The sequence below is a fragment of the Poecile atricapillus genome, chromosome 9, assembly GCF_030490865.1.
Source record: "Poecile atricapillus isolate bPoeAtr1 chromosome 9, bPoeAtr1.hap1, whole genome shotgun sequence".
NCBI classification, from domain to species: domain Eukaryota; kingdom Metazoa; phylum Chordata; class Aves; order Passeriformes; family Paridae; genus Poecile; species Poecile atricapillus.
In genome coordinates this window covers 9,629,865-9,690,812 of record NC_081257.1, presented here as the reverse complement: position 1 = coordinate 9,690,812, position 60,948 = coordinate 9,629,865, and the positions used below count along the sequence as shown (strand labels likewise).

Below are 60,948 nucleotides of genomic sequence, written 5' to 3'. Positions count from 1 at the left end.
AGCCTCAGCTCACAAGCACCACTCAGGCTTTTAGCATCTGCTCTCTTTAGCTTTGCAGCCCTGAAATGCACATTGGCTTCATCACATGTTATGTGCTGCTGACTGTGGGATGTGCCCAAATACTGAGTAACTTCCCAAGCTGAGCCTAACTGCAGCTGATGGGATTTAGGGCTGATTCTTTCCACTTGGGTCATGAAGAGAATTTGTACAGGTAATTAGAAGAGGTGATGCCCTCCCGAAACTGCTGGTGGGAGAGGCAGCTGCCAGGAGAGAACTTGGTTGGAGGTTTGCTTGTAGAAAGTGAAATTCTGGCGGAGATGGGAGATGTCACACTGGATCTGAAGATACCTTAAGTATTTTGGAGAGGACCAAGATTGATGCTAGATGGTAGTAAATTGCTATCAGAGGGGACATTTGGGAACCAAGATCCTAACTCTAGGGCTTGATTTTCAGTTCCTCTTTCTTATAAATGGGGCTCAGCACGTGGGACCTGCCTCTCCCAACAGGATGAATAACACACCGGCTGTATCCCCCTTCCAAAAGCAGCCTTGGGCAGCTCCCACTTTAAATCCAGCCCTGCCTGACTTCTGTGTCCAGTTTAAACAGCATGACCGAATCCTTGCCCGTGGGGAAGCCTTGTTTGATTGTGGAGGTAATAAGATGATTCGAACACAAGAGCTGATAGTTTCAAGTAACTGAAACTTAACCTTGCTGCATAAAGCGTCATTGTCCTGCCACAGAAATCCTCTGTCCGGGAGAGCACAGCTGCAGGGGAAATAAATGCTCTTCTTTTTTTCTTTCTCTTTCTCTTTTTGCTGTTTGTTTGTTTAAAACCCAGGGCCCTTGGGTTGGTTTGCTCTCATCGGCTGTGGCGGAGCAGTGGTGGGATGTGGGTGCTGAGCTCTGCCCGGGGAGCTGGGGCTCCCTGAGTGACTGTGGGGCAAATTCCCTTTAATCCAGGGAATTAAACCCCAAGCAAAGCCATTGATGGTCATGGGTTTAGTTGAGATCCAGGCCAAATCCTGTTTCTATTGAAGTTAAATGGGAGCTTTAGCTGCTGGTTTCAGAGGGATCAGGGCTGGGACCTGCTGCCAGGTGTTGAGCACATCTGCTCTACTGACTTCAGCAGGATGGGCTGCCCTGACCAGGGGTGGGTTCTGGCTTCCTGGGTGCTGCAATGATCTCAGAGTACTTAGGGATGCTCGAGCTGTGCTTTGCCTCCCCTGTACAGGTCCTGACTCCAAAACAAGCCCACTTTGCTCCATTTGAGCTGTCACCAGGCAGCAGCTGATGATTTGTCATTTGCCTTCTCAAAACCCTCTTCTGATATGGAAACAGTTCATCACTGCCTGTAACCAGCAGGAACACCAGCAGAAGCATCAGATCCTACCAGCATCTGTTTGGGACATCAAGGCAAGTGGGCCTGGGACAGCTTTATCTGGGACAGACCATTACTACTGGTGTTGTACTGGAACTGCTGCTTGCCTGCTGCTGCCATGCTGTGAGGCCAGGAAGAGCACTCCCAGACAGGCTGGCCTTCCAAGGTGTGTTCTAAATGGAGTAAAAACTCAGGTATTTTTGAATACATGTATATGAGTGGTTGTTTTGGACAAGAACTGCTGATTCTGGGTGCTGGGAGCTGCAGGAGCAACCACCTCCATCAGTGCTGCATTTCCAGCTCAGGGCTGGAGAGACCTGGCTCAGGGCTGTGCTGTCCAACACACTCAGCCATGTTGTTCTTCCAGCAGTTCAGACTGTGTGAAGATAAGAGGCAGAGGGGTTATTTGTTTGCTTAGTTTTATTTTTAAAAACTTTATTTTTTAAATTCCTCACCCACACAAATCCATGGGATGAACAAGCAAGGTCTTAGTCCAGCTGGTTTTGGGCACTTAGAAATCTCCATGGGGATTTTTTTATCTGGCAGGATTGGGATCCTCTCTTCCCAGTCACAGCTAACATAAAAACATTTCTACTGATTAGTTGCACTTATTTATTTGTCCAAACACACAGCAGCCAAAGCCTGTATTTGTGAGTGTACTCAAATGTCTTCCAAAAGCCACTCCTACCACCCCTGCAAAATAGTTGCAGGGTGACACAAGAGTGATAAACATCTGGCCATGGGAATGCTCTGGAGTGAATGAACGGGGAGTTGTGAATGGGGACCAGCTGAAGTGCTGGTGACTTCACTCCACAGGAGACTAAAATAACCCAGGCTTCCATGCCCTTGTGTCCCACGGGAGAGGCAGCGACCCAAAGCACCAAGCTCAGGAAAGTCCCTCGCTCAAGGAAGAGGCTTCAGTAGATGCTTAATCCAAGCTTTTCTGCTGGCATGGCTGGATTTGTGATTTCAGTGTTCACACCTGTGTTGACTCACAGGGGGAAGCTGAGGTTTGTGATCTGTGGCAGGAATCAGCTGTCCTGTTCGTCAAAGCTTCCAGCTTGACGCCGGGGTATTTGTTGGAAGATGTAAGAAATTCTACTGCTTGGGACTGAAATAATGGCACTTGATTACTAAGACACTGGGAAAGCCTCAGAGATTGATCCCATACCAACTGCTGGTTCACATGCTAGTGAAATCCTGCTGTTGTAAGTATATTTCTTAGACAAATGTGATTTTTGTGCTCTGGGCAGTTAGCAAAGTTTTATTATTTTTTATTATTTTTCAAACATTGCCTCTACGAGCTACTCACACTTCTCCAAGAAAATATCTTTGCTATTAGTACTAAGTAGGTGCTTTTTAAATACTTTGGAAAAATGAACATTGAAATGAAATCCAGAAACAATTAAATCATCCAGTTCTGAAACCTTTTTAACTGTAAGTTATTTTCTCTGGTTTGTGAGTGTCTTCCCCAGTCTCTTCTGGAATGCTTTGGGTTTTGCTTAAAAACATTGCAGTAGTGGGAAAAGGTTAAGACAGAAGATCCAGCCCCTTTTTTTTTTTTTTTTTTATGTCCTCAGCACAGAGGCAGCAACTATTAGAAGAAAACTCCAAATATTTTCTGCCTGACGTGCTTCTCATCTGCCACTGATGTGGGCACTGGGAAATGCAGGAACACTCTGCCCAGCTGCTGGCAGTGCCCTGAACCTGCCACTTGCTCTTCTTTCCCAGGGCAGCACAAACTCACCCTCCAAGCTCAACAGAAGTTTCATGGTCCAGCTTTTTAGGCCTACACATGGCACAACCCACACTGAGAAGAGCCCAGCTTGGCTCTGAGTCCTTGGAGGTGCTGATGGTGAGGGTTCCATGGACCTCCTGGTCCTGCACCTTGCGCCTCTACTAGCCCCCACCCGCAGGACATTGGCAGCTCTCTTAGGAATTGCTGGTGTCCCAGCATCCCACCACTTTTGACCTGAGTATCTAGCCCTTCTGTGCTTCCCTTCTGCTCTCTGCTGCTCATAATTAGGGGTGGATCTCGGACAACAGGAACAAGCAGGGGTGGGAATGTTGATGTGGCTCTGGCTGGCTAAGGAGGACCTCAGTGATGAACTCAGACAAGGACTAGGGTGGCTGTGCTCTGGGATGGCTGTGATCACCCCAGAGACCTCCCCTTCTGGACCTGGGGTTCTTCAGCACATACCAGACTCAGATCCCAAGAAGCTCCAAGCCATGTGTGGCTTGGCCTGCTCATCTCAAGCTGGAGGTACCTGATGAAGCTCCTGTTACCTTCCACAGTGGCCCAGAGCAAGGACCTGGCTCTGCTTGCATCTCCTTGGGCAGAGGTATTTCCAACTGCATAACGTCACTTTTCTCCTCCAGCACAGATGCACAAGCAGGGAAGCTTTGTCAAACTGTAGGGGCTTATCTGCTTTGGCCCTTGAGAAATCTCTTTTTCTTCCTTCGTTTGGTGACCTGTGCCTTTATCCCAGCTGGTGAAGAGCTGGTTTATGACTCATGGCTGGAAAAAGGCTGCATCAGAGAGTTTTGGCAGCAGCCAGGCTGAAGGTGGCATTTGAGGATGGTACTGGCTGCAGCAGCTGTGAAAGCTCAAGCAGCCCCCCCAGGAGGGTCCCCAACTGTTCCTAAGGCACCTGCACCTCTCCTAAAGGCAACCCCTTGCTGGCATTGAGATTGCACAGTGCCTTGGTCCTAGGAGGTCTTTTTTTCTCATAGGAAGGGTTGCATGGAAAGAACCTGATGTGGGAATCTGCTCTTTGCACTGAGGGGGTTAAAGTCTGCTCCCTCCTTCTAGGCTGACCGTGGAAAATACTGCTCATGCCAGGGACTATGCAGGACAGAAACTAGGGCTCCTAGGATACAATTATACAAATAATACAACTTGTTCCACGAGCGGCGGAAACCAGCAAAGCCTGGTTTCCGATGGGTTTATGTTGTGGAGTAAAGGACGTGCATGAGCTTTCACTGGCCACTAAAAGCTAAACACCCACCATCACCTTCTCATCAGCTGCCAGACTTCACATTCCCATGATGACTGGGGGCCCCTGTACCGTGTGGCTGACAGTGTCCAAAGAGAAGGAGAGTTGGAGAGGAGGGGTGCAGGGGTGGTATAGCTGTGAGAACCTTATTTCTGTAGAAAATCAGGTGGTGAAAATGATGATGCAGGCAGACAAACTCTGGGCTAGTTTAATGATGTTTCCATCATTTCCTACCTCAAACTATACATCCACTTTCTAATGATGATCATTTTGCCAGGGCCAAAGGCACTCAAAGGCAGATGACAATGTGACATGATGTGACATGGGGTACTTTGGACCCACAGGGAGAAGTGTCACTCCATTTGGCAGTCTGGTTTTTGGCCTTCAAACTGGAGAAACTTGTGTCCAACTTCCTGTTTCAGGCGATTTTGCTTTGATTGCCCCTGCATCTCAGACCGTGGTGGTCAATGTGTGCTAAAAGCAGAGCCCCTGCCCCTGTCCTCTGCACCAGGCCTGAGTGACCCCTGAGCCATATCTGATACTGAGAAGATGCAGCTGTCCACATATCCAGCTTCTGGTGACCACATAAAGAAACCAGCAGCTTAGTTTTGTACTTCCTTTTCTGCTGGGATCATGTCACATTTGATTTCTAGGAGATAATCCATGTGTGATGGAGATGTTCAACAGATGCATTCTGGAGTCTCACAGGAGCCAGACCTTCATCTGTTTGTCACAAGCCCCTTCTTAAGAGCAGCACCAGCTCGTGTCACCCTTTGAGGGACAGAGGAGCAGTGGAGATGAGGAAGAGGTTTCTAACTAAACCCGACAAAGGCGTGCTTGATGATTTTTGTCAGGATGTGGTGAAGGCTCCTTGGTGACACACTGGTGGGGAGGAGAGGGAGTTACTGTCTCATTTTCCTGAGGGTGGCAGTGGGGCCACTGGTGTCCCTTGACTCTGAGCCACCCACCCTTGGGGAGAGGCCCCAGCAGAACTTGGTGTCCTGTGAGAGAGTGGGGCCTGCGAGAGCCCTGCTCTTGTTCCCACTCACCTGGGTAGGAAGCAGCGTGGTCCATACCTTCACCCCCTCCCCCAAGCCAGCCATGGGAGCTGTGACTCTGGTGTGCTCCTTGACAATTTGTCTCTGGGCTTGAGGGATGAGCATAAAAGCTGTGTCCAGGTGGGGTGGCAGGAGGCTGCTTTGCCTCGCTGGGAGCTCAGCCCTGAGCCGTGGCGTTGGCAGGAGGTGACACAGATGAGGTGACTCGTTACTGCCAGCACACACGACACCGCTGGGTGCTCATTAACAGGGGAGGAGGGGGTCTCGAGGTAAACAGAGCAAGGCTGGCAGATGACTGCGCCATCTCTGCGCAACCTCGTCTAAGCCTATTTATATAAATCATGTGAAACCCAAATTAGAATTTTATCCATCTGCTGTGCTGTAAGTCGCTCTTCCACCAGCACAGCAAGCCAAGAAAATGCTCTTAACTCCCTAGGATCTGCCTCGAGTGTGAGCAGGTTTTGTGTACAAGGCCCGTGGCTGGTGTGAGGGGTGCTGTGCTGCACATCCTGCAAGGCTGCAGGACAGGCTGGCACCAGGCCCTCCAGCACACAGCAGTGTCTTGGCACCAAAGGCGAGCCAGGCAGAGGTGTGGATGTTCAGTGAGAAGTCTCCAAGGCTCCTCACTGTGTGTGGGAGGACAAGGGCTCACCTCTGCCTCATGATGGCTGAAAGTGTGGAGCAAGAGCATCTCTACCTGATCCTGTCACGATGCTGAGGCCCAAACACTGGGGTGAACTTGCCATGGTTTGGTACAATGAGGAAGAACAAGAAATGCTCTCTGCTCTTTCCCGTGTGTCCTACTTGGACAAAGCTGTACTTTCAGCCTTTCCCTCAGGGAGGCTGTTACCCCTTTGCTTTGCTGTTGACCAGTGCTCTGCACGGGGCAGCTCCTTGGAGGAGTCACACCCAGGTAACCTCAGTGTGGCCACAGCTCTGTGCCTGCCTTCATGTGTGGTCACTGAACCTGCCACTCCTGTGGGAGCACACACTTGTGGGAGCATCCCAGGGCCACTCCTGTGGGAGCACACACTTGTGGGAGCATCCCAGGGCCACTCCTGTGGGAGCACACACTTGTGGGAGCATCCCAGGGCCACTCCTGTGGGAGCACACACTTGTGGGAGCATCCCAGGGCCACTCCTGTGGGAGCACACACTTGTGGGAGCATCCCAGGGCCGATGACTCGGCTGGCTGGCCGCTGCCTTGGCTGCCAGCATGGGGCTGGCCCCACCACAGCACAGTGATTTCTAGGAAACACATCTGCCTCCTCACACAGGAGGTCCCTGATGGAGATGATGACTCACCAAGGGATCTTTCAACCTCTTTACCCGCCACTGTTATGATCTGCCTTTCTTGGCATTTAGTGCTTTTCTTGTCATTAAAAAGAAAACCTTTCTTAAAATTAATATTAATATTATTATTATTATTTCCCCCTCACCGAATTGAAGATTTCAGTGAACAGTTTGGGGGTAAACAAGCAGAGATGACACTGTGGAGGAACATTTGGTCAAGTTTGTGAGAGATGGAGCCAGATCTAAATATGGCACAGCCTCGCTGGTACGGAGCAGAAGGAAGGAGGCATATGTGTCTGAGCAGTTGGATTGCTGCACGCTCTGTTAGATTTCCTTAACATCAAGTGCGTATCTTCCTCTTTTCTTTCCTTTTTAGCATAAAAAAAGGAGTAGAAGCTCACCAAAAATGTCTGGGTGGAAATATGGAAGGGCTATGAGGAGGTGATGGACCCTCTCCATCCCCACTGGCTCAGTTCATGGGTGCAGGCAGATATGTTGGGATGAGATGCTCCTCCAGAAGGACCAAACCAGGAGGCTGCCCCCAGAATTTGGCCTGGAAAAGGCCTTTTCCCAGGTGACCTCCATGCTGCTTGGCATTGATGGAATGACTGCTTTGGGCCATGTATCCCACAGAATCCAAGATCTGCCGAGGGAGGACATCACCAGTGTTCATCTGGAGATGCTGCACACTCTCAGCCTCTCAGCTGGGCCTCTGTCCACCGGGAGCAAGATGGACCAGGTGCTCTGGGCTGTGCCCTCAACCTCCATCTCCTCCAAAGTCCCAGGCTACCGTGCTGACAACAGAAAACCCAATTCCCTCTAGCAGTTAGTTCCTCCTGGGAAGTACATCCTCATGCCCCACAATCAGCTTTTTGAGTCCCTTGTCTGCTGACAAAAAAGCCTGCAGAGAAATCGATGTCTTTAGAGTGTGTTCACTGCTGGAAAGAGCTGCACAAGGGTTTCACTCCCTCTGTGGCTGACTCTGGAGACAGCCAGAGGTCAGGCTGTGCCGGGGAGACAATGTGCTGCTGGATGCACCCTGCCACTCCTCATGTGGCTCCTGCCTGTCCTGGTGGGCACCTCACCCCCTGGGCTGGGGGACTGAAGCTTTCTTGTCTGTGGGATGCCCTTGCTGCATTTTCCCACACCCAGGGAAAGGCAGGGAGCTGGAGAGGAGAAGCCAAAGGTGAGACTGTTGCAAGCAGCTTCTGTCAGGGCTGTGCAGAACAGGGCCTCCACTAAAAACTCAGTATTTGCCAGAAAATAACAAATAGTTTTCATTTTGCTTAATTGCCTCAGTCTTCTTTACCTGCATTTTAGATCAGAGACCCCAAAATCATCAGCACAGGAGAAAGAGCTACAGAGAGAGAACGAAGCAAGGCAGGTCCCAGAGCACTGGTTGTGCTGCCTGGTGTGTTCCAGCAATGTCAACTGCCTCAGAGCAGCACCTCAGCTACTTCTCCTGCCCTCTGGAAACTTGTGTGAAAATGATCAAGAAGCAAAGGGCCCAGGCTGCTCCTGGAAGGGGAAAATGCTATCAGTGTTGTTTGAATGAAGACAGTGCCTGCAGTCACATCCTGGGAAAGCTGTTGGAGATTGATCCTGGTTTGGTCACTCACTGATGAGCTAATTTTTAACTCCAACCATGTGAGTATAAAAAGGATTAACCCTAAGTTTTAGAGCTTTAATCACATATAAAAACATGGTCAAAGCGTTTGTGTAAGGAGACGTTTCAAATGCCCTTTTGTGAATGCAGAGGTTCATCTTATTTGGAGAGGTAGAAGCAGGAGTACAGAAACAATCTTCTGCAATGCAACAGTGCTCTTGTTTCACAACTTTGGTTAATTCATTCTTATGAACAGGCTCTTAATTCAGTTTAAGTCAGTCTCTTTTCTCCCCCTGCTCCCCCTGTGCAATGCAATCCCATTTGTGTCTAGGTTACTGGCAACCAGTATATCAAGCTCTAGCCAAGCATGTATTAAAATAAAGCTGCAATCTGCTGAAAAACAGGTTTCAAGATGGAAACAAATAATTAGAAACACACAAATTAGTGTCTGTCTGACAACAGGTTGAGCTCTGCACGGATTTAAACAAAGCTGTAATGGCAGGATGTGAGCGATTCAAACTGGAGGCAGTGGCTGAGCATTGATTTTAATGGGTCAACTGGAAAAGATGTGGGGAAGGAGAAAACTTGGTTGGTTTTGGCTGGGGCTGAGCACCCAGAATTGTGAAATAAAAGAGAAACACGTGGGGGCTTTGTGCAACTCTGGACCTTGTAAGGTCTGGGGCCTGGGATGAAGCAGGAGCTCTGGCTGATGTCAGAGTGCAGCTGCTGCTGCAGCTCCCGCACTGCTGTGTGCTTGCTGGGCAGTGCCAAAGGTGTGGAAGCATTTTTGGTGGTTTTGTACCTTTGCTGTGGGTGTTTTTGTGCCTGCAGACTCTGGCAACGCCCTGGGGCAAGGCAGAGAGCCCTGCCCGTGCCCCTCGGCCGGGCAATGGACAGCAGGGCTTCTGGGGAGCTTTGCAGCAGCTGCTGAGAGCAATTCTTACTCTTTTTCTGTCACTCACAGGAACATCTCACCGCTGGAATTGCGGTGTGCCCTGTCCTCAGCGAGCGAGCAAATCCCTCCAGCAGCATAGATCGTTCTTCTGCACCCATTGTTATGGAAATCGCCTTAGAGACTGTTGCTCCAGCAAACATTTTTAGGAGCACAGTTGCACAACAGAACTATTCGGAGGTGAGGAAAAGCCCCTTCCAGGCTCTTAGCACTGCCCCTTCCTCCAGCGGCCCGTGGAACCCTGCTGGCTCTCCTGGTAGGGATGAGATTTAGGGTATTTCTTTGCCTGGTGAAGGAAAGAGTGCTTCTGGAGGAGAAGCCCCTTCTGCGTCAGTCTCCAAGGAAACCCTTGGTGTTGCGTGGCTCAGCCTTTGTTGCACGCCTGGGCAGTGGCTCACACATCCCAGACTTGTGCCTGAATCATACATCCACACTTTGATCTGCCAGTGGCGTTTTATGGGTGCAAAATTTAGGCAAATTGTGGGGTTTTTCTACCCCTACATGCCACTTTATCTCAAAGAGCCTCACGGTTGGATTTGGTGTGCAGGAGAAGTGAAACCAGCCCTATCTCTGTTTCGAGTGCACATTCCTCACTGTTGAGTCTGAAAGGAGAAGCCTTCTAATGCTCCCACACCTCCCAGCCTCTGGAGAGCAAGCCTGGGAGCTGCGGTGGTTACAGGGAACCTGGAGCAGCAGGTGCTTCCAGGTCTGCTGCCACCAGCCTGGCTGCAGTGCCTGAGCCAGGGCAGGTCACCCTGGGCTGGCTGCCTCTGCCCACTGCCTGGTGACAAGCAGGAGGGGTAGAGGAGAGCAAGTCACTGCCCCAAAAGTTTCCAAACCCACACAGGTTAGGGCTGCCCCCCCACACGGGCAGTTTCACTGCTCGCCCCCTATTTGTGCTCAAATGCCCAGCCCTGAGTTTTTATCAAAAAAATCTCTTATTGTCTCGATTAACTATAAAAAATTGTTTCTCTTGAGTTTGCTCATGCTCTTCATCACTGCCTGCTGTGGAGCAGGATCAGCTCTCCAGCCTGTGCCCAGGAGCTTTGAGCAGCCTCAGCTGATGGAAGGGGAAAAGCGCAGATCCAGTGACCTTTGTTTGTGTCACTGGTGCCCACAGTCCCTGCCTGACATTTGAGGAGTGCTGTGAGTGCTGGAGGGGGCATGGGGATGGGGTATTGGGCAAAGCACATGAACCTCATCCTTGCTGGTAGAACACCTGGCTGAGCTGTGACCCTTCCTTTCCCTCTCTGGAAGTCACAGTTGACTTTCATGGTGGTGTCTCACCAGGAACCAAGAACAGGACACTTCCTCCAGCTCCTTGCTGGCCAGGCAGAGGGACTGACCACAGTTTGTCTATTCCCAGGACTGTTTTACTGCCCACAGCAATGGAGCTGGAGCAGGGTGGGATGTTTGGCTCTGTGGGATGTTGTGTTGCTCGCTGCCAGCGCCATGGGATAGGATAAGAGGGAGCTGATAGGCTGGATCTGGGAGGGGACCTTGTCATCCCAGTGGAGATGCTGGGAATCATGAGGTGGTGGCAAGATGCCACTGAAGAGCCTGGCTGTTAAACACTGACCTGTCGGGTCTCCAGCTTCAGCCTGGCTCCTTGGCATGCCCAGTGGGGAAGGACAGCATCCCATCCCATCCCATCCCATCCCATCCCATCCCATCCCATCCCATCCCATCCCATCCCATCCCATCCCATCCCATCCCATCCCATCCCAGCCTCCTTTGGCTTTTCCAAGCTGGCTGGTCTTAATTTCTCCAGGCACTTGTGCAGTGCTGGTTGCTGCAGATGTGGTTGAAGACACTAAACACCCTGGCCTTATCCTGGTAAATTGTCCAGCTTTGCAGCCAGTGCAACTGAAAGGGTATTTTTCTCCCTGAACCTGGCAAACTCTTTATCCCAAAGATCCTTGGTGGTGTTAACCCCCAAACCTCAACCCTTAACAGCCAAAAGCATGAGATTAGCATAAGTCCTGAACTTTCTTTGGATAAAGAAAATCTGGGGGGAGGATGAGAAAGGATAATTCTTTGGATTTTACATTCTGAGCCATTTGTGCTTATTTTACCTCCCTTGGTACTTTATCTGCTGCACTTGTACAGGCTGGAAGCTCCCTTTTATTTTGTTTTGTTTGCTTTTAATGTGAAAACTGAGCTTTTTAGGGTAAGTAGCTGAAGCTTGGCCACAGGAACTGAGCCCTGGGCTGTGCCTGACTATGAAAGTCAGATGCCTTTGCTGGACATCTGGATGCTTTAGTGCCAGATAGCAGGGAAGAGCACTTTAATATTTATCCTGAGCTAAAAAAACAAGTAGAATGGAGAAAAATATACAAAGTAGGCCATGAAAACAGGGTTTGTGAACATCTGAGATCCGCTCCTAATTAATAGCAGTTCCCATCCCAGAAATCATACCATTCAGCAAAAGTTAATCATCTTTGCTCATACATACAATACACTTCAAGAGAGAATGAGTCACCCTCATTGAAATGTCTGATGTTATGAAATCCAGTGTGACTGATGTAACAGACCCAGCTAAGCTCTCCAAATTGGCCGGCAGCACCGCGGCGGAGCTGCCTGTGTGTGAGCTGACTTCATTGAGTTTTGCTTGTTTGCACCCAGGATGGATTTTCCCTTTAGTTTATGGAAGAGACTCACAGCAAAGGGCCCAGGAAGGCTGTGGGAGGGCAGGTGTGTGGCAGGGGGGGTTGGCATCACCAAGTCCCCGTGGTCCTCATTTCCCACCATAAGACTGCTCGTCCCCACCTCTGGGAGCCCACAAAGCTGCTCTGCACAGCAGCCCCGATCCTGCAAATATTTGGGCATCCATGTAATTCACAGCTCTTTGGGGTGTCTGGGACCAGCACTTCAATCACACCACTCTGAATTTTTAACCATTCACTGGCCTGGGGATTTATTCTTCCCTGCTTGCTTGACAGAGAAATGTAGGTTGAATTCATCATTAAGATTCTGCCTTGATATCAGCTGTTCCCTTTTAAATTAAATATTATTACCTGCAAACATTTCCTTTTAGCACTGGGAGCCGTTTGCTTGGTGTACTTTGTTTAAATGTCACCATATGAATTACTGAAAGTAATTTAAATATTTAAAGACATATACTGCAAGTCTAATTTTATTTTGAAATCCCGAGCCAGGCTCGCAGCTGATGCAGCAGATAGCAGCTCAGCCTGGCACCCCTGGTTCCTGGCCCAGTTCTTTAAATTAACGATTTGCATTTCCAACACCTTTCACCCAACAAGTCTGGGCTCTGAGATTTTTTTCTCCAGCCAGATTTTCTTCTCTCTTTGAGGTACTGCAGCCCCTCTAGGATGGGTGTGAGTCCCTTGGAAAGTTCTCTCCCATCCACCCGTCCACCTTGGCTGCCTTTCTGGGGCATGTGCTCCATAGGGCAAACCCTTGGAGCAACAAGATCAGAAATGCCAGGGCCCCAGCAGGAGGGACAGCAGTGCTCTTGTGTTTTGTGTTTTCCAACTAGAGAAGATCCCCCTCCTGACACAACCTTTTCATCTCTCGTTATCCTTATGAACAGCTTAAAAAAAAAGTACCATTTCTGGCACGCTGGCCCTGCTGGTTAAGAGCTGTTCCTCTTCCACCTCCTTCACCTGCTGGGATTAAAAGCTACAGGTAATGCTGGGGAGTAAATGAAAGGCTTTCTATGAGGAAATAAGCTAAAACAGTAAACAAAAGGCTGATTCTTAGAAGCAAAACAACTGAAGCTGTCACCAGGAAAACATGGTGATGAGGCACTCTGGTCCGCGGAAGTTGCCTTATGTGTATTGGAAATTACCTTCTGACTCAACCAGCTCAGTGTGCCTGGTGCCACTCTGCTAAAAGCTTTTCATTGACCTGAATACCTGAGGTTTTCAAGGAAATAAAATTTCCCATGAGAAATGTCACCAGCAGAGCCAAGTCTTTCCTGAGAAAAGCCTGAGTTAGGTGGGTGATTTCTCTTGCTCCTGGGAGCAGCCTCTCCCTGAGGAGCTGAGCTCCCACTGCTCCCACATCCCCGTGGGCAGAGCTGCTCCATGGGCACACCCAGAGCTCTGCTCTCACACCTCTGCTGCCACAGCAGGGGGATCTCCAATGCAAGATCCAAATAAAAGCCTTTTAATCATCCTGCAGCCTTCTCCTGGGAGCGCTCCTTTTTCCCGCTGCCCTTCTCCCTCCGGAGCGGAGTCTGGCTTCTTACGCAGAGCCGGTGACTCATTCCCTGGGACGTCTTTGCTTAAATTTGCCTGGTCACCTCTTTCCCTGAGCGCTGCTTCCTCGCTTGTCAGATGGTGAGTGAAGGAGCACAGGCACAGTGTGTGCTGAGATGGCACCAGCTGCTCACAGGATCCCCCTTTCCTTGTGCCCTGGCTGTCCCCAGGCCGGTGTCCCCCCTCTGTCATGGGCAGTGCTCAGGAGGGGAGCGATGTGTGTCTCCAATTCCACCCTTTTCTCCAAGATCCACCACTAGAGCTATTAAATGCTGTGAGCTCTCCCTGCTCCCCTGGCTTTGCACGTTCCAGGGTGCCTTTCACAAAGACCTCAATGTGCAAAGAGGATCTTTATGAAGTCCAACAAAGGGAATGGGAACTCCTACCCCCAAGAAGGAATGGCCCCACTCACCAGTACACACGGGACCAGCCAGCTGGAAAACAACTTTGCAGGTGAAGACTGGGAGGTTCTGGTGGTTAACACACTGACCATGAGCCAGTGGTGCTTTCTTGCAGCCAGCAACACCAGGGGCTGGATTAAGAGGAGCACTGCCAGCAGGCCAAGGGAGAAGGAGGAAGGAGGTTTTGATTCATCCTTTTTGACCAAGCACTGCTGCCACTGGCGGAAACTGGATTGGCACCTTGTGAGTGCTTCAGATACTTGCCAACTCAAAGGTCCAGCAAAGTGCTGCATGAAGGAACTTAAACCCCAATTCAAGGAAAACAGGAAAGCAGGACACAGACAGAGGGAAGGGACCTGCCCAGCATCACACAATTAAGCCAGTGGTGGGTTGGGAAGTGACAGGACCTTCACTGAAACCTGGTTCAGCTCCCTCTGTTCTGGGTCATGTTCTTGTAGGTCATATATGTGTATTCAAAAGTTGTGAGCGTACCCAGGAGTGTCAGGCTGGCCAAAGAGATGCTTTGTGTTCAAAATAAAGTTCTGTTTCTTGGAAACTAAAACTTTTTTTGGGGAAAAAAGAGCAGGGCTCAGCTGAACATTGCTAACACTATGAGGAAAATAGAAGTTGTTTTTTGATGCTCTGAAAGAGGAACCAGCCTCTTGCTCCTGAAATGCTTCACAGAAATTGCTTCTTGGGAGTTGTTCAGTTTTATTTTAATTGCAGAGAGAGGTTGCAAAACCAGAGAATTTGATGCAAGGAAAAAACTTCTGGAACTAGAGCATCTAGTCCAGATGTCCAGCAGGACTTCTCCATGTGGGAGCAGTGCTGCCACAGCATAGGTGGTGAGAGCTCACAGCAGGGCACGAGCCTGGGCTGCCTGTCCATCCATAGCCACAAAATACACCCAAATCAGAACAACTGCAGGAATGAAAAGCAGCATTGTAGGGAACATGCACTGGCTAGGAGATCTGCACTTGGAATAAAAGGATATGAACAATAATTGACTTTAAAGCCGCCCATGGTGAGAAGCAGCAGCGCAGTGTAACTTGCTGCCCCAGTGTCTGTGTTGGCTGAGGGTTTAACTGCTGCATTTTGAGGTTTCACTGAGAGCCAGGGCTGTGGGGCACTGCCACTGTGCTGAGGCTGACTCTCGTATGCTCGGGTGTAAATCCCAGCTGCCAAAGCCACTGGGACTGCCCTGGCTCCACCATGGCACAGCTGAGCTGGGCTGCCCCACCCTTGCAGTAGTGGGGAGAAGCCTTGGCAGGATTTGCATTTCAGAGGAGCCCCCAGAAACCCAGGTGCCTCTCAGAACCAGGCTGAGGAGCAGAGACCACCCAGCTCCCTGTGGGAAGAAGGCTGTCCTGGTAGTTGGTGGCTCTGCTTAAATCACACCCAGCAGCATAATGAAGAGAGAATGCAAAGGCTGGTGAGACAAAGAATGCTGAAGTCTTATGTCTCCTCTCAGCTTCTCCCACACCTTCTCCCACCAGAGGGACAGGCCGTGCAGAACCTTCCCTGGGAGGCTCTGTACTGCCTGCACCCAGTCCAGATCTTCACCATCCAGCCACTGCCCCTGCCACAAGTCAGAATCCCAGCAGCAGCATGGGGGAGATGAGTGAGGGTCACAAAACTCACCCCCTGGGCATGTACCGGGAGGCTGGGCTGGGGACACAGAGCTGGGTGCAGCCTGCTCAGTGACAGCCCTTCCCTGTGGGTGGCAAAGCTGCTTTCACAATGGTTTCCCATGAAAACCCTGCACCAGGAAGTTCCCCACTTGGACTCCTTGGAAAGAATCTTCCTCTGCAGGAAATCGCTTCTTGAAAACAGCCTGGCAGCCTGGAGAAGCTGCCGAGGAACTGACGTGTGTGGGGCGGGCGAGGTGCCGGATCTGCGGAGCCAGGGAGGCAAGGGAGCCGAGCAGAGCTGAGAGCCAGGGCTCAGATAGCACCAACAGCTCCTGCACTCCATGTCTTGGGCCATCCCTCTCTTGCTTGACTATTCTAAGGAGGAAGGGTTTTTCTGGCATACAAAAGGAGGAATAAATGGGATATGGAGGTCTGTATTGAACTCCAGGCTGTGCAGGCTGTGTCCAACACATGCCTGAGCCAGGCTTGAAAGTAGATGTTATTGGTTTCTTAAGTCCCATAAATATCCTGTCCTAGTTCATCATTGCAGTGACTGACTCTGGAGGGTCTCGTACCAAAGGGAGCATTGGAGCTTTCCCCTCCTCTGGCCCTCTGCAGGGGAGGATTTTCTAAGGGTGGTGACAGAGCTTCTAGACTTCCTAATTTAAAACTCACTGCTAAAAGGATAAATAATCTTAAATATTCTCCAGTTCTTCCTCTGGAAGGAACCTGGAGCCCAGGAAGTGAGGCAGGGAAGAAGGGAAATGGTGATGTTTAAGGATGTTTTCTCAGTTTAATTAGATTGGAGCTGCCCTCCCTTTGCTGATGGAGCCTCTGGGCTCTTGGTTTCTGCTTAAACATGAGCCCCCTTTCTCTCCTGGGTTTCATAGAAAACACACCCATTTCCATAAAAATGCAGGGGTTTCCTCAGACCCTTAACTTGGAGCCAGACTTTTCCTGGGTGGCCAGTGAGGGCAACAGGAACAAATTGAAGCACATGACATGTCAGCTCACTTTTTTACTGTGAGGATGGTCAAATACTGCACCAGCTTGCCTGGAGAAGGTGTAGAGTCTCCATCCTTGCAGATATTGGGATACCCAGCAGTAGGTGCAATACTTGCCCCAGGTGATGCTGCTGTGAGACAGGAGCAGGACTGGACACTCCTCCAGCCTCATCCCTCCTGGGCTGCTGTGAGATGGTAACAGCCCCAGGCTGCCCAGACACTGCACGTGCTTTCTGTCTTCTGTGCAGGGATGGTTTGCTTCTTCTGCAGGAACCTGCCAGAGAACAATTTTGATGTCTTTGGAGCAGAGTTCACTGACACATTGACATGAAAGCCTCCAGCTGTGCAGCAAAAGGGCATCTCAGAGAGGCAAATGTTATGTCCATTTAACAGAAGGAAAATGGCACTATTCCAGAACCTGGCAATGCCAGTTCCACGTGCTTGTGGCTGCCTTGTGCTTCACAAGATGCTCCACAAAGGTTTCTCCTTGTGGTGCTTCTTCCCCAGCCTCCATCCATCTGCCTTGCCATGTGGAAGATGCTTCCAGGGCTCAGCATCCTAGCGGGATGGAGCCCAACATCAGAGACTTTGCCCTGAGGCAGGGCTGTGTTAGGAAGGGTGAATCTGTTCCCATGGCTGAGTTGGATGCCTGCAGTGCCAGAGCTGATGCTCCACGGGGATTGTTTGTGCAGACAGGAGACTTGGACCCTCCTGCTGAGTGTTTGTGGGTGAAAGGCTTCGCCAGGCCAAAGTCATCTGACATTTTTCTCGGGGGTGGGTGAAGTTAATGAGTCCAGATTAGGCAGTGCGGAGGCTGGGGAGCTGGATTTCTGCTGAATATATATGAAGACAAATGTAAATTCTAAACTTTCTAGGGAGTATTTTTACCCTGGCTCAGTGTTAACATCGGTAAAAATAGTCACAAATTAGTGCAGGAGTAGAAAGTAAAATTGGGGATTTTTTTTTTCCCCTGTTAAAACCATGCTTGTGTTTCTCTACCAGGAGTTAACCTCTTACATGCATTAATGAAACACGGGGTAAACCATCAACAAGTGCCCTCTCCTGACAAAATAACTCCTACTACATTAAATAATTAGGAAGGGAAGCTGAAGTTAAATAAAATGTCTTTTTTTAAATATTTTTTTTTAAAGATAGAAAAAAGTGATTCAGTCCTAGAAATTCAGCACTGCAAGAGGATGTTAACATCACACCAGCCCACCTGCCTGGTTCCTTAGCACCCAAACGCTTGCAAAGGTGATGGGAGGTATCAGCCCTGTTCTGCAGATGAAAAGTACACAAAACTGTGAATTCACTCAACATCACAGAGCAAACCAGAAGCTGGCCTGGGGACCCAGGTTATCTGAACAAATTCCCAGCTGAAATTTTACTCGCAAAACACTGCTTTGAGTTGCCAGTCCAGCATGAAGCTGCCAGGAAGGTGCTTCCTGTCTTGGTACTGATGGATATTTGACCACAGGCACCTGAGACAGGTGAAGACTCCTTCTAGAAGGAGTTTAATTGCTTTATGGATGGGTATCTGGGCCACCAATCATACCTAATACTTCTTATTAGATGTAGCAAGCAGCTGATGAGCAGTGAGAAGGTAAATCCTATGAATGTTTAGCTGCTACAGCCCAGATTTGTTGGGGGAGAGGCTGGAGAGAAAATCCTTTGGGGGTGAAGTGTTGTGGAGAAAGTGCATGTTAAAAAGAAAAAAGCTTTTCAGTGGTTCATTTTCAAGAAGAAAATATATATTAACTTCTGACCAGCTTCTAGTTTACTTTACTCTGTAAATCCTTAGGAGCCCCTGCCTCATGTATGCTTTAGGTAGTACCAGGCATCCCCTTGGGGTGTGGCACCTTCTGCCCTTTACTCACATCTTGCCTCCCCCTTGGCTCAAAGTAGGGCCTGTCACATCCTTGGGAGTGATGCCTCTGCAGGGGCTGCCAGGGCCTGGAGTGGGTTTGGAGCAGACATCTGCTAATGATGCACTTACCTTGTGTTCTGCCGTGACTCATGGTCTTTGTTTCTAAAACATCAAAACAACCTGTGGGCTCTGCAGTCAGAGAATCTGGGAAAAGAGAGGTGGTGGTGATGGAAATGAGGAACCTGAGCTGGCATCTGCACCAGCATCATGGGAGATGGGGACAGGTGAAGACAAAGCACTCTGAAGTCAAGATGGGGCTGTGGGCAAGGGGAAGTTGCCTGTTCAGTGCACTGGGCATCAAGTAAAAGGACTGTTGGAGTAGAGAGCCTTTCCATAGCAGAAAAACAGCCAGCAAGATGCACACAACCTGTATTAGAAACCTGGGGTCAGGTCTGGTATTATGGTTTGGGAATGATGGCAATCCCTGGGCTCCCCAGGGCAGCGGTCACAGCACCAAACCTGCTGGAGTTTAAGAATGGTTTGGACAATACTCTCAGGCATGTGGTGGGACTCTTGGGATGGTCCTGTGCAGAACTAGAAGCTGGGCTCAACGATCCTTGTGGGTCCCTTCCCACTCAGGATATTGTATGATTTTGTCAATCCACATGTAGAGTGGCTGTCGCTTTGTGCAGTCCTTGTCACAAGCACTTGGGGCTGTTGGGACCTGAGCTGGAAGCTGCCTATTTCTGAACATGTGTTGATCTTCTGCCAGCAAAGCCTTGTACACGGGGAGACAAACATCACCAACATCCCTGAGCCCCTGCCAGCCGCGCTGGGCCAAAGGAGGTGCTGGCACACCGTGTCCTGGCCCCAGCCCGTAAGCCGCGTCTCGGGAAACCTTGCGGGGTCGAGGCGCCTTCTCCGTGGGAGGGGGTTTGGGAGAATACCCACCGCTCTCCGCAGGGCAAGGGATTTACTCTGTGACGGGAGAAAGCCCCCGGCTGTCAGTGCCCGGAGCCTGGCAGGATGGTGCCGGTGGCTGAGGCGCACTTTGGAGCATCTGACTGCAGAGGGCAGCACGGCGACAGGCTGGCACCGAGCGCTGCCCGCGGGCTGGCACCGAGCGCTGCCCGCGGGCTGGCACCGAGCGCTGCCCGCGGGCTGGCACCGAGCGCTCGGCAGCCCGGCCCTGCCCCCGGGAGCCCGGAGCACGCAGAAGCGAGGGGAAGCTCTTGCAATGTCCCTCGGGACCTGGCTGGGCAGGCAGAGGATGTCGCCTTTCTGTTAAGTGACATTATTTTGCTTTGGTCCCGCTCAGGGAAATCTGGTGTTCGCAGGTGACGCGTCTGGAGCCTGTCCCGAAACTCATGTGGTTGCTGATGCGACCGCAGAATGGAGGTGAAACATTTCTCTTCTGGTTTCGCAGGACCAAACGCCGGCGGCTACACCTGCCTCCCTCGCACCACCAGAAAGGATCCCCGTAAGATTCCTGGGCTGTTTTCAGCACAACAGGGACTTTAGAAACAGATTTTAGCTCTTTGCAGAAGCCGCCGCTGTTCCCCTTGTGAATTGAAGGTGCTTCGATAAACATTCTGAAAGGTCAGCTATTTTCACTGTGCCTGTGGCTTGCATAAGAACCACAACATCCTCTGCTGCAAAGAGCAGTGTTAGGAACTTCCTACTGCCACACTGAATCACAATAGCTTCCCACAGCAACCAGTGGTAAAAATAAACTGGGCAAGGGGAAGTGGACAGCTTCTGCTGTTCCGCTTTCTTGGGCACACTTGAGTCACAAAAAAAGCGATGTAGAACAAGACATTTATTTTGCTGATGCCAATGAAATCCATGAATGGTTCAGAGCACGGTCCCGCTGAAATCACGGAGTGTTTTGCAATGAGATGCTCGCTGTGTTCAGAGTTAAGTATGTGCTCAAATGTTGTCTTAATTCAGTATTTTCATCAGGGTCCAGGCTTAGAAATTAGACTAAAAGGAGACAGGGACCCCCACACATCCGAGTGCTGCTTTTGTACTGAAGGCATAGGAATACAGTCCTCTTGGGATATTTCAAGTGTTAATAATGTTATTAATGTTAATAAGGTGTTTCATGTGTTAATAAAGACCACTGAGAAGACAGTGGCTCTGAAATGGTTTCAGTGCTAGATCTTGGCTTTGAGAAAAGCAGATTTTGACTGGAACAAAAGTGTCTTCAATTACAAATCAATTTGAAGTTTTGCCTAGAGACAATGCCATTTGAACAGCACAGTTCTCAAGAACATGACAACTAAGACTCTGTGTGTGCACGTGTTTGTTTGCGTGTGGGGGAGTGTTTTAAGAGCAATATCTTTCCTGTTATACAAGGTACAGCCCAGTTGTTGAAATTCAGCCAGCTGGGGAAAAAAAACACATGAGGAAATCTAGTCAGGTCGCTGAACCTGGGAATCTTCTGGTGAAACAGACCCTGCCTCTTCCCTTCAAACAGCGTGTGCTGACAAAGTTTATATTAAGAGGCTAAAGAGGTGAGAAGTTAGGGAGAAAAAAGAGGAATGGCTCATCTGTCCCAGGCTGGGGAGAAGGAATGGTTCCCACTCACGCTCACCAGAGTTTGGAGAGCAAGGGCTTTTCGGACAACCCAGGTGAGAAGAGACCACAGGAGAGCTCCAGTCAAACCTCTGGCTGAAAGCTGGGTCAGCCCTGGGGTCAGGCCAGGTTACCTGGGGGTGCCTTGGGCTGGATCTTGAAAACCAGCGAGGATGGAGATTGCACAACCTCTCTGAGCAATCCACCAATGTTTGACTGCCTGCATGGTGAAAATAGACTGCACTAGAAGTGGCTCATACAGAACCACATTTTTAATGTCATCCCGCTCATTAAAAAGAGAAAGATCAAATCTATTTTGTAACAGGAACAGTTTGCGTGAGGCACGGAAAACTTCTGGTACCAGAGAACTGATTCACATGAGAAGGAATGTAATAGATGGAAGGAAACCAAAGGGTGCCTCCAGTTACATTCCTGTCTTGAAATATTAGTATTGCAGCACAAAAGGTTTGTATTTATAGTAGTGGATACCAACAGGGAAGATACTCTAAAAATAAACAAGGATGCACGGATAAAAACATCTATGTTGTAGCTCATTCTGAGAACGAAAGGGAATGCGGAGGCTTAATGATCATCAGCCGATTTTATTTTGGGACTGTGAGCTCTTGTCAAAGACCAAACAGGGCTGGACACGACCCACTCGAAACCCACGCGGGCCCGCCGGCCCGTGGGCTGGGTCACTTCGCTGCCGGACCCTTTAATGAAGCTGTAGCCCGCGGTCCGGCGGCGGGACGGGACGGGCCGGGACGGGACCGGGACAGGGACGGGACAGGACAGGACGAGACGGGACAGGACAGGACGGGACAGGGACCGGGACCGGACGTGCCCCGCGGCTCCCGCGGCCCCGCGGCCCTTCCCGCGCTCTGCCCCGGCCGCGGCCCCGCCCATGCCCATATTGGGCTGCCCCGCTGCCCCTGCCGCGCCTCATTGGCTGCGGGGCGGAGGGGGCGGGGCCCCGCGGGGGGCGGGGCCAGCGTGTGCGCGGTGCCGCTCCGGCCGCTCCGCGCCTCGCCGGGCGGGGCCGAGCCGCGGGGCCCCGCCGCCGCCCCGCCTCCCGAGGCATGACACGCCGAGCCGCCGGCGAAGCCCCGCTTTAATTGAGGCCGCCGGCATGGGGCGCAGCGCGTAGGGCAGAGCGGGGGCCGCCGCGCTCCGGGCCGCAGACACCGCGCACCCACGGCCGTGCCGAGCGGAGCCGCGTCCGGCGCAGCGCGAGACCGACCCAGCGGAGCGGGGCCGCGTCCGGACGCCGCGTGGGTGGCCGGCGGGCCGGGCGCTGGCGGCCGCCGCTGCCGAGCCCCATGAAAACGCAGGTCTGGGGGAGCTCCCCGCGGGCGCCCATGGCTGCGGCGATGCCGTGCAAGAGCGCGGAGTGGCTGCAGGAGGAGCTGGAGTCGGGCGGCGGCCGCTCGCTGCTGCTGCTCGACTGCCGCCCCCACGAGCTCTTCGAGAGCTCGCACATCGAGACGGCCATCAACCTGGCCATCCCCGGGCTCATGCTGCGCCGCCTCAAGAAGGGCAACTTGCCCATCCGCTCCATCATCCCCAACCACGAGGACAAGGAGCGCTTCGTTAAGCGCTGCAAGGCCGACACCGTGCTGCTCTACGACGAGGCCACCGCCGACTGGCAGGACAGCGGTGCCGCCACCTCCGTGCTGGGGCTCCTGCTCCAGAAGCTGCGCGATGACGGCTGCAAAGCCTATTACCTGAAAGGTGAGGTGCCTCTCGGCCTCCCCCCGGCCCCGTCCCGCTCCCGCAGCCCTTGTCCGTGTCCGCCTGCGCAGCCCCTGGCCGGCCGCTGCATCCCCGGGGTGCCCATCCCCTGGTCGGATGGCGGTGGCTGGCTTGTTCTGCCTTCTTCCCTTATCCCTTCTGCCTGATTTATTTTTATTTTTCTGTATGGATTTTTTTTTTTCCTCCTCCTCTGCATCCCGCTTTAATCCCCCGCACAAAATGGTCGCAGGCTGGAAGCAGCCGGGAGCGCCCCGCTCCTTCCTGCGTCGCCTCCCCGGTAGCGGCGGGAGGAGCCCTCCGGCGCTGCCCCGTCCCAGGCCGATCCCGGCTGGGCAGCGCCGGGCGCCCCTCTCCTCCGCTCCCCGGAGTGAACCTTTCGGGGGTTCCCCGCCCCGGCACCAGGCTCCTCTCCAGCCCTCCCGAAGGAATGGCCGGATTTTGGGGGGCAAGAGAGCGCTTCCCTATTTTTATTTTACCTCCTCACGTAACCAAAAAGCGAGCTCTTGGTTTTTCCTCCCCTTTGCCAGGCAATGCCGGCGGTCTGGGAGCGGGCAGCCCGGCTGCTCCCCCGGGGCAGGGCGATGTGCAGCGGGGAGCTGCGCTGCCGGGGAGCCGAGCCCCGCACACGCCCCTCCGTCAGGGCTGGGGGTGCTTTGGGAGCTTTGGGGATTTGGGGATTTTTTGGCCATTTTTGAAAGATCGCAGCGGGCTGAGCAGAGCCCACAGCTGGGCTGCTGGGACCCTTCCCATCCTCCCAGCGCTCGCAGTGTGGTCGCTGGGTGGCAGGTTTGAGGCAGGAATGACAGCAGAGCGGGGGAGCCTGCGTGGGGGGAAGAGCGGTCAAGAAAGTTGCCACTTGCGGCTCTTTAAAAAACACGGCTGTTCCTTGATAGACCCTTTTTGGGGAGCCGGGGAAGCCGCTGGTGGCGGGGTGGGGAGGCAGGGGGACAGTCAGGTATTTGGGGACCAGCCCTCGGGGCTGCGCAGCCCCCACACGCCTCCTTCCAAAACATGGTGGGGGGCCAGCACAGGGGTTGATCCCATTGCCCCCTCAGCCCTGCGATCCCTGCCGGTGGGCGAGTCTCCAATCCCATCATCCCATCCCCGCTTGGGGTTCCCCATGGGCTCCGTTGCTCCCTCGCTTTGCATTCCTGCTTCTCTCGCCGTCCTCCTCATCCCTAGCAGGAAGGAGCGGTTTTGAAGTTACTCCTGAGCTCTCCCCGATGGGCAGGGGAGGAGCTGAGCCCCTCTCTCTGCCTTTTTCCGGGAGCCTCGGTGGGAAATGTTTCCAATTAAAATTCCAAAATGGCTCCTCGGCGCTGTCTGGCGGCGCGGGGGGAGGAAGAGGGCGAGGACGAGCCTTTTTCATGAATGGATGTGGCAGGAGCTGTCTGTCCTGCTCAGTGACCCCGCCACAGCCGCCGAACCCACTAACGAAGTTTTCAGGAGCCCTTTCTAATTAAACCATTTGTCAGTGTCAGATCCCGATAGCTGAACTCCGCTTTAATACTGCCTGGAAAGGAGGTAGATCAGTGGGGTTTTCGCTTCCCTGCCTCTGCCTTCCTTCCCAAGCTGCTGAGCTGAAGAGCTGGAGGAAAAGACTCGGGGGCAGATGTGAAGGGTCCCATCACTTTGCACTCCTGCTGTGGTTTGGGTGAAGAGCAAACCTGTGACACTGCTCTGTTGCAAAACCTATTTGTAGTGATAAAACAGTTGTGAAGATCACTCTGTGGCAAAACTCAGGGTCTTTTTTCCTGCTTGGAGAGGAATAATTTCGTTGGGTTTTAGTGCCTGGGGTGAATATGTGGTGGTTGTCCCTGATCTGTCTTTTCAGACATAGATCCTTTTCTCTCTAATAATAGCTCTCACCTAAACTGCCCCAGACCCTTATTTTTGAGAAGTGAACAAGGCGAGATTGTGTCTTGACATTGATTTTATTTGTGGGTGTTTCTTTCTTCTGTGGTTGAGATTTGTCCCTGTTTTTCACAAGCAGTATTGAACTTTGTAAGAACCACTCTTTGCTCTCCTGGGACCTGTTTGCTCAGGGAAGCCCAGGGAAGATGAGAGAGCAGGGGAATGCTTTTCTTGGTGTGAAGTTGAAGGGATACCAACTTTTCCCAGTAAAGACTTTCTGAGTAACTTCTGTTCACATGTAGAAGGATTTCCCATTCTGAAGAATAAAACTTTTCTTTTTTTTTTTCTCTGTGCCTCTTCTCTTCCCTTTCTCCTTTCCCACTTCCTAGGTGGCTTTAACAAGTTTCAGACTGAATACTCTGAGCATTGCGAGACAAACCTTGACAGCTCCTCACCCAGCAACTCTCCCCCAGCATCAGTCCTTGGCCTGGGAGGGCTGCGGATAAGTTCCGACTGCTCGGATGGCGAATCCGACAGGGAGCCCAGCAGTGCCACGGAATCGGATGGGAGCCCCATCCCGAACAATCAGCCCGCCTTTCCAGTCCAGATCCTACCTTACCTGTACCTGGGCTGTGCCAAAGATTCAACCAACTTGGATGTTCTGGGCAAATACGGCATTAAATACATCCTGAATGTGACTCCTAACCTGCCAAACATGTTTGAGCATGACGGAGAGTTCAAGTACAAGCAGATCCCCATCTCAGATCACTGGAGCCAGAACCTCTCGCAGTTCTTTCCCGAGGCCATTGCTTTCATTGGTAGGTAGCTGGCAGAACATCTCTTTTCATACTCACCACTTGGGAATGTGGTGTGCAACTTCCCAGGGCTGCTGCTGTCTCCAGCCTCACCTCTCCGGGGCACAGCATCAGCTTATAAGCCGAGTGTCAAGCTGTGAGGTGGCACATCTGGTGCATGTCACCTTGGCTGAGCTCAGGGAAGCCTCCCCTTCCAAAATTCAGCCCTCTTGCAGCACCTCAGCTGAGCTACCTGCAAGTGGTTTGACTGGCCCTGCTGCCTCTGGCCCTTGTTGTGGGGATTTGCACTGGTGTGAAATGGCTGAACCCAGGCAGTGGGGAGAGCTCCTTTGCCTTCTGTGCCTGGGGATGGGAGCTGCATTAGTGTGACTGGTGCCAGCAATTCCTTAGCCCCAAATGTGGTTACAATCAGGCTGTGTGTGTGTGTGTGTGTGTTCCCAAGGGGATTTGCTAGTCTAGTTGGGATCCTGCTGTAAGTCACCCTAGCATAACTAACTCCTTGTATGGATACTTCTCCTAAGGTAAGTGTCAACACAATGAGTTAGTTATAATAATTATACTGCAGAATTCCGAGGGAAAAACTGCTCTGTAGACAGCCCCTGCAACAGTTTTGGCTGGTGGGGTTCAGGAAGGAAGATCCCTTCTCTCAGGCCAGCCTTCACTTTGAGAATTGCTTCTCATTTTGTGGGAAGTGTCTGTTGGGCTGAACAGGGATGTACACTTCCAGCCTGACCTGTGCTGTTTGCTAACAGTAGTCATTAGTGTAATCAGCTCTGTTTTATGGGGGTGATTGGCACAGGCAGTAATATCACCATTAACTATTAAAAGCCCCATGGTTTCATGTCTGGTTACAAACACTTGTTAGGTAAAGGAGAGGGGTACCTTTACCTGCAGACTGGAGCCTGTGCAGCCCTTTTCATTGTTGCCCATTTCAGGCTCCTTAGCTTGTGCTTGCTGCGCTGCAAGGCCTGAAATGAGGTAGAGCAGTGGTGGATCCTTGGCTGCTCTTCAGCTCTCAGAAACCCTGGTTGCCACACGCTCTCCTTTGCCCCCAGCTTCTGCTCTCCAGTAACACAACTGTGCTCAGAAGCTGCTGCTTCAGTGTGGCAGCAGGGACCTGTCTGATGTCCCATCTGCACTTCCTGCATGAGCGTCAGGGGTGAGGTACAGTGTCCCTGCTGACATGTGGCATTTGGGATCTGTCTGCTCCAGTCAGCCCGTGTCTCTGTGAGCACAGAGCACCGAGCTTGTGCTTTCCAGTTAATGACAGGAAATGGAGGATTACCTCACTCTAAAACCAAACACCAAGAAATGCTGTGCAGGTCAGATGAAAGGCAAAAATGTCTGGAAAAATGTTGAACAGGAGAGCCTGGGGGGAGGGCTGGGTACACTGGGCAATGATTGCCCACCCTACTGGAAATTCTTGCCTGGTTTTGGAGGCTGGGCAGAAAACCTGTTGTGGCTTGGGTCTGGATTTTTGTTTCGCCTGCATCTTCTTTGCCCTTCCCTGCACTTAAGGTGCCAGAGTGTCTCTTATCTCCGGCTTTGCCTGAGGATCCTCTTTCTCCTGCCACCTTTTTGCTCCCTGCTGAGCTCTCAGTCAAATGACTGACTTCAAATAGGGCTGCCCAGAAGTAAAAGCAGTGCTGGGTACTTGCGTGCATTCAGTGCTCTCAGTGGCGTGTCCCTCTTTCAGCACTGAGATGTCAATTCATAAAGGGATCACGCTGTTCCGGCTGTGCGAGAGACAATGAGTGTGTGTGTGCTTTTCAGTCGGTGGCAAGGGAGGGGAAATTTCCCCACTGTTCTCGCCATTTTTTGGTCCAGCCTGCATTCCTGCTTCCCGCTACCATTCATCCTGAGAGTCTCCTCCAGCACAAGCGTTTGTTTGTAGTGAAGTGCATTTCTGTCGATCCTAAAGAGCAGTTTCACAATAAGGGAAGTTCCTGCACTTCAGACTCTGCTTAAATTGGCATTGGCTGCATTCATGTAACTTTCTAGTAGAAGGAGGACAGGAACAGCAGAAGAGCTGTAGTTCATTCAGTGCTGGGCTGCAGCCTTGCCCTGAGTGCACAGCCTTCCCTGGTTTAGTTGGGGTTGAGCTGGGTGTGCTGTGCCCAACCACCAGCAGCTCCCTGGAGCTGTCGTCTCCAGCTCCATCGGCTTCCTGTGGGTTACTCCAGCTCTCTTGAGTAGAGGGTACTGATGCTCCCTAGGCAAGGGATGTGTTGCTAGACTTGATTGACACTTCTCAAGCACATGAGATGCTTGGCCTTGCTGGGGATGTGCACGTTTGCCACGCAGCAGGAATGTCTCAGGATATGTCAGGATACGTCCCCTGTGGGGACAGATGTGGGTGTCCAAGGGACATCGGATGGTGTCACTAGGGGCAGGGGATCCAGTTCTGACAGTTGTGGCGCTGGGAGCGTGCAGCTGCCACCTGGCCCAGCTCCAAAGCCATGCATTTTTGGTTCAGAATAATAGACTTCCCCTTCCCCTTGTCTTGTTTCAGATGAGGCCCGTTCCAAGAAGTGTGGGATCCTTGTTCACTGCCTCGCTGGCATCAGCCGGTCTGTAACAGTCACTGTCGCCTACTTGATGCAAAAACTCAACTTGTCCCTGAATGATGCCTATGACTTTGTGAAAAGGAAAAAATCCAACATTTCCCCAAACTTTAACTTCATGGGCCAACTCCTGGACTTTGAGAGGACTCTGGGACTCAACAGCCCCTGTGACAACCGCTCGCCCAGTGAACAACTCTACTTCACCACCCCCACCAACCACAACCTGTTCCAGCTGAACACTCTGGAGTCCACATGAAGAGGACGCTGCCTGGTCGGGAACTTGAGCATCGAATCGCTTCTCTTGAGTATTTCAACTCTTAAGAAAATATCTGTCTTGCCAGGCAGCTCTGAGATGAGTAGCTTCTCTGGGTAGAGGTGCCTGATCGCTGCTTTACGAAGGCTAATGCCGCTCACTAAGTATCCTGATCCAAGTGGTTTGAAGAGGTAGTGTTTTTACAGGGGGTTATTTAACATGGGCGATGTTACAGCGTTTTGGACGCAGCTGTCACCGGCAATAACCGCTTTCCTGGGTGCATTGAGACTGTCAGAACACGCACACGTGTGAAGAGCTACCAAGGGTTAGCTTGCTGTGGAAAATGAGGAGATTTATGCACTTGGAAACCTTGAACAAAAGTTGTTGGGCCAAGACTGTTTTAAAACCCAAGTTTACTTTTTTTGATTTTAAAAAAAAAAATAAGAAAAGGTAGATCTTACTCGAGCTTTGGGTTCAAACTCTTTTTAGATATGTAAGTTCTTGACTGTTTGTACAGACCAGGTTGCAAAACCAGTATTTTATTCTGTTTCTTGTTTGATCATTTATTATTTTTTTTAATCAAATGTTTATATTGACCAAATGCATTTTGCACACTTTGTGAAGCCTTGGTATGTCCTGGCATATTACTGGGTACTCCAGAGAGAGATACATGCTGCTGCTGTTGTTGTTAGCATCTGGTAGGAAGCTTTGTTATGTGTGAAGGCCAGTTGGGCTTAAACGCAACCCCTTCACCACTCCTGCACTCACAATCACAAACTCTGCACTGATTCAGCCAAGGTGACTAAGCCGCAAGCTTTTTTTTAATGCCACCCCTGCCAAAAACAGTTTGCTATTGCCAGAGGTAAAACTCTCGTAGCCTCCAGAGTTGGTAGAAGCATGTCTGAGCCTGGCTTCATTCTCTGCTGCCTGTTGACTGACTTAACGTCATCCAGCTGGCCCGAAACCATTCCAGCTTCCCGAGTCCAGAAGGTAGTTGCGATGCTGGCGTTTCTTGTGCACACTGGATTCTTTCCAAGGTGTGCGGGGTGGAGGGGGAATGCAGCAAGCACCTGGAGCAGAGCGAGGATTGTGTGGCGGGACAGGACTCAATCGTCACGCACGGAGCGCGTGAGGGGAGTGAAGAGGTGTGGAAATGATGAGGAGAGCATTGTAACAGAGAATTTTTATATATATATATATATATATATGAATATATATATTAACTGGCAAATTCTGAGATGATTGGAGCTTTCAACAGAGGTTCTGATTTTTTTCTTCCTCTTTCGAATAACTTTATGCCGTGCCTTCTATTCTGAGAAGACTTGTATGTATTTCTGGCTAGTGTTTGGCAAACTCCTTTTACCAAGCTGGGAGGGGAGGAAGTGGTAATAATTTCTGGGAGGAGGGCAGAACGGATTTGGAAATTTCTTTATTGGCTGCAATGTAGTCCCTCCTTTCTCCCCCCTCCCTGTCCACTTTAACTCTCATGTAAGTGAAAAAAAAAAAAAAAGCCACGGATTTTTTTCTAAATATCCAGTTTTTTGTACTTTTTTCAAGAAAAAGAAAAAATAATAAAAAAAAATCTCCATCTGGAGGAATGTTTGACGCTGTCACATCCTGAAACTGTTCTTTTTTGTTAAAGATGTTATCAGAATGTTGGAATGAGCTTCTGTTTCTCGTTTTCTGGTTGTTTTTTGTTTGTTTGTTGGGGTTTGTTTGCCACAATGTTGGGATCGTGGGTCATTGGAAGGGAGAATGGGCGTACGGTTGTGAGTGAGAAAATTGAGAATATCCTAATTGCATCTTACCTCATGGAGGAATTTATTTTTTCAGGGATTTTTTGACAGTGCATCTGTATTGCATTACAGCTAAGCTGGTTTGTAAAGGCTTCCTGTGCTGTTAGTGGTCTTTATTCTTTAAAGGAAAAAAATAAGATGCATCTTTTGATTAGTACAAATGAGAGATTGTTAGTGAGGAATGGCTCTGCTTTCTGAGTTATGAAGGAAAATTAGTGACCCTATATATACTGATCCAATATTGGGACTTTGTTTATATTGCAAATAAATATTATTTTTTCTTTAAAAATGATGTTTGTGTCAGATGCTTGTCTAGCCTCTGCCCATATAAGGGCACGCTGCTCTTATCCATTTTTTATGGTCGATTAGGATCCTTCTGTGACCATGGAGAGCATTTGCTGGGCCGTGTTCAAGTGTGGTGTTTGGTTTCATGCACAGCTTAATTTTTAAGACCTGTGGTAAAATGGAGAGGGGGAGGTGGGCGGGCGAGGAGAGGGATAAGGGGGTATTGGATAAACTGGAGAACAAAGAACAGCTTGAGAATGGGACTGGCTTTGACCCCAGCCATTCCTCTATGCCAAAAATAAATAGATAAACTAAAGACACTTTTGTTCGCTGTTTAAGCGTGGCCTACAAAGGCATGGCAAGGCCTTTCCCACAACTGTTGTGTTAGCAGACTTTATTTTGGTAGGAAAGCAAGAAGTCAGGGGCTTGTGGGCAGCCACCTGATGGGTTATCCTGGGGCTGTCGGAGAGCTGGAGCCCCCTGGGGAAGGGGGTGCTGTGTGTGTTACACTTGGGCTGTGCTGTGTCCCTCTGTGCTCCCTGTGTGGTTTGTGGGAAATCTGGAGGGGATGATGAGGATGCTTTAGGGTGAAAACATGGCTCTAAACATCTTGAGTGCAGCCCAGCTAAGGGAGCTGTGGCTCCCTGTGACTCTGCCTGTAGGTGGGCAGAAGTGGGTTCCCCCCAGCACTCCTTGTTTTAACCTGTATGGCAAGAAATTAAATAAAGTGTTCAATTGTTCAGTTCCTCAGGGTAAGTGTATGTGTCATCTTGTTCTAATCCTAGGGTCTGAGCACCAAAGGCAGGTAGTTTTATTCCTTCCAGAAGCAGCTCAGGCTAGTGGGTGCAGAGGGGAGGTAAAGGCTGAAGCAGGAGCCAAGGGAGTGTGCACATGAGTTCATTTACTCCTGGACTCCATGATGGGAATCTATATATTGATTTGGAGGCCTGTTTGTGGGTAAACAAACAAAAATCTACCTGGTATGCAGGGGAAAGAAGACCTTTATGTTTTCCCCTGTAATTCCATGGTAGAGTAGCTCTTGAGGAAGATAGGAAACTCTGCTGGAGGCTGGCTGCACACTGGAGTGCAGAACAGCTTGTCAGGTGTATGTCTGTATTTGCTTCCATCTAATTTCCTCTCAGGCTTTTCTGCTAAGGTGTGGAGCAGGATATTTGCAGTTAGCATTGTAAGCACATTTGTGTGGTAGCTGAGTTGTGGCTGTCTGCAGCAGCACAGCTGCTGTTTGCTGAGGCCTTGGAGGAAGAGCTGGTGTGCAGGGAACCACCAGGCAGCACCTGACCCCTGATTCTGGGTCATGCTGGGAATGTCCTGGCACTGTGGCACTCAAAAGCCCTGTTGCCAAACGAAGGAGATGACTTGTCTGAAAATCATCCTGCTGTCTGCAAACAGGACACACAGGGGCTTTTTCCAAGCTTCCTAGCCTCAATAGCAAGGAGCAGCCAGCCTGCCTGGTCTTCAGCCATCAATGTCTTACAAATCTCTTTCCCTGGAGGCCTGATGTCCTGTAATTCAGGGAGGAGAAGAGAACTGACATCAGGCAAGGGGCAGTGCTGGAGAAATAGTTACAGAGGGAAAAGAGCGTGGGGTCTGTCTACACTCCCTTGCAGAGGCAGGCACGAGCACTAGCTGAGCGTAGGAGCACAGGCTGAGTGAGAAAGCTGGTTATGTTCAGAGCAGTGGAATTTGGCAAGGAGATAGAGCTTCCCACACGCAGCAGGGAGAAGCTCCTCGGTTAACTCATTGATTCCAGACAAGCTGTTTGTAAGATGCTCTGTGGTGTTCTACTCTACAAGACCAGGTAATCTCCTGCCTGGGCAGAGAGATCTCCTGTCCCTGGGTTTTCACATGTGATGCCACAAGCCCTCAGGCAATAGGAGTGGGAATTTATCTTCTTTTTTTTTTTTACCCCCAATGGATGACTTTATCTTAACTCATTTGAACAGTTAGAGGGACCACAGGTCCCAGGTGCTTTCAAAGTCTCTCCCTCCATTTCAAGTCATGGCAAAAGCACAAAGCTAGGCTTTACAATTCCCCGCGGGAGGCCCAGCATCAGGAGCCCTGTGAGCAGGACACAAGCTCAGGGAAGTGTCTTTGTGATTACTTGTAGCTTTTTTCCCCTTGCTTGTGTCTACCCTTGCGTTGGTGTGGCGTCAAACATATCCTGAGCATGATGCAAGTCAACCTTTGCAGCTCTGCACTCGCCTGCTGTTGCGACACCCAGAGACGCACGCACGTGGAAAAGCAGACGCGTCCTGCTACCATCTGAGTTTGGGTGCTCACATTTCCAAGGTAACCAGGTTATTTGTGGGCTGTTGCATTCTTGTTTTATCCTTTACGTGAGGAAATCAGGCTATTTGCAGGGTTGTAAAGGCGTGCAAATAGTTCAGCTAATAAACACATCCCTGTATTTACTGGTACAGGATGTGATAGTTGTGCTCTGGGCTGCTCGGAATGTGTGTGAAAACCAGCTTTCTTCTGGATTTTGTACCATTTGCTCCCATGCTTCCTCAAATCTGTCTCTTCATTGTTGAGCGCTGGGCTGACTAAATGTTGTGAGAGGGTGCATGAGGGATTGCTCACCACGGACAGCAGCTCCTGGGAGTCCCATCCAGCCTCCATGTCCTGTTCCTGCGAGTTCCTTTATTCAAACTGCACAGTTCCCCTCTCTGTTGGCTTTGTCCTCTGGTCTCTTGCTGTATCATCAATATATCTGGGCTCTGGGCTCCAGGCTGTCACACGTGTTTCAGCACCAAACGTGGCTGTTCTCTGGGGGTCATGCTCCAGGTCCGGCAGCCGCTTGTGGGGCCTCTGGGTGGGAACTGCCACAAACCGTGAGGGGAGAAACCATGAGGGGAGAAACTGTGAGGGGAGAAACCATGAGGGGAGCAACTGTGAGGGGGAATCCATGAGGGGAGAAACTGTGAGGGGGAATCCATGAGGGGGAATCCATGAGGGAAGAAACTGTGAGGGGGAAAACTGTGAGGGGGAAACTGTGAGGGGAGAAACCATGAGGTGGGAAGAAATTGGTGTCCAGCCTCAGGACAGCTGTCCCCAGTGTGGGCAGTGGCAGACACTTGGGGTTCTGCTCTCCCCACCCGCTGCTGTGACACCTCATGTGCCACCTGGGTCCCCGACCTGGGAAGGCTTAAAAGGCTCATGGCCATTGCTGTGGCTGGGTCCTGTGGAGGATGAAGAGCCCAAGGAGGAAGGCTCTGAACCAGCCAAACCCCTCAGCCTGCGATGGAGGTGGCACCTGCTGTCAGAGACTGGGAGCTGCTCATGAAGGAACTGTCAGTTTCTGGAGTCTCTGGGCTCCTCCTGACACCTCCCTGGTGCCCTGCTCTGCTGCGCTGCCATCCTGGGTTTGGGATGGGGGCTGGGCCAGGGTGGAAGCAGTGGTTCAGCTTTGGTGTCTCTGTCAAGGGTTGGGGTTTAATGATGGGTTGGGAATGAATCCTGCAGCAGGAGCAGCTGCCCAGGCTGGCTGGCTGGCCCTGGACTGCTGGGACCCAGCCTTCATGGGCTATGTGGGCCCCTTGGTGCTGGGGTAGTGCAGACCCCCTCCTCTGCCTGATGCAAGACATGACCAGTGCTTTGCTGGCCTTTCTTTCTCCCCCACAGATTGTGCTCATTGCTGAAATTGCTCTTGTTCTGTATTGTCCTTACTTCCTTCCCCTGGTTTCTCCACTGCCTTCTGTTTCTTCAAATGGTTGGGAGTTGAGGTGATCTCACGTGGCAGCGGCTCCTGCAAAGCCGTGGTCCTTCTGTAGGAGCCCTGGATTCCTCTCAGAGACATTAGGACATGTTGGAAATGGAGACCTGCTGTGCCATGGGGAGGTTTGGAGGGGATATGTGTATCACTTCTGTGCTGTTCAGTGGTACAAGTGGTCCAAAAGTGTGTAGGGCTCTACGAAATATCTAGTGAGGGACCCAAGTCTGGGGAAAAAGGAGAATTCAGACAGATTTATTTTCCTACTTTCTTTCCCTAGAGAAACATCTGGCTTATGTAAAGCTGTTTGCTGGGTTTTTCACTGCTTTATTTTGAAAGTCTCTGCAATCCTGCACTTCTCATCTCCCATCACTGCCTCAGGGGCAGATTTCTTCATGATTTGGGGTTTTGCTTCCATGAAATTTACTCTTTGGTAAAACACTCTGGTCTGTGTTGTCTTTTTCTTCTCTTTTCTTTCATTTTCTTGTAAAGAACTACTCCAGTTTGACTTGTGGTTTTGCCTTGCTTTCTTCCAGGAGGTGAATTGTTGTGATAAGCCCTGCAAAAAATGGGAGGGGAGCAGACTGGTGCTTTGGTGAGACCCTGGTAACTGATACAGCATTAGTGAAAGCCCTGTGCCAGGGGAAACTGAGTTCTGAGGTTTGATTGCATCCTAAAAGCACAGCATTTTTGTGTTTGGGAGATTTTGAATTAAATTATGTAGAGGGGATGCAGTTAGAGGGATTAGCGCTCTCCTTCCTTTTGCCAGCGTGGCTCTGAATTGAACCCATCATTTTCCCATGCATTTATCCTGGCAGTGAAGTGCTCAGTACCTGGTGAAAGATTCACAGCCCTACTCCAGTGATGCAATTTGTTTGGATCTTACTCTAAATTTGCCCTTTCCTCTCCCTGGGTGGCTGATTCCCTGCTGCTTAGAGCAGGCAGTGGTCCAGGCAGGATCACAGTCCCAAGAGCCAAGCAGGATCCTCTCAGAGCTGTGCAAAGCGAGGTGCTGGGGGAGAGTTTGACAGGATTCAGGGTGCTGAGCCTGCAGAAAGCTGCCCTCTCCTCTGACAGAACAAGGATCAGCTCTGCTCTCAGCTCCATCTCTGCATCCTCTCTGCCATTCTTCACCTTCCCTCTGCCCCCATTCCAGCTGTTGTCTTTGATTAATCCTGTGCTAGAGCTTCAGGCAGGCTCCTGCGTCTCTTAGCCTTGCATCCTCTTGGCAGAAAGCTGAGTGAGAAATGTTTGGGAAAATCTTGTGGGTTTTTTTTGGTTGGGTTTTTGGTTGGTGGTTTTTTTTTTTGTTTGGTGGTTTGTTTTTTTTTTTTAGTTTTTGTTGGATTTTTTTAACAAGAAGCTTCACTATTCATTCATTCCCCAAATAGCTTTCCCTCTCATTGGACATCTTCCTGCTAGGACAGTCCAAGCCTGTTCTGACAGGCAGCTTATCTGCCTGGCAGCTCTGACTGCTTCCTCTGTCTCTCCTTTGTGTGGGAGGTGTTTTGTCTTTCCAAACTTCTGCTGACTTCAGTGGGCATTAGCTTGTGCCCAAACATGCATTGATAGTGCAGTTCAGTGCTGAAGTTCACCGCTGTTTTTTATTTATGAACCTGCAGTGTATTTTTCTTTGCAAGGGGAAGGATTTAAGTGGTTTGGGGAGGGAAGGAGAGTTATTATTGAAATTTAGTGAGGCTGAGGCTCTTGGTTCACCCTGGCTGCCTCCATCCTGCGAGTCCTGCAGCAGGACATGGTGAAGACACTGGTGTTGAGGGGTGTCACACTGATGTGGGTTCAAATAAAGGCCTGATCTGCAAAAACCCTGTATCTGAAAAAGCCCAGAACAGCCAGTTTGTTACTTTCTTGTGTTGCCAGCTGCTCAGGCAACTTAGAGAAATTTCCAGCCTAGTTTTAAACCTGGTAAAAGTGGAGACAGGTACATGAAGTGTGTGTGCAAGAAGCAAGGCTTATAAATGTTGGTATTTTTAATAAAACAAAGTCAGTCATATTTGAACCTGCAGTTTGCCAGTGTGCACTCCTGACACAGAATCAATGCTTCCCTTGAGATACAGTTTCCAGTTAGCAAAACACTGGATGACGGTCCTTTAATCTCCAGAATTTCTGTAAGCCTGTTCTTTATGGGGAAGCATTTGGGTTTGTTTATCAAGTTCTTTTCTCCCTGACCTGCAGGATCCTTCCTACTGTCCCTGTGATGCTGCCACACGTCCAGTGCTGCTGCTTGTGCAGTGGCAGCCCAGGGATGTTTGTAGGTCAGGGATGACAGATACTCAGCAGGGCTCATAGGTGCTATTAATTAATTGCATTCCAACAGCAGCGAAAGCAGCAGCAAGAGTAATAAACAAATTATAATCTGCATTATGAAGCTGACAGGTGCCACCCACTCATTACCTGTCTTTAACCACTCTCATTACTACCCAGTCTTTGTGGGAACTAATCTTGCTGCTCAGTGTCCGACTTGTTCACTTGATGCCATTATCTGAAGCAATCGGCCTCTCCCTGTGAAAGAAGAGGAAGGTGCTTTTCCTGAGGCTTGTTCTCTGGATGCTGGAACACAGGGAGCTCTGGGGTGGAGGAGGCCGAAGGTGCCCTTTGCAAAAACATGGTGTGATTGGGGATTGAAGACTGAAATCCACAGGGACAATCTGGGGAGGAGCTGGGGATGGGTAGCAAGATGGGAGATTGTTACTAGGAGGAAAAAGCTGCACTTTGTTAATCTCCATGGATTACGGAATAGTATCCAGTGAAAGGGATAATAGGAAGAACCACTTTTTTTTTTTTTTTTCTCTTTCCAGATGTTTTCCAGGCTTTGGGAACAAGTTGGATTGCTGACTAATGACCCTTCTCTTTGTGGCTGCCACAGGGTATTGCAGGAGGAAGTCCTGGTAGTGTTTCTGTGGGGACCAGTTCAAGCTCCCCCAAGGAAAAAGAAATTGAACTCCAGAAATTTATTGGGGTGGTCTGGCTTAGGCTGAGCTCAGCAAAGGTGAGGATGCTCAGCCAGAGGAGCTCAGCCTCCTTGCCTGGCTGCTCCATTGCCTCGTGTGGGTCCTGGCATTAAGGACTGTGATGGGCCTGGGCTGCAGCTCTTCTCCTTTCCTCACTGACACTTCCTGGAGAACATTATTGAAAGCCTGGAAGATGAGGAGTTGGGCTGAGAGACCAGATGGGAAAATAGGTTTTTTTCAAGATACTCCATGGATGGTTGGACCATGGCCAGGGGTCCTGTTGTGCTTTTGGGGTTTTGGGACATCTCATCAGGGGGTCTCTGTTGAGTAAATAATAAGCCAAAAGACGAGAAATAAAGGCAGAGAGGTGAGGGGTCAGCTTTCCCAGTTGAGAACTGGCATCAGTCAGACACAATGAGGGCCTGTGAAGAGCCAAACCTGTTGAATGTGTCTGTTAATTAAAAAGAGGAATAAGCAGCAAATTAAGTTTTCTCTTGAGTGTTCAGAGTAGCAAAATCCAAAAGCTGCACTGAATTGCTGTAGGAAGTGCTTGCAATATGGAGTGGTGGGGTTGTAGCATATGATGCTGAGAAAAGGAAAGCAATCCATCTCAAAATGGGATAATGTCACAAGGGAGAGAGATCTTAGAAGTGCAATGAACTGTGCTGTGGGAGCAAGGCTTGATTCTGAGTATGGTCAAAAAAAACCCCAACCAGTCAACCTCTTGAAAAAGAACAAACTGGATAAATGCATTGTATGAATCTATGGTGAACAAAAGCGTTTGGGGGTTTGGAGGGAATTAGAATAACTAATGCAAGGAAAATCCATTGAATGCTTTTAAATTTAAATACCCAGTATCTTGTTGAGAAAATCCCACATCTGCAAAGAGCTGGAGCCTGGGCAGGCATTAGTAATGTAACATAGTTACATGCTACATAGCTGCGTGGCCCCTTCTTACACTCTTCTCTGCTGTTAAGTACCGTAGGAAACAGGACAACAAGCTTGATCCAACAGTAGTTATTGGCTGTGGTTCCTCTGCTTTTCAAAAAAATAGCTGTCCTAGAATAATCTGTGTGGCACTCTGCGATTGTGTGTGTGTGAAGAGCTTTTGTGAAGCTTGCAGATACTGTGCTCTCTCAGTAAACAGAGCTACTGAAGTGCGTGGCTGGAGGAGGAGACTCCTGAGGCTGTTGTACATCTGATACCTGAAATGGACATTGCAGACAGCCTAAGCAATGAGAAGGTCTTTGAACCAACAGAACCATATTGTTCTTCACCAGCACCAGTCACTCTGAAATGGACAGAAACCTTAGGTGATGGAAAGCCATTGCCTGGGTCAACAGACCTGCCTCTTGTATCCTCTGAGAAACATTTGGGCAGGAAACCAAGCCCAAAAGGATTTGCTTTCTTTAACCTGTCCTCTCCCATCACTCCCTAAGTACTGTGCTTCTGGTAAAGGAGAGCTGGATGACGTGGAAATAGCTGGATGGGTCAGGCCAACTCATCCTGCCCTCAAAGCCCTCGTGTGCTACTTCAACGCACACCGCAGTGGGGCGAGACACTGTGTGGGAGTGTGAGACAGTTCCTAATGTTCCTGTTGATCAAATGGCCCACTGAGTCTCCTGATCTGCTGTGGTGATAAGTCCTAACAAGGACTCTCTCTTAATCCTCATTATCCTCTCTTGGCGCTTCCTGCCCACATACACTAGATATTTCCTATCAACAGGGAGGAACCTCTGTGGAAGATAGGATCAGATTCCCAGGAGCTAGGCTGTAGTAAGAGTGAAGAAAGAATGAGGAAACTGTCCTAATTTGAGGTTAATCTTATAAATACAGGGTTGGATACAGACAATAGGAAGAGAAATACCAGGAGAGCTTTACCATTTAGTTAGGAAAGGACCATCTTTTTCCAGGAGTAGCCTGAATTATAACTTATGATGTGGTGAAGTTACTGTTTGATGTCAGCTTCAGCAGAGGGGAAGAGACAGATTCTGCTTTGTGTTACCAGAGGAGGAGTAACCTGAGGAAAAAAAAAAACAGGGAAAGGTGTTTTTAAAAGCAATTTTTTGTCATTTGTGTAGTGATTCAAGCTGCAGTATACGGATGGAGTGTTTAATTTCCCAGGTTTTATTTGAATAAGACACTAAATAAGGAGAAGAAAAGGGCTGTGTGACTTTCTTCCCAAAGCAGACATGCTAATATACCCATTGGGTATTTAAAGTTGCATGGCATTGCTGAAAATGCAGAAACCCACAGATCTTTTCTTCTAGTATAAGTGGGTTATTGGGGTGGGGTGTTTCTTTCCCCTACCTAGACCCATAGCTGGAGCCTGGATCAGTCAAAGGCTTGTCCTGTCACCTTTCATGTGGGCTGGGTGGAGTGTGCTGAAGCTGTTTGTGGTGGGGAGTTCTCTACAGACAGTTGCTTTTATGAACCTTTTTAGACAACCTATTAAATTGAAGAGCTGCCTCCTGCCTGTCCTGTCCACATCCCAGCACCACACACAGAGCCTGTGATACCTCTGTGTGTTTTGTTCTGACACAGGGTGAGAGCCAGTGACTGTTTGTGCAAAGTGAATCGCCTTTGTGGGGGGTGTGAGGGTCCCTAACTGCTTAATCACGTACAGCAGGTGTTCCAGCATGATCCCATGTGAATGACTACCATGCAACAAGGTGTGGACACTGGTTGCTCATCCCCACCCTGAAGGTGGTGTTGCAAGTTCCTGAAAAATGCCGTCATGCCCTTGCGGGTTTGGACTCGTTTGGCTTTTCACTCTCTGTCCTGCTCACAGGTGTGTGATGATGATGTTTTATTTGTTGGCCAGCTCTGGGCTGATCACTGCTTCTTTCCTCAGAAGCTTTACAGGCCTTGCTTGGACCAGGTTTGTGAAGCTACAGTGATATTCAAACCCCTGCTGCTTCCTAGAAACTTTCAGTCCTTTTTGGGTAGTCCAGCTTGTCCAGGAGATCTTGCAAAGCTTGGCCTAAGACAAGTGATACAGTAGTTCCCATGCTTCCTCTGTGAGTAAGGACAAGGCTTTTTAGCTGTTTATATACCACCTATATCTTAATTTCCCACTTCCTATTGTTTCTGGCCCTCTCACGATAATTATTTTTTGCCTGAAAGCCAATAAAACAAACATGTTGTGCCATGTGAACTCCCAGTCCTTCCTCAGGTGACTGTCTCTGTTGTTTTCTCTCCACCATGGCAGATTATGTCATCCAAGGGTTCAACTTCACTACAGACAGTGCACAGCTTGACTCTGGTGGCTGGTTTGGGTTTCTTTTTTGGGCTCTGTTTAAGATAAACTCTGTCAGGGAGCAGGGCTGGCTCAGAGGACATACACAGTGATGTGGGCACAGCAGATCATCTTTGTGCTAAGTTTCCTTTCATAAAGGGTTGCTAAGTAGTGCCTACAGGTAGTTGATACAGCTGGATAGTGAGCAGAGTGTAATTGCTTCTGCTATCTTCTGGGATGTGCTTCCAGCAAGTCACGACACCTGGTAATGTGCTTGTAACATCTATTAACCTTGTAATTATATAAGTGGTGCTTCAATACTGCCTGGTCACCAGTCTAGTGTGGAAACATTTACTAGGCTCTCCATGGTCACTGCTGAAATGCTGTGCCTGGTCACTGAGTTCACTGTCATTCCTTGTCAGATGCTCCACTCCTTCTCACAGCTAAAAGCCTGCCCTTGTCATTGGTTTTTTACCTTGGGTTTTCTGCAGCATGGCTGTTGGAGTGCTTTGCTGACCAGGTGCTGCAGTGTGGCATTTCACCCCTTACAGGTGACAGCCTGCAGTGAAGAGCTGTGAGGCTGAAGGGACCAACATTCCCGCAGAGCCCTGAGTCACCTGGCATGGCACTGGACTTCAGGAAGGTGGGAGAACTGGACTGAGAGTTGAGGCTTGCTGGAGGAAGAAGATTCAAGAATTCTTGTTTTGTGTGTACTCTTGGGATCTGGTCTGCTGCAGGAAGGGGAGTCCATGTGCTGCTGGCTGTGGAAGGAACATACCAGCGACAGGATGCTCAGCCAGGCAGGGGACAGATGGAAAGGAATGTCCTCCACTGGCTGTGAACAGACTCTGGTCCAAGCCACCAGCAGAAAGATTGAGCTCTGAGCTTTTAACATACCATGACCTCATGGCCCAGCCTTCTTCTCCAAGGCCTCCTCTGAACATAGGAGTAAGGTGTCAGGCCAGAGTACCCAGCTGCTGGAATACTGATCCTGATCTCCAGGTGTTCCCTGGAGAAATGCAGACAGCAGCATCCTGCCCTGTGGGAAGTACTAAAGAAGAGAAGGCTTGGCCAAGGGGAGCTGGGGAGCACACAGGAGGATCTTGGGGTGGGGTTGGAGGACAGGCTGACTTCCAGGTCCAGCTCTGGTGCAGCCCTGGTAAATGCTCTTCACAGTACTGGGAGGGACAAGTGCTCAGTGAGCAGGGCGGGGTGGATGCTCTGTGCCAAACTCTCACTTGTCTCCTTTCTCCTTAGGGCATTCTTCATTCACGAAACTTGCTACTAAGGCAGCTTTGGTGGAAGTAATCCATTTCCTGAAAGTGGAGGCCTCTCCTGGCTGAGCACTCAGTGTTGGAGCTTGGGGGAACTGCTGTTTGGAAGAGCAGAGTGGGAAAAGTGGGGAATTTTGCTGTGTGCTCCATTACCAGGGACTGTGGACAAGAATACAGATAAACAAACAACGCCAAAAAGCAGAGAACCACTTTCAATTGCCTGCATTCAGATGCTCCTGGTGAGCAGAGCAAAGCTTTGAATGGAGAGCACAACCTCCAGTCTGTCTGTCTTCCTCCTTCCTGGCTCTAAACAAGACTTCAAGTGTGTAGCTCCAGAATCAACAGTGAGTTTAGGGTGGGCACCATCTTTGCCCTCCACTATCTCTGGTGCCCCAGTTAGCAGAGACATGAGCCTGGGCAGCACCCCTCTGGCACAGCTGTCTGAAAAAATAACAAGCTGGCAAGTCCTGACTCCTTATTTATATTTTGGTGAAGGTTTTTATCATGTTTCCTGCAGACACGGGCGGAGAGGAACGGGTGGTTTTGCTGTTGCCGTGCCTTTCTGATAAAAGCCAATGGCTTTTCACAAACTCTTGAGTTGCTGTTGGGTCTCAGTATCCCCTTTTGCTTTTCCATGTCACTGCTTCTCCTGTGCCTGCTGGAAGACAGGTGTCTTCTGTGTGAAGGGTTTTTAAGAAGCTGCTTAGCCCGTTTACTTTTCATCTTTATAATCCTTTTGCTGTTTTTTTATTCTTCCTCTTCCCCATAAACCTCCTGTTTACCTTCCCCAAGTAGAGAAAATTTACAGGAATTGTAATATGTTAATTGAAATTGCTTCTTGCTGTGCATAGAAACAAAAAAAGCAAACTACAACTGCAACACAATGAAAGCATAAAGAGGAAAACATACCAAAAAAAAAAGCTTCATTTTGGAGACATAGTCCCTTAAGAATGCAAAACCTTCTAGGCCTGGAAGGTCTGTAAGTCAAGTATCAATTGATGTGATGTACTAGAAAAAGAAATGTTAAACTTTTTTATTTATGTCCAGTAAATCTCAATGAAGCCTTCAGGGAAAAACAACTCAGGAGGATTCAAAGGAAAACAGCTCGGAGGGCTTCCGGCTGTGTATGCACCACTTTAAATTTAAGAGCTTTATGGGAATGTTATTAGTTTATTCTCAGCAGTGTCACTGGAATGAGTCTGTAATTTGGAAAACTTTGCACAACTTTCAATTTTAAAATAAAAGAGAATTCTGGCCTAGATTTTAAAAAGTGATTATGGAAGGGCCCCTCAAACCAGTGGTTAGGTAACCCATAAATAGTGTCTAGAAAAGCAAGTTCCTTAAGGCTGTTTCCTCTTGGAATCCAAATTTAATGTGACTTATGTGATCTTATGTTGGGAAGTCACCATGTGATTTGGGCAACCAAAAATTGGTGAATCAACCATTAGCTGAAGTATTTAAACTGAGTAATTGAACACAATGAGTAGAGTCATCAAAACTGAAGTGTGTTTGTGGTTTATTTGTTAACTGACAAAGGAGTTCAATCATTTGATGAGCATTTGGCTCCAAGTTGTACACCAAGGTCTACTGTCCAGCTGCAGTGGAGCAAAATGTTCAGTTAAGCTCAGCATTGATGGTTTATAAAGATCAGATCTATTTTTATTGCTTTACTTGAAAAAAACTTGAGAAGTCCTTGGAGTGTCTTTTTTTAAAAATCTTTTTAAACCCTTCCAGCAGGATGTCAGCAGATCAGAGCCAGGAAATTATCCCCTGCAGTTGGTCAGACAGTCATCAAGGAATTTCTTTGGTCTGGAAGTTTGAAGGGGTCCTTGTCTGTGCTGCACTGGGACGCAGGTAGGCAGGACAGCACTTTTCCTCTCTGCAACTTGAATTAGGGCAAAGGAAGAACAAACTGTCACTATGAGCTGTTCCAACCAACTCCCTTCTTCTATCAACTGCCAACCATGATTTTATGTTTCATTATTTGCATTACATCATTAGTCCTGTGCTAGGTGTTGCCCATGGCTAATGATGCAAAGCCTACCCCAGGTTTGGACACTGTACAGGCTTCCCTGTAGGGCGGATGTGAAAAAGTGTTTGAAGTGCTCAAGGAGGAGAAACTGGCAAAACCTCCCCTACCTTCTCCCCTTGGAACAGTAAGATATTTAACATGCTAATTTAGCTCACTTATTAAAATGGAAGTAAAGCCTGCACAGGTTAGAAACTCCTTTGTGCTTTCTGTGCTGTGTGTCTGAGCAGGACATTTCTGAGGGAGACCCTGTTAGAAGTCCACTGGGCTATTCCCACTGGCACAAGCCCAGCCTGGGCACTGGGGCAATTATTCAGAACCCTTGGGAAAAGCAGAATCCATCAAACTCCTGGCTCTGCAGAGCATAGAAGTCAAAGCATCTCTTCTGAAGGTGCCTGGTTAACAAACAGATCTTGGCTAGCTACTTGTCATTGCCCCAGTGTTAGTTCTGTGTCCTCACAGCCCGTGTGTGCACACGTATTTCCACTTGCATTTTTATCATGTTCTCCTTTCTGAGCTTCCCTTTAGACTGTTGATAAACTGCATTGCTTAATATGGGCGAGGGTGTTGGTTTTGGAGGGTCTGGCAGGGTTCCCTGTGGAGGAGCTATCACAGTCTGGTCTCATGGTCTATCAGCTGGGCAGTGGAGCTCGCTGGGTCCCTCCCTGCAGGAGTGTGCCTCCCAGTTGCTGTGGTGGGGGTTAAACTGGGAAAGGATGTTCTGTGTATTGCTAGTAAACCTCTGAGCAAAGTGGGCTAGAAAAGGGGATGGGCAGTGCTGGTGGCAGAGGAGGGTCAGCCTGACCCGCAGAGCCCCCTGTGCTACACTGAGCAAGTCTGGTCTGAAGAAATGGAGAGGGAAGTAATTTCTTCTCTGGCCTGTGTTGGTGCCTCTGCCCGCCCTGCTCTTGTGCAGTGCTGTGTGTGCAGTCTGGGAAGCAGAGCAGGGCCAGGCAGCAGGTGCCCAGATACTTTGTTCTTTCTCAGTCCTGTGGCCAGAGTTGAGGCTAGTTGTCTGTCACCTGAATCAAACCTGCCTTAACCTGATGGAAGTGAGGTCAGGGACTGAAGCTGGAATGTATCCTGATATTCCATGGCTGGCTGTGCACTGGGAAACACAGGAGTTTTGATGGTGCTTCACTGCTGTGGTAGGAGATGCCCTTTACCCCTCTCTGGAGTGGTTGAGTCTGTCTGTACTGAAAAATGCTCTGCCTCCGGAAGAGGAAATGTGGGCCCTGCTTCTCTGAGATGCTGCAGGGTGGCCAAACATCCTCAGCAGATAGAGATCATGTAATTCAGGTGGACCACTAAACTTTTAGGCAGTAATTAGGACTTATACAGTAACTCTGAGTCAACTAATACATCTGGGTGTTGCCTTGGCATACTTCCGATGGCAAATCCTTCCTGTGTAGGCTTGATGTTCTTACATTCTCTGATGGCCTTTCAAATGCTCCACTTGGAAACTTGATCAAAAACCTGTGGTGATGCCAAAGGGAGATGTCCCATTAAATTCCTCAGTCTTCCTTTGGTCCTCTAAACCTGCAGATGATCCCAGGCAATTTCTTTGATGCCTTCTTCCCCAGTGGATGAAGTAATTACGACTTCTGTGCAGCAGGCTAATAGCTCTGAAGGCTTTAGTCAGACTGATTAACAACCACTGTGTTTTAATAAAAAATGTTCTGGTAAATCTTTCTGAATTGCAGCCCTAATTACTCTGCAGCCTGATGTGCAGCAATTGCAAAGCTAATAGGATCACCTGAATCCAGTTAATGAGTCCTCTGTTATGGCTTGCTGTGACTCACAAGATGTGCAGTGTTTCTTCTGGTCTCCCCTGCCCTGCTCCATTCCCTGGTGAATATTTATGCTCTGTATGGCTGAAGGTAAAGGGGGTGTGCACCTAGACTCTGAATGAATTAACTTAAATATATGTGCATCCTTCCTCTCATTATTTCAAGGGACTTTTAAGGATCAAGAGCCTGGGCTTTTTGCTTTGGTCTCAAGGTGAGTTCACTCCAGAAGTCACCAATAGCAGCTGTTGCCTAATAGTTCTTTTCAGGATTACAGGTTTTGATGAGAAATCTACTCAACCCTGTTCTCTGCTTCCCCAGCAGTACTCTGCATCTGTGTTAGAGAGCAGAGTTAGGAGAAACACCCTTTCTTCTTGTTGCTAGCATTTAAAGGTGGTTTGTCCTGCATCAGAAAAGGAAAAAACCCAAAACATTAAACTGAAAGTAATTTATTTTGTTGGAAATTTCTCTGTAGGATTCAACCCTTTGTATGTAAACATATTTATGCGCCCTGGCTGCCTTCACTCCCCTTTCAAAAGGAGCAATACATATTAACCCCAAATCCAAGGTTTTTCATCTTTTACAAGGTTGTAAGCTGGTGATTTAGTTTTGGAAAGCTTTGGAGTAGGACTCTTGGCAAGAAATACAGACCTACCAGTGCTTTTGGTTTTAAGGTGCCTTTTGCTTTTACAGGTGATTTAGAGCTACAGGTGATTTAGGACTTGTTGGCAGACTTGTGTTAAAGGTTTGGCCTCAGTCAGGGATAAACAAGGATGGTTTGAAAATGGCCTTTCAAGAGTTCCCTCCTATCTCACTTCTTATTCTAAATGCAATGTGCTTCTTACATAGATTTATAGGTTTAACTCCTTGTTTAGGCACACTATAAAATGTGCCTCTAACCATGTACCTTGTAACTACCATAATAGCAAGGAAGCCTGTCTGACGAATTTAGTGGCAGGAAGCAAAGTCAACATCTAAAGGATGTAATAAAGCGATTCAGGTGGGTAGGACACAGCAACATACCAGAGGAAAGACTTGACACCAGTTACATTTCTGGTCCCGTAGCTGCAGTGCTGTCCTTTACTGGGCATAATCCAATGAACCATTTGTCTGAACTCTCATGGTGTTGGGGCTGTAAAGGGGAGGATGCATGGAACAAATCTTCCTCTTTTCTGCTGCTCTCATCACAGATGATTTCATACGTGGGTCAAGCTGAAAAGCTCCAGCTCAATATGGGGGTGTTAACAGAGGATATTGGACTGGGGATTTTCAGAGGCTTCATTAAATTTCTGTCTAGGAACTTGAAGCCCTTGGGTAAGAGGGGGGAAATGCTAAATGATTCAAGTTTTGCAGTAGAGAGATGAATGAAGTTACAATGGAACCGTACAAATATTTATTGCGTGCTGGCAACAGATTTCAGGTCAGCTCTTTACAGCTGGGAGCAGAGAATGACAACATTTTTTTCTTTTAAGCAGAGTTTAGAGCAAAGAAAAATAAAAGGCCTGGATGATGTTTAGAAGGAGGAACAAATCCAAGCCTGGCAAATCTGCTTGTACGTGATAAGACAGGGAGGGCAAGACAGCAGAGGTGGTGCTGGAGGGTTTGTGTTGCTTTCCTGAGCATGAGAAGTACAGCATCAGTCCTGTAACTGCTTCTGTCTGGCTGGGACTTGAAAAAATCTGTTATGAATGATGGGCTGAATGTGGGAGGAAAGGAGTGCAGTTTATCTTAGATTTTTAAATATTATAGTGTCAGACTTCTGCATGTCTGGCTCTCCCCTAAAAGTTCAGAGCATTTGAAGGCTCCTTTTGTTTCTGGTATTCACAGGCATTTATCCTCTGTGCCCTGTGCTGGGCTCAGTAACTGGGAGGGGATTAGGAATGCAGGAGCTGTACCATGGTTAGATACCAGTTTTGATTGCCTGAGGTTTTCTTGTTACTGTTTTTGTTTGGTTTTCCTCTTTATGGAAGAAATGGGTAATGTGTGGTTGAAGTTAGTTTGACTCTGAGTTGCTGGATGCTTTGGCAGTGACATTAGCTTGGTGGCTTGGGGAGAGGGGAAATGCCTCCCAGAGTCAGAGAGGTTTTCTCATGGTGGGTGGGAGGAAGTCACTTCTCACTTCCTCCTCAGACAGAGCAGAGGTCTGCTGTCTCGCTTACATTTCCCTTAGTCCTGCTGATAAATATTTGTAATTTTGATGTTTTGGAAGCTGAGTGACAGAAGATCAAAAGTCACACTTGCTGATTTTTGTGGAGAGTGAGAACTTGCTGCTTCCCACATGTTGTCTGTGGGATTGCTTCACATGGCTGCTCTGTGCTTGGACAGTGCCTCGCCCTACCTTGGGAGCTCTCCAGACAGGAGCTGGGCAGGAAGCAGCATGGCTGTGAGCTGGGCAGAAGCAGGACGTGGGGACCAAGAGGGATGGAGCTCATTCCTGGCTTCAGGGTGATGAGCAGGCATGACAGAACATGGAGAGCAGCATGTGCTGGGTGCTGCTGGTCAGCTGCAGACTCTGTCCTCCTGTCACATTCCAATGGCTGAGCAGACCCTGCCTAACCCACGCTGCCAGAGCTGAGCCTCTCCCGCTTGACTCCAGCTCGAAGCAAGGCTGGAGAGGGAGCTGTCACAGTGGAGCTCCAAGCTCACTCTCTCTGAACTGAATGTGGGAGTTTTTGGCATGTCCTTGAGTGGGACAAAGATTTAAAATCCTTACCCTAACCTGTGGGGAAAGCATTCAGGAGGCTTTCATCTCTGGAAAATGCACTGGGTTCTCTGGATGAAAGAGCTATTATTTACCTATCAACAACATAATCCCCCTCCCTCCTACAGATTGCAGGCAAGCTCCTGGGGCAAACGGCAGTGTAATTAAGAACAAATATTTACTATGAAGGACTAGCTGAGGCCTGGCTGGGCAAGCAGCCATGAGCCTTGTCTGAACTTGCCTTCTGTTTGTTCCCCTTTGAAAGCAAGGAGTCAAAGTCTTTTGTCAGAGGAGCGTTTGTGAGGCACAAGATGGTGGGTTGGGCCTCTGAAGCAGCCAGAAGCTATCAGGCTGTTTGTTCCAAGCCTAGGAAATCCCCCACAAGAGGAGTTCCTTGCATCTAGAGGCACTTCACTTTGCTGTTATGGATGGCTCTTAGGTACATCTGCAAGTAAGGGTTGGAGTGGGCACTGCACCTGGTGCCGTGCCAAGCAAGCAAGTCTATGGAAATACTTGTCTAAAATCCCAAATTAATTCCGTGTTTGTTTGCATCTACTTTCCCTTCTGATTTCTGTTGCAATTCAAGATTTTGCTTCCCAGGAATCAAGCCCTGGTGTGTAGATGCAAGGGAGCTTGGCTGCTGGAGAAAGCATGAACTTACAAAATTGCTGGGACTGTTTCACAGCTCAGACTTGCAGCCTACTCACCTGCCTCCTGCCACTCTGATCAACAGCAAGGAGGGGTGACAGGGTTCTTGCTCATCTCCTGGCAAGGCTTGGCAAGCTGAAATTTAATAAATAAGTCAATTGTGAGTAATAGAAACAATTGCAAGGATGTGGTGTGTGGTTCAACCAGCTATCACTGCTGTGGTAATGCAACAAGGCATGTGATTAGACTGGGAAATTGCTGTAGCAATACCAAGATTTACAGCATGAGTCCCACAGAAGGAGTACTCATGGGAGACACACACAGACACTCAGGACTTGCAAAAGGACTTAGCAAAGTGTCTGAACAAAGCCAGCACCATCTTCCAGAGTGCTAAGGAAGCCGTGGAAGCAACTGGAGAGGTGCCCTGCACCATGCTGGTATATGTGCTTTAAAACAGTTACATCTTGTCAGTTTTTGAGGAATATGTCACCAGCTGGGCTGATTTAAAAGGTCTTTTTTGGTTCAATTCTCTTTGTTGTGAGTATGGTCATGTACTATCAGCAGTGTAACAGCTGAAACCAGGGTTCACAGATGCCTGTGCTCCTGAGCTGAGCCTAACATGTCTGGAACTTTGATCTTTGAGAACTGCTTTATATACTAGATACCTGGTTTGTGTATTTTAAATAAAATCCATTGCTCCCAGAGAGAAAAGTTTGAGGCTTTGCTCTGAATGACACATCTCCTTTTGTTTGGGAGCTTGGATGCAGCACCAGGGAAAAGGCAGAGGTTGTCAACTACATGGGTCTGGGGAAGAGGAAAGGCTCTGAGCCACGGGCTACGAAGCCACAGAAAAGCAAAGAAATGAGTGGCTCTTGCCCCTTAAGAGGGCAAGAACAGCTTCAGCAGTGCCATTTGCTGTGGCTTTATCAGTGCCCACCTCCTGCTTTGGCCCTTGGTGTGTGTGGGGAGGAGGTGGCTGCTCAGCCACTGCAGCTCGAGTGTGGTGACCAGTGTGTTAATGCTGGCAATCCCCGACTGAACTAGGAGCTTGAGTGGAACAAAACTTGCTTGCTGTTTTTCCCATTAAGCCCGCACCATCCTGGCTCATGAGTGTGTGTGTTTTTTGGCTTCACTGTCCTGAAGAAATGCCAAAAAAGCTGTCAGGTTTGGCTTCTACAAAGGTGTTGTCCATTCTGGTGTCCCGTGCATATGGGCTGTAGGAGAAGAGCCCTGCTTTTTCATCATTGCCAGTGAGCCAGACATCTACAGTCCCTCTGCCAAGCTTGTTCTGCTGTTCAAGGGTTCTGCTTGATTTTTAAAGGGAAGCTGATTTTAAAGCTACCTGGAGTATTTGCTGTGCTTTGTGAAAGAGAAGTAGGCAATGAAGTTCTGGTCAGAGAAAATATATGTTGGTTCTTTTGGGGAATGATTCCGGCCTTGTTTTGTTGATTCCCACTTGCTGTTCTTTCGTGGGCACATTTGCTCATTGTCAGGTTGAGGGATGCGTGTCTTTGCAGTACTGTGTCCTGGAAAGGTGGGTGCTTGCAAGTATGCCTTGGATGAGACCTCATTCCCTTGGTGAGAGGATCCTGAAGCCAGATAGGCTTCTATAGACAGTGCTTGTATCCAGAGATCTGCATCATCCTAGTGCAGCAAGGCAGTAATCAGGACTAGGGAGACTATCTTTTAAAATTGTGTTTGGAGTTTTGTATCAAGGACAAGTCTGCCTGGGACTATGCATACACTGAAGAATGTCTTCATTTCCTTAAACTTAGCATGTTAAAGAGCGAGTTGCTGAAATACTTCCTACTTCTGCTCTTCCCCAGCAGTTTAGAGACAACTTTAATAACTATCATTTGAAAAGAACCTAAGGAAAGAACTCAAGATATTCTTTTCTGTCTGACATTACAAAGAGACTTTCACACCTCATCTCCAGGCACTGCCAACTGAGTTGTGTCTTTTGTGATAGTTATCAAACAAATAGAGTAGGTATTTCCTAGCACTGTAGGTATCCACTGGACATTGAGGTGAAGCACACAAAGGAACCTGAGAAGACGCTGAGGATCCCCAGAGAGGCAAGTGGGAGCTGCAGGTTGCTGTGGACTGCACATTCCTACACTGAGCTGGTGAGGAAGAGTTAACTCACTTCTGTCTGAGCTGAGGCTGGAAGCAGAGGTTGATTGACTGAACATTGGAAATCCTCTCTTCATGCCAGGTGTAACAAGGATCATCTGGTAAAAATGTGTGTCTGCCTGAGACAGATCTGCCTTAGACATGCATTAGCACGAATGGAGTTTGCTGTCTGCTGGAGGAGCCAGGTCCCCAGTTGAGCAAAGCCTAATGGAAATTGGATCCAGTCCAGAATGTCTGGATGGCATATGATATTTACTGAAATATGGTATTGCTTGTGTAAGCAGCACACCCTTCTCCCTCACTCTGGAAACCATCTGGGCTTCATGTGTGAGCGGCTGAAAACTGGAGCAGGAGAGTATCTGATGCTGTGTGGCTCCTGTGATGTGTTTCCCACTCTGGCCCCCCTGCCTGGGTGTCCCTGCATTTGCAAGCATGGGAGTCTCAGCCATGCCCCAGTGTCCTCTTCACCCACTGAGGGCTTTCTTCCCATGCTCTGCAGTGGTTGTAAATGGAGCAGGGCTGTGTGAGGAGTTTGCATGGGGCTTTACTGACAGGGTAGGAGGCATACTGTCTTGCCTTGGCCAGGGTACAATCATTTTTCTAGCCAAATCTTTCATTTCTAGCTGGGTCCACAGCCTGTAGTTTTATTGACTCTACTGATTTTTATACAAGCTGGACGCAAAGCTCCTGGGAGCAAGGAAGGATTATTTGGCATGTCTGTGCTCTTGCATAGCAAGTGTTTTTTCCAAATGCAGCTGAGCACCCTTAGCAGAAACTTGGGACTGGGCAGAGCCTCCCGTCCTTGACAATGCCAGGCTAAGAAATTATTTGTTCAATTGCTGTGTTGAAAGGGCAGGAGGGGACAGAGGAGTACACAAAATAATGCAAGTTTGGCTGTGCTTTCCTTTAGCTTTTTGGAGGGGAGTTAGTTAAAGGTAGGACTTCTGGGGTGGGGTTAGGGTTTCCTCTGCTGTTTTTAAGGCTTTCCTTGTAGCTTCCTCTCTGTCTGTGTATGCACACTCTGTGGGTTTTGTTTCTTAGAGGGAGCATCATATGACAGCCCCAGCATCTCTGATCTTTCTGGCAGACTGATCCCTCTTCCTTCCTGAACTTGATAAACAGTCCAAGAAACTGTGCCTGTGTGTGAGTGCAAGTACGTCTTTCACAGACCACAATGCTTCTCCATTCTTGGTGTGGTTTTTCTATCCTTCCGTCAGAGTTTCTGGTGCTTCTCTGCTTTGCTTTCCCACCTCCCCTCCTGCTGTGGTTTACCTGCTGCTGCCTGACTTGAAGATGTGAGTGATACGTGAACAATCCATTTTCTGAGAACTCTGACTTGTGCTCCCTGGCCCCCCACCCTGATGGCACAGGTTTTCTGAGGTGGTGGTCAGGGTTTCAGACCCTCTTGACAAGACTTTGCAGGGCTTTCTGAACTCAGCCTGCTTGTGCAGTGCTGGCAGCTTCTTCCTGCCAAGTGGTTGCTGTGGCTTGCAGGTTACCCAGATGCCCAGTGCAGGCAGATACTGTTGGAAAAGGAAAACCTTCTCTTTGTGTCTATGTAAAGCACTGTGGCACAGCAGAGCTCTGGTTCAGAGCAGGACTCTGACATGGTAGCAGAATGTGAATTGTTCCCAGATTCCAGCTGTCTTTGGCCTAATGTGGCTAAAATACAGAGAGCCACTGAAGCAACTTCCCTTTTTTCCAGCCCCAGCAGCTTGTGCTTTTGTGGCCAAAAGAGCTGGCTCCAGCTATGTTACTGCTGCTGGAAATGCCCTGTGTGCAGACAGCCATCAAGACCCAGGAGTGTCTGGAGGCCTGACCTTTGTACCTCTGCTCAGAGAGGGTCTTGTGGGCTGGGAATTACCCAAAGAGCTGTGCAATCCCTTGGGCTGAGGGGAGCATTTTCCTTAGCTCCTGAAGTAGTGCATGTTTGAATCTCATTCTCCTCTCTAGGTCATTGCCAGTCTGAGTTGCCAGAGTTAGGCTGGACTAGCCTTGTACTGTGTCTTCAGCTCCTCCAGCTTAGTCTGCCCCTTTCCTCAAGTGTAGCTGATGCTTGAGAAGAGCTGTGTGCTCATCCCCATCCTCCAGGGTAGGAGAAAAGTTCCCTCTTCTGTGCTGTTTTCCTGTCTCTTGGACCCTTGGAGAGATCCAGCAGCTTGGTGCTCAGCAGCAGCATTTAAACAGGTCACTTCACTATGGAGGTACCTTTTCTGCTCCCTCCCTTCCTTTTTCCTGCTTTGGCAGATTGCCTGGCCTGATTGACTGCATTTTGATTCATTTAATCTCCTCCCTGGAGAAAGATGGGCAGGAGAGATGCTGTTGCTGCCCTGAGGTAGGAATCAAGAGCTGTGGAGTGTTATTTCATTCAGTCCAAAAAAGCCCTCTAACAGCACAGAGGACATGTTGTGCTGCAGTGAAAGGCGGCTTTGAGGGATCATGTAATCTGCCCTCGCCTGGCCTTGTGCTGTCTCTTGCTGTAGGGCTGGAATCAAAATACCATCTCAGATACTGCAGCTCAATTGATTGGAGCTGTTTCAACCAATTCCATCTCTGTGTTCTGGAGGAAGACCTTTCTTTCCTCCTTCTCCATCCTGGTCAGGTAACATCCAGGAAAGTCGGTGTCCAGATGAGAGGTTCATCTTTTACAGGGAGGTGACCCTGTGAAGGAGACAAACAGCTTTCTAGAGAGTGGGGATGGGTGGGCTAAGGATGTTGGAACAAGAGAGTGATAGGAGGGAGCAGATGAAATTATGTCCTCCATTTCTTTCAGCCAGAAGGGTTGTCAGGGTCCAAGGGTTGGAATACAGATGAGCAGCTGTGAGGCAGAGGCTGGAAAGAGCTTTTTTGTTCGTGCTGAATAATACTTGGTGCATTGGCTGCCTGTGTCTAGCTGTATGCTATCCTACAGGGATGAGAGCTGTGCCCTATTGTCTTTTCTCATCCTCTTTCCCTGTAACTTTTTACTGGGATGATCTGGGGCCTCTCTCGAAGGGTGCTGACTGATGATGTGCACTCAACTTTAAGCCAGTGGGGTTTGTTCTCTTCTCTCACCTATAGAAAGGTGGTTTCTTTCTGGTTTGCCATGGCAAAGAGGGATGAGGGTACCAAAACTTGCTCAGGCCAGCCTTGAGTGAAAGAATAGGGCTCAGAACTCTGATGTTGGTTGAATTCTGCCAAGTGAGACTTTCTGTACTCCTCTATGTTGCCTGTACCCTTGGCAGGAAGGGAATGGGATGAGAGCTCCCAGTGAATATATTAATTTCTCCTGGGCTGTATCTTTCCAAGGTTGCTCTCTTGCAATTGCATGCATATGGGTGGTCCCTCTGCCTAGCTGAGCTCTTGGAAGCCCACCAGGAGAAAGACCTCATGTGAGTATGAAATACAGAGCCTTTGTACAGCCATCTCCAATGCTATTCTTTACCAGGACAAAGCCTCCTGGAGCAGGTCCCTGAAGGGAGCCAAGTTCTACATCCAGCTTAATTTCTTCTGACCACTGCTGTCCTAGACCAGTTCACATATCAAAGGCCTTTTGCCAGCAGGGTCCTGTGATCTTTTATTTTGCTCTAAGTAGTTATTTCTGCTGTTGGGAGTGCCCAGTCTCTTCAGGGAATGGTGGAAGGAGGTAATGTCCTCAGCCTTGGCTGTAGCTGTGCTCCCTTCTGATGCTCTGTACAATCTTCAGTGCCCCAGTGTTTGGAGGAAGCTGACTGCAGCTTTATTTATATGCCATGGGTGGGGATATAATAAAAGGAAATGAAGAAGCCTACACTAACAGCCATGGCTTTTGTTTGTCACCAGCAATACATTGAGTCTGGCCTCACTAAAAAGCAAATACTGAATGGCTAGCTGCCATCCCATCTTGGGCTCTGGCTAGATGCTCTTGTCTGGAGAGAGGAGCAGAATCAGGCCCATTTGCTCGCTGCAGGTCCTGCTGCACAAGGCAGTGGGAAAGATGTGCTGCGCTTCCCCAGGAATTAACATTGGATGAGGCACGTATTTAACCACAGGTCGGGCTCTCCAAGAGTTCTCAGAGTAAGACCCCCTCCTCTTTCCAGATGCTGGAGCTCTGAAGAGTTCTCACTCTGGATAGACTTTTTTATTTAACTGCTTGGCTTCTGCCCAAGGGAGTCTGTGTGGCTTTATGGGAACGGAGTTTTAGTTGAGCAGTGAGTGTTGTGCACGTTTGAACATGTGTACCCAGTGGATCATTCAGCTGGGGATGGAATTGCACTGCTGACCACGAATGTTTGTGCATATGCATTGATTGCACTTATCTGTAAAGTTAAAATCTCTACTTGGTTAAAGCTTCTGGTATTATACATCTGCTTGTTATTCTCTGTGCTTTGTGAGGCTCTGCTAAGCCACCTCCTGCCCTGATGCATCCTTGTCTTTTTCCTCTTGTGTCTCCCACCCAGCTGCAAAGTGGCTGTGCCACTGGGCCTTGCCACCCAGCTGTGCTTTTGGGAAATAAGTGATTTCCTTGGGGTGTCTGAGGGTGGTGGAACAGCAGGGCTGAGGACCCAGGCTCTCTCCTTGGCGTCCAGAAAGGATCACAATTGTTCTGTGGCTCCCTGAAAGGAGGTATATGCTTGTGTCTGCAGAGAGATACACTGCATCTGACTTCCAGTAGAACAACTTTGTTATTCCTATTTCTTCTAAATGGATGGGAGGAAGCCAGGATGAGGAGAGAGGAAGAACTCTGAGAATGAAAAGTTGGTATGAGACTGGTAAAGACCTGTTACAAATGCAGGGCAACACTTCAGGGTGTTTCAGTCACACAGGGAAGGAGGCATGTAAAAATAGTCTGGATCCAGTTGATGGGATGTGCATGGCTCCTGCTCTGAGAAAGGTGGTGTAAGTTCAATGTTTGATATTCTGGAAAAGCATCCTCGTGGTGTAGGATTTATCAAAGTTTCAGGTCATTTACCAGTCCTGCCTTGAACTGCTGTGTGACTTCCTGGAAACTCTGTTACCTGTGTATGCCTCAGGTCTTCCCTTGTCTCTCCTTGGCTGGATCTGTTCTCTCCATGGCAGTAGCCTCTCTTGCTCTTAAGGCCTTCTCCCTGAGCACAGCCCTGGTTTTGAGGTGGCAAAAACTCACAGTCTTTGTAGTTAAAAGCTAAAGCTTCCAAAGGGTCTGAGCTCCATTTCAAGTGTTCCAGAGAGGTACATCTGGGAGGGAAGGGGAAGTTTTGTCTGTAAAATGGAGCAGTGTGGGGTTTTTTATTCAGTGCTTTTGTGGGCCAAGCAAAGCCTCAAGTGCTGCTGGTGCTTCTCTCTCTCAGCTTCTTCCACTGGAAACTCCAGTTCCTTTCTCTCGTCTACCCTGGACAAATAACTGCCATTTCAAGACCTGCAGGCATGCCAGATGGAAATGTTCTTTTCAGACTTGCTGGGCACACAGGGCTCATTTACAGCTTGCTGGCATGTGGTGGTTGTTCAGAGAGCTGACTGGGCACTGCCTCCTCGCCTGAGCAGAGGGAAGCCAGGCTCCAGAACATAAAAGAAGTAAAGGAGAAGGGATTTGTGTGGCAGATGAAGGCAGCTGACGTGCCAGTGCTGGCAGTGCAAAGGTGTTCAGTGGATCCTAAGCTGCAGAAAGACAGACTGCTCAGCCTCCTAACTATGCTGGTTTTGTCCAGGCCTCTCCAAACACTCAATGGACACTTCAGAGCTACTTGGAGCTATTGGACCCTTCAGAGCTGCCCTCAGAAGTAGGGAAGTACCTCAGGCAGGGAAATTTAACCTGCCACAAGTTTGAGGCTACAAAGTAAATTAGTGGGGTGGTTTGTGATATGACCAGAAGTTGTAATTTCTCCATCTGCTCTTGGGCACTGCTAGGTACCACTGATTTTCCAGGGACAGACATTAAAGTGAAAACCAGCTCTGTTCTTGCATCCCATCCACCTTCAGCTTTCTCTTCTTCATACAACCTCTTACAGTGCTTTTAGAAGGAATGGGGAACTGGTAGTGGTAGGAATGCCAACAGGAGGAAAGGCAGGGTGTGAAAACACACTGGTAAACAGGATTAGTAATATGGATGGCAGCAAGGTTCCCAGGAGGCCACCTGTGTGCTCAAGCTTCTCACTGGGGCGCCAGCAGCCTTTGATAGAACTTCGATAGGAGTGGAGAAAGTACAGAGTTTTCCTAACCTACAACCCTTGTGAAAGCAGCAGAAAGAAAACTTGTCTATAGCCAAGCTTTTTTCAGCTGACACAGCTTTCAGGTAGGTGTTTCTGGAAACATAACAGGTTTTCCTCTTGCTCTCTGGGATCCCCTCACTTGATGATATAATTCAAGTAAGTGCTAAATGGCATCATGGTCAGTGCCACAGTCAGCTGGGCTTCCTGCAGGATCTTCAAAGGGATAGAGAGGTGCTTTGGGACATGAAAGGACTGACTTTGCAATAACAGCTGAGCTTTTGCCCAGCAGACCCCTCTCATGCGAGTCAGAGGTGTATGTATGCACATGCTGTGGTGGTGACTGAGGCCAGGTGGGTGCTCAGACCGGATTGTCTGAGCTGCCTGCCATCAGGTGTTGGGGTGTGGGCTGGGACAGGTCGCTATGGATTGGTGAGTTTAACACAGACTCAGTCATGGGGGAAAAGAGCTCACCCATTTCTGCCTCTTTCCAGGGCCCTGCTCTGACAGGCACTGCCGTGCTGTCCAAGCTCTGGAGTCCTGGGGCTGCTCCAAGGCCGCCAGCTCTGCAGAGAAGATGGTTTTGTTTAGCTTGCTTATGTGAAGAAAATAAGTCTGTCAAACTAGGGATCTGGGAAGGAGCGGGGGAGCAGGAAGTCTTCCTGTTGGCATTTATTAGAAGGGAAATGAATGGTTTATGTTCAGGAGGCCCCGCTGGATGTACAGTGCTCGAGGACAGTGCTCTAGTGAAAGCCTTCTGACTTCTTGAGTCCATGGTTAGAATGTGATCTGGAATGAGCAAGAAAGGGCTAAATATAGAAGCTGCTGGCTCTCATCCTGCAGTGGTGGCTCTGCCCTCACTGTAGTCCTGGAGGCTGCAAGTTCTGCCTATTGTTCCGGTCACATTCTTGTGTCCCATGATGGGGCCTCTGTGATGGAATAAAATGAAGAGAAGCAGATGGGAAAACAATAACCCAAGGAATGGGCCCTGAGCTTTGCTGGAAGCTTCCAAAAACCCATAAATCCCCAAATGCATTTGTGCTGGATTAGGGAACTGAAGCAAAGCAAGGGCCAAGTACTTCCCTTCCTGTATCCATGTGCTCTTATTGCCCAGAGACAGATGTCTAAGGGGGCTCTACCTTGCAATAAATTATTGTAGTGGCAACTCCGTTTTCTCAGAATTTTAATCACGGCAACTTCTCCATCTGCCCTTTCTCTGCACTCTCTGACCATTTTGTCTTGTAGGCTGCGGGATAAAGTGACCCCCACCTTTTCATCCTTCTCCTGTACTACTGAGCTGGCTGCAAACAAAACATGGTGGGAGCCTTGCCAGGTTGTGGTGTTGGTAAGTGTTCTACAGAAAGGAATTGGTGACTGGAGCCTCTTAGAAGGAGAGAGGAACTGATGAACAATGGGCAGGGAATATGACCTGCCTGAAACACCATGTTGGGTGATCATGAAGGTGATTGCAAGTCCTAAGACAGCTGCAATTTCTTTCCATTCGTGTTTGAAGTGCAGATTGTTATCTACAGTATCCCTTCCTTAAGTATGTCCCCATGCAAAACCCTCTGCAAGCAGCAGGGAGGATGGATGATTCCAGAGATGAATGAAAGAAGTTTGGTGCTTTCTGCTTTACCTTGCAAAAAGCAAACAACTTCTTTACTCACCTACCTGCCTGTGAAGTTGCTTTGCTCACACTCAGCCAAAAAACTGCAACTTCTTTCCCTGACAGCCTATTTGTTGCTCTCTCTTTGAGGTGGAGCAGTTCCCCGGAGGATTAGACCAATGTTGCAGCTGGCCCAGGGGAAGGGGGAGGCTCTGGTTTGGGGAGTGGGGGACAGGCTCCAAAGTGAAATGAGGTCTTTGAACCAACCATCTTGTGAAACCTCATCTTTTGGATCTGAGGCAGGAAGAGCTGCACAAACTGAATCTGTGCTGTTGCAGCATGGGAGCTAAGTTATTTAAAACCAGGAGGGATCTATAAATCAGCAATCTTCATCCTTGTTAAAATTCCACTTCTGTCCTCCTAATCCTTTCCCCAGGCATATATTCTTTCAGTCACCTTCCTCCCTGATGTTTGCTCTTTCCAACCACTGGTCCATGTTAAAAAGCTGTTGCTGCTCTGAATGGACAGATAAAAAGAAAGGAATGGTGAAACTTTTCATGAGTTGGAGTGGATTGGTCCAAAGCTACTGAAACCAACATCCAGGTTCACATTCTGTTTAATGGCCTTTGAATTAGATTTGGTATTACCCAGGTGGTTTCTTTTGCAGGACATGGGTTTTCTGTGTGGCTGGTTACTGTACTAGGGGGTATTTTGAACAGACAGATGTGTACTCTGGGATTGTAATTATATAGTTTGTTAACTTTATTGTTCCTTTCATTTGTGTGGGAGATTTTTTTCATTGAAATTATAGAGTGTTTATGCCCTTCTGTTCTTTGTGTACATAAATCACATAGGAACCTCCGAGTTCCTGGTGAAAAGTGAACTTGACATTGATACAAACCACTGTGTTGTGCACAGGAAAGTGCATTGCTTCCTTTGACCGAGTGTTGTGCTGCCAAATTTGTTTGATGTCCCCCATGTCCTGCTGTGATGCAGCACTGTGGTGAAGCTGATGTGCTCTCGTGTCTCTGCTTCTACAGCCGAGGATAAGGAGCACACCTGACAAAACGTATTTCAAAGGCAAGGAGAATCAAATGCAGCTGGTTCCTGCTCTAGTTGATGTGTTTACTTGGAGGACTGTCCTAAGGAAGAATGCTGAGGATGGGGAACTGCTCCTGCCAGCCCCACGGTGCTACAGGAAATTAACATTTCTGTTTTGTTACCTACCTTGGTTCTAATTAGGGCAAGCCCTGCTTCCTGCTGAACAAGGGACCAATGGAAGTGGATTTCATGAGAGACATGAAATATGTCCTCCTTTCTTTGGACTTGGAGACACTGACAGCCTTTTCATGCCATCTGAATGGGATGTGGGAGGAAGCAAGGGAGGAGGAAAAAGACTCCAGGCTGATTTTCTCTTTTAGAGTCTGACTCCCATTCCTGTTGTCCCAGGGGAAGAGTGGTTTAAACCGCCAGTCAATGACCATTTCTCAAATGCAAAGTAAATATTTTCTCAGCAGACAAGTCATTATGAAAGCAACAGTAGAGGGCAGGGAGGGGGCAGGTATAGGTTGGGTGCCAGGGTTGATAACACCAGGAAAGCCATCACAGTGACCTCCCAACCATTTACTGGGAACTGTCCAGGCTGCACAGAGTGGGAAGAGCAGAGTGTGGTTTACACAGTGAGGAAAGATGAAAGAAAGGTAGGGTCTTCAGTAGGTGTGAGATCATCTAGCTCAGAGGTGAAGGAAGGAGAGAATCCAGTTTGCTTTGTCTCACTTCCAAGGCACCAGCTAAAGCCTTTTGTATGTGTGTAGAGATAAAAGTCTGTTGGTCAAATGCAGTTGCTGTTAAGAGATAAAATCCCTAAAACCCCAGACCAGCACGTAGGGCATAAATGGTTGAATCCTCAATTAATTAGCTGCACATGTGGAAGCAAAATGTTTGGGCTTGAATGAAGTATTGAATTCCATTTGGGTGGGATGGTGTTCAGTAATGCCACACTGCAGTGTTTTGTTTTGGAAAAAAGCCGGAGTAATTGAATTCTTTCTTAACATTGAAGCTATTCTGTAATTTGCAATTTAAAAGTGCAGCTTGGGGGAGCTGATTGCATTTCTCAGTGCCTGATCCTGAAAGTGAACTGTTTGATTTCATGAGCCAATCTGAGTGTGAACAGAACTACCTTCACATTCAGAGCCCTACAGACACCTGGGCCCTCAGGAATGCAGCTACTGGAGGGAGCTGTGAGTTCTTATTGCTGTTATGAACAGGAATTCTTGGCTAAGAGTAACTGGGAGTGATTGCTTTGTATTGTATGGTCTGTACTGGAAGAAGGAATATTTTCATATATGATTTTTTTAAATCATTAAAACTTGCTCTAGCTCAGCCT

At 48.9% G+C, this 60,948-nt stretch overlaps 1 protein-coding gene and 1 long non-coding RNA gene across 2 annotated transcripts; both read left to right on the top strand.

The window, feature by feature from the left end:
- The first annotated feature begins 291 nt into the window (after positions 1 to 291).
- On the top strand, positions 292 to 20,469 carry LOC131582117 (uncharacterized). The gene is made up of 4 exons (XR_009278281.1): positions 292 to 652; positions 1,232 to 2,586; positions 9,295 to 9,462; positions 19,727 to 20,469. It is a non-coding gene; the product is annotated as an uncharacterized LOC131582117 (long non-coding RNA).
- Positions 20,470 to 22,086: 1,617 nt separating this feature from the next.
- On the top strand, positions 22,087 to 30,311 carry DUSP7 (dual specificity phosphatase 7). The gene is made up of 3 exons (XM_058844988.1): positions 22,087 to 22,716; positions 24,981 to 25,409; positions 27,919 to 30,311. Exons 1-3 carry the CDS (start codon positions 22,305 to 22,307, stop codon positions 28,224 to 28,226), a joined length of 1,149 nt encoding a protein of 382 aa, XP_058700971.1. The 5' UTR covers positions 22,087 to 22,304; the 3' UTR covers positions 28,227 to 30,311.
- Positions 30,312 to 60,948: the final 30,637 nt, after the last annotated feature.

Coding starts and splice junctions, on each gene's coding strand:
- DUSP7 (XM_058844988.1), top strand. CDS start 22,305: ATGAAAACGCAGGTCTGGGGGAGCTCCCCGCGGGCGCCCATGGCTGCG. Junction 22,717..24,980: donor CAAAGCCTATTACCTGAAAG/GTGAGGTGCCTC, acceptor CCCACTTCCTAG/GTGGCTTTAACAAGTTTCAG. Junction 25,410..27,918: donor CGAGGCCATTGCTTTCATTG/GTAGGTAGCTGG, acceptor GTCTTGTTTCAG/ATGAGGCCCGTTCCAAGAAG.